At 41.4% G+C, this 68122-nt stretch overlaps 1 long non-coding RNA gene across 1 annotated transcript; it reads right to left on the minus strand.

Moving 5' to 3' along the window:
* Positions 1-36205: 36205 nt before the first annotated feature.
* On the minus strand, positions 36206-49851 carry LOC111768784 (uncharacterized). The gene is made up of 8 exons (XR_011428601.1): positions 49760-49851; positions 45233-45332; positions 45027-45151; positions 43661-44664; positions 41463-41553; positions 38129-38232; positions 37541-37607; positions 36206-36943 (listed from the first exon to the last, which is right to left on the minus strand). It is a non-coding gene; the product is annotated as an uncharacterized lncRNA (long non-coding RNA).
* Positions 49852-68122: the final 18271 nt, after the last annotated feature.

The raw sequence follows: 68122 nt of genomic DNA on the forward strand, positions 1-68122 counted from the left end.
TCTGAACCCCAGGGCTACAGCAAGCACAGGCCACACTGTCCCTTTACCGGGAACTGTCCACGGGTGTCGTCATGAAGAACACACGGTCCAGTGAATTTTGAACAAAGACCACTCAGCTTCCTGTCTGAGGACCTTCTAAATGAGTAAATCCAATTAGCTCAGCACAAGCAGAACCTAACACTCCAGTAAATTTAACACTCCACCCGGGAGAGGACAGCGACCCTCGGGAGGAGCCAACATGTCAGCCCACGGCTCCGAATGACGAAACAGGAAAACAACGAAACGAGGTGTCTGATCCTCGAAAGACCATTGGTCTTTCCTTATCCACTGCCTCCAAACGTGAACCGGGAGGCATTTCGACGCAAGAGAAGCCACGGTTACTATTCCATCCACTCTCCATTCACAGCAGGGAGTTATTCAAAAATAATCATGCCTTCTTATGATAGGAAACCTCATTATTAAGAGCATTAAACACTAAAAGAGCGCCACCCTTCACACCGGCTGTAGATCGTTTGTCTCGCTTGTCAAACATAAGTTCGTTTTTGACACTGATTTCTTAAATTTCCGCTGACTTGGCAATCCACAGCCACTTCTCACAAGCTCTGTAATATCTTAAAGACTTCACAGCTAAGCAGTTAGAAAGGATTTGGGGTTTAATTCAGCTCACTGACCTGTTTAAGAGAATAACGGAAATAAAACAATTTTCAGCGAAAGCCCTGAGAAGGCCTCTCTCCTTCTGAAAGACTCTTTGTATCAACGCCATGAATCAAACGGTTTGTCTAAGTGGTTCTTCTGTGCCACCAGTGAAGGCCCGGCAATGTGGCAGTGAATCACGTTTAATAACTTGTGGTTAGCTGTCATGAACACTTAATTTGATGTTGAACACAAACCCTGCAGGGGCAGGAGGGGGCTGCGGAGGGAGAGGTGGGTTAGGAGTGGGGGGCAGAGGAGGCGAGATCCGTTCCAGATACGGGACTCCTTTCTCCCTTGAACCGGGGAAGGAAGGCGGTCAGTCTGCTGGGGGCTGCGGGGCTCTCTGCAGGGAGGCTCCCAGGAGAGAGAATTTGCTCCCCTGGCAGCCACCGCGGCCTCCAGGTTTGCTCGGGGTCCCAGTCACCCCCATCGGAGGCCCCCCAGCGCGACAGGAACATCGCAGGCTTTTCCAGAGTGCTGTTGGAGGGCTGTCAGACCGGCTGCAAGAATTCAAAGCGCTTGGGAACCCACAAAAGATTTCTTGCAGCTTTTTAGCTGTCTGGCAGGCAGTCGAAACCCCGCTTGTGTCAACTGCTAAACACTGCTGTCCCTGTGTCCTAGAAGGAATGCGTCAAAACTCGGGAATACCACAGCTTCACATGTGGGCCATGTGTGCTGGCGGCAGCGGGCTCCAGCCGCTTCAGACGGTTTAATTTGTCACTCGGGAAAGCAGATGTGTCAGGGAGTTGGAGGACTTGGGAGGTGACCACAGCGAGCGCCCCGCGGGGCTTACGCCCCCGGCCTCCGGTGGCCTCTCCCGTCGGCGCAGAGGGTGGGGGCCGAGGGCAGGGACACCGCGGGCGCGGCGCTGGCATCCGGAGGGGAGGCCACCGCCCCCCGCGCCACCGCGGGGCTGGGCGACCGGGAGGCAGGCCGCGCCGTGCACGGCCCTCACAGTGACAGCACCCTGCTGGCCGCTCTTCGTGTCACATCCGTGTCTCAAAAGCACTTTACAAACATGGTCTCATGAGTCCCCGGTCCTCTCACGTCGTTCTTAGAGCTGCACAACCATTTCTCTCACATTTCCCTGCCCTGGCGTGAGAATCCTTTAGACGTCCCTCAGATTCCACTTTGCAGTTACAGGAGCTCAGGGAGAAGGCCCGCAAATTCCAAACTGGTCTAAGCTCAGGACATCTGCTTCTGAGGAAAAGGGAATCTCACATTTTTTTTAAAAAATCGTAGTCCCGTTTTCAAAGTGTAAAGGAGCAGTAAGGATGTTTGCAGGTACTGTCGACTGATTTTAAAGCAAAGGAAACTTTAATAGATGTAAATAAACACTAATTAAGATGTAACACCTCTGAAAGCATTAAGCACACCCTTGGGGAGCCAGGAGTAATAAGAGCCCTTATCTGATTCCCACAGCCCCCCTCCCGCCCCCCACCACGCCCCCCGCGGCCCCAGGGCCCTGCCCGCTCGGTGGGACCGCTGCTGAATAAACGCCTTGAACCAGAGTTCTCTAACTCAGCTTAGATGAATGTAAGCAAAATAGAGCTCTATTTTACATACTTTTATTTTAATTTATTTGTAGCAATAACAGGAATAATGTTTACATTAAAAAAATCCAAACCCAGGGAATAATAGTACCAAGCCTATAGCTACCCCATAAAACACAGCAAAAAAAAGAGACATTGCCCATGAAATAAACGCACATGTGGATCTTCTGTATTCTACAAACGTCACAGGTACGTTCAAATCAGAATTACGGCGCCGACTTCTTGGGAGCAATCTAGTCCCCCCAGTAAAATGAGAAAAACAAACTTGAACAAGAAAATCAACATGAAAAGGTGTGATTGCATGTGTTCACTTTAGAAAAGACGCTGAAGTAATAATAAAAGTAAAAGATTTTTTTTACTTTGTCACTGTGTCGCATAATTTTTCCATTGTGGAAAAGTCCATAAGGGGTGCTTCATTTAAATTATTTAAATGTTTTATTCAAATGAAAATGAATTTATTAAGTCAGGAGGAAACTGAGGCACAGGGAGTTTAGCAACTTGCATGAGGCCCTATAGCTGACTAGTTAATGACAGGTCCCAGATCAGGATTTAACTGTCCATCCATGGATGCGGCCTTCCTGCCTTTCTCCAGCCACATGGATGGGAATGCGAATCATTTATGGCAGTTTTACAGGGCAAAAATTGAGGCAAACGCAGGTAAAAGTCACTGAGCAAACTGATAACAGAAAGAGTCACAGGAGTCTGAATGGCTAACTGTTCCACAAAAAACAATATGTCTTATTTTAAGAAGTGATTTTCTTAAACCATTTAGATTCTCAGAACATTATGGGTAGACCGAAAATATGCAGATAAACACATTAAAATATTTTAAAACTATTTCCTTCTTTACTTACTTTCCAAGACTTGAACTTGGATTTATGCTTCTCTTGAAAGAATTCCGGAGGCTTCTTCTCCAAGCTGTAGGCCCAGGCCTCCGGTGGGCCCTGCGATTGCACGCGGAAGACGACAGGGCGGCAAGAGCCCTGGAGCGAAGGAACTCAGAGGGTTTTCTTGACGCTGGGCTCCAAGTCTTCAGGATTTGGCTTCAGCAAGAAGGAAGCAAGTCCCGCTTCCTTCAGGACCATAATTTCCCCATGAACTCACTCAGTTTATTAGTTTTGGAGCTGTTAATTTGACACTTGCCTTCTTGGGGTTGGGGGGCGGGGAGCTGGAAGGCAAACCCCAAAACTGAAATGTAGAGGATTCTGACTAGGATGGCAAAAATCATGTCATTTATAACATTTCAGTCAACAGGCTTACTGCATGCCACATCTTCATAGAAATCCTATTATCAAAGCCACTAGACACTATATTTGCTTCCTAATTATAGACCCTGAGCTAACAGTTACTTTTTCTTCCCTATAATAACAACAACACTTTGTATTTATCTAGCGCCTTTCTTCCAACAAGCTCAAAATGCTTTGCAGACATTAACTCCTGAATCCCAGGCCTTTGGCGAGTGGCATCGGTGGTGTCTCTCAGCCTCTACAATTTGTTGTTGGAGAAAACGAGGCATGGAGCAGCCAAGCACTTAGAGAGGGATGACGAAAGAGTTGAACTCCTGGGCCTTGGAGCTCACAACACAAATGCTTCCTCCATTGTTTGTTTCTTCTTTGTCAAGTTCTGCTCTGCACTTGCAACAAACCAGGAGAATTCTTGGGTCTAAAGAAGCTTCCATTTTAGACACTTCTCCTCCGCCTTTGCTTTCTGATCATGACTTGCAAATCTCTTTAGCAGAGCTGTTTGCTCATTCCCGACCTTGAGCTTAGCCATAAGAGGCTTAATCACATCTATGATCCTCTCCTACCGCAAGCAACCCCTGGGGAGCTCAGGGCCCCCAAACCCAGAAACAAAACACAGGCCTTCTCCAAGGAGGTTAGGGGTTGCCTTTTAGACAAATTTAGTTGGAGGCCTGGGATTTTTACCTTACCCAGTTACTGAAAGTTCTCAAATGGATTTCCTCAGTGGGCTCTTTTAAAACTTAACTAAAAATGAAATGTAGGACTGTAGAATCTCGGAGTTAGGAAAAACTTGGAGACCTTCTAGAATTCCCTTACCAATATTGCTGACATATCATCATTCAACTGTTGCCTGAACATTTCCAGTTTTCAAGAAACTCAGACAACAGCCCATTTATTTTTTTAATAACTCTCATTGATGGAAACGTCTTCATTGTATAGGGCTGAAGTCATCTGACCTATAACTTAGTCTCATTCCAGCTAGTTTTTCCCTCGAAAGAACCCAGTTTGTATCAATCACTCTTCCACACAACATTAAGGAAACAATAGTGTTTCTTCTAAATTTTCTCTTTGCTTGGTTAAACACAGCCAGTTTTTAATGGCTCCTCACACAATATGTTTTCCAGACTCTTAACCCTCCTAGGTGCCATCCTCTGCTGGAGCTTCAGCTGTTGGTAGTGTCCCTGAAACCCACTTGTGTTCTGACCAGCACAGATCACTGTGGAACTACATCCCTATTATCTGGTCCTCTGTGCTTCTAGGAATGCGATCCAGGGTTTCATCAAATTTTGCTAGATATAATACTCCCTGGCCACTATTCAGCTGGAATTCAACTAAACCCCTAGATCTTTTGCCTCTTAACTGAAAAAAAAAAAAAAAAAAAGCAGGCCTCCGTCGTTCTGTTCTTGCAGAGGTAGAGTTTGAATCATTGGTCCCCATAAAAACTACCTGGGTTAGTTTCAGCTCCAGCATATTGAAACCTCTCTGGATTTTTATTTTGTCTTGTTGGAGAGACCCTCTCCATGTTTGAATCCTGACCAATTTGATAAGTCTTCTTCTGTGTTTTCAGTTGTTCACTAATGTACAAAGGTCCACTATGAAGCTGGTGTTATTCTCTGTAAGAGGGATACAAAAATAAACAAGATCCTTGTTCTCCAATCATTCCCCAACTCGAGGGGTGTAGAGATGGGAAGCATGAGACATGGGAAGGTAGTCATCACTTACCCCATGAAGGAGCTTGAACTTGGCCCTTTAGGTCTTAGGGGATTTGTAAGCAAGGAGAATAACCTGATCAGATATCTGTGTTCAGAGAACATCTCTGGCAGCAGCTGGCATGATGGATGGAGGAGAGAGCCCTGGAATCAGAGAGGCCGATTAGGAGCCTATTGCAATATTTCAGGCGAGAGCTGATAAGGATTGAAGCACAGAAGGGACCATGGAGAGAAGAAGAGGGGACAGAAGTGAGAATTTTGGGGAGATGGAATCAGCAAGATTATGTAACTGATTAAATATAAAGAGTAAGGAAGAGAAAGAGGTCAAAAGCACTCACGGGATTTCGGTTTCAGTAAATGGTGTCATTCACAGAGGGTAGAAAGCGTAAAAGAAGCAGAAACTACTCTAAGGAGAGACGTCTGGAATTGGAAGCTACAGCTTTGCAGTTTTCCCCAATATTTCTCCAGTAGCCTGGAATTGTAATGAAAGAAAGGGAAGAATGAATTATTCCAAAGGTGGGCATTGGTAGGTTGGAGGTTCTAGAAGAACAAGGCGTACACTGTAATGTGTGTGAATGTCACCCCAGCACTGGGTCCAGCAGAGGAGGAAGCTGATGCATCGTAGGAATATGCATTGGAAATCGGAAAGCAGGTTTGGTGGAAATTTAGGCATGGGAATGGCAAAGCTTAGGACATTGTGCTAGCCATCCAGATCATTAAGACAAGTAAAGTTCTCAGTAATACTTTCTCAAAAACCTCTTTTGTGGGTTGAGCTCAACCCATTAGTTGATACCAGCTCTAACTACACTTTACAATCATCAAGGTGGCATTTCTTCATCCTCTCCACAAGGCAGTCAGGTGTGGCTTTATCAGACACCTTCCTGATAATGCTCCTTGTGCTGAGAAGATTTCTTTCAATAACCCAATAAAAAACGAACAGTTTTTGTCATGACAGCTCTCAGTGATCCTGTGTTAGCACCTAGTATTCCCTGCGTTCTTCCTGAAGTACTTGTCTCTTTGGTTACTCATTCCTGAAACTTGGAAACAATTAACAATCAAATTCACATTTTCTACGTATTTCCAGTTTCTGAATATCAAGAACACATTTTCCTAGCGTCATTCTTAGAGCAATTCTCCCCTTTCTTCATGATTTCTCAAAGATGCACAGGGGTTTATGAGATCTCATCATGAAACGTTACTTAAAGTTCTAGGCTGTGACTTGCCTTGGCCTTGAGATATGAATGCCCTGAAACTGGTAGGTCTTGCTCTAGGACACATTGCCTTCTCTATTTTCTTAACCAAGCTTGCTCTGCTCTTTCCAGTTTGAGGAAATTATTTTCCTTAATAGACCAGATGGAGTCAACACAGGAGTTGAGGAGTTCAACTTCCTGTGTGTCACCTTTTACATTATAAAATTTCCTAGCTTTTCCTTGTTTCTTTTCCTTTTGCAAAGACAGCTTGAATAGCCTTTTGTTTGTTTTTGCAAGTCTCAATTCCTTAAGGATTTTGGCTTTCCTGAATCTATTATTCTAATTCTTGTTACTCTGTTGTATTTATATTGTTGAGAAATGTCTTAGGACAGGTTTGCTCAGAACAGACCCTGAGCTAGGGAAGTATGCAAGGGATTTACTAATGAAGTAAGCCCAGGAAAATCCAGTAAGGGAGTGGAGGAAGTAAGAGAGCAAAGGGAAAGCCAAGCAAGGACGCAGTTCAAGCAGAGGCCCAGCCTCAGCCCGATCCTGCAGTGTTTGCCCCAGTTGAAGCAAGGGACCTGGGCTTTCATAACCCTGCACCAGTCAATCATTGGCCGGGGGCTACAGGGCGAGGAGAGGGTGGAAGATAAGTGTGTGGGGTGTAAACTGCCAGGTCCCTCTGGCTCTCTGCATGGTGTGTGTGTGTGTGTGTGTGTGTGTGTGTAGTAGTGGTAGTTCAGAGCAATCTTCAGTAGTTCAAAACTGAGTTCAGTAGTTCAAGGGCAATCTTCTGACAGTAGTTATATCATTGCAGGTGCCAACTGTAGAAGGGAGGTACTCAGAAACTGGAAGGGAATCTGAGGGGATCTCAGTTGAATATTGGCAGTGTTCATATTTTGTCAATATATGACAATGCTCATATTGCCATATTCAACATGTGGAATATTCTATTCTTTTCTTTTTTATACTTCCCTCTGAGATCTGACGCCATCAAAGGCTTCTTTGTGCAATCAAGTTGATTTCCCAAATGTCTCTCTTTTCTGTGACAGGATCATCCGTGTCCGTGCTGTCAGAATTCCACTCATGGAGCCCTCTGCTGTCCTGAGTTGTCTTCTGCACAGCCTAGGGTTACCCTCCTCCACCTGCTCGCACCACAAACTAGTGTCATTGTTCAGTCCTCTCCTCTCCATCAGCACCCCCTACACATTCACATTCACTCGAAAACTGACCCGCCCTGTCCTTCCTACCTCCAAAACATGTCTCAAATCCGTCGACTTCTCTCCGTTTTTACTGCCTACTGGGAGTCATCATTCCCTCTTGCTCATATTCTCACAAAAGCTTTCCAACTGTTCTCTAGCCTTTCACCCTCTCATCCATTTTCCACACAGCAACTGGAACGACTGTCTTAAACCATCAGGCGGGCCATGTCCTCCTGGCGCTTGAACCTTCCAAGGCACTTAGCACCAGAGTCCGCTCCTGCCCGCAGACTACAAAGCCACTGCCTGCAATGCCGGCCTCGTCGCCAGCCCTTTGCCTCCTTGTTTCCTGCATTTCTGCCATACGTTACTGTATTTCTGTGACTCTCCTGACTTCACGGTGACTTTCTCCATGGTGTTCCTTTGTTTGGAATGTTCTCCCTTCCACTCATCCACTCGGCTACTTCCTATTGATCCTTCAGATCACAATGTCTTCACCCAACCTAGGTAAAGTCTGTCCCCCACCCTGTAATTCTCTCTCATAATATGCCCAAGACAATGGTTTCCAACAGAAGCTATGGCAAGGCTGCTATTTTCCTAGATGGTACTTATCACGGTTTGTAGTTAAATATTCATTTGTGTCTTACTTTCTTAGTATCTGTCTCCCCTGTTAAACTGTAAGATTCATAAGGAAAAGAATTACATCTACTTTATTCTTCGGTGTATAGCCAATAATAGCTGTTGAATAACAAGTAAGTTCTTATTTTTTAAAATTGTTTTGAAATCTGTCATTCTATGTCGAGGACACAGAGGAATGGCAAAACAGTAGCTTCCATTTACAAAACAACGATCACGGTGGGAAGCAAAGCTATGAGAAGGTGGCTTTTAGGCCCTCGTGGAGAATGCGCCCCGGCCTTCTCATGTGTAGGGGCTCCTACTGCCGCAAAGAAGTTCTTGGGACTTCCAACCCCATAAGAGCAGGAGCATAGGACAGGGGTGTTGTGGGTTGAATTGTTGAATTCATATGTTGAAGTCCTAACTCCCAGTGCTTTAGAATCTGACTGCATTTGGAGACAGGATCTTCACAGAGGTAATTAAGTAAAAATGGGATCATGAGGATGGGCCCCAAACCAATGTGGTGTCCTTAAAAGAAAGGAGATTGGGACACAGACACACGTAGAAGAAAGACCATGTGAGGACACAGAGAGAAGACGGCCGTCTACAAGCCAAGGAGAGTGGCCTCAGAAAAGCCAACCCGACCGATAAGTGGACCGAAGATTTCTAACCGCCAAAACCGTAATAAACAGAAATACGCTTCTGTTGTTTAAGCCATGCAGTCTGTGGCACTTGGTTATAGCAGCCCGAACTGACTGAGACACGTGAGGAAGTAATATCTACGGTGAAAAAAGCGTGTTTATTGATGTAGCTGAGGGTCTCAAGTATGGATTTACTCTGCACCAGAACAGAGCAAAAGTTCCAGGATTTGCTCCACACTTGAGGGTTGAGGTAGAGCCACAGCTCAAAGAACTCCCTCTTCTCTATGCCACAGGAAAAGTGGGCTTGGATCTGAGGTCCACACTGCAGGTCCACTGAAGAGCAGCTGTTACCATCTCCCACTGGGCCACATCGGTGTCTAAGGCAATGGGGCAATCATATTCGGAGTTCTAATCTGGGAGGTGAAAAGTGTGTGTCACCTTTCCACCTCCCCTTCAGCCTCTGCTCACTATGCCCACAGGTGAGTTAATTTCTGAGCATCGGTCAGATGCGATTCTGACAGGTGCGAGTCTCCAGTTAGGATTCACAAGGGAGTTCATCAGTTTTCACTCATCTGAGAATGTCTGCAATCAACAAAGAAGGAGGGGGTATGTCCACAAAACTGGCCCCAAAGGTTTTCCAGGTCTTGGATCCTCAGAGACCCCACATAATTTAAAGTCTGACTTAGTTTGTCTATTACTTCACAGTATTACCCCTTAATATGCATTGCTTTGAATGAACACACTTTCTGCGTTTTAAATGCTAGAACTCCTGGGAGATGTGTGTGCGTATGTTTATCTATATCTGGTCAAACTTTTTGTAACATTTAGTTTCTCATTTTAGGATAAAGATTCTTGACTAATCTTGTCAACAGAGTACTTATACCCTTAAGTGGGCTTAATATTTCATAGGTTTTGACTCAAGTTCAAGGAGACCTTTGCTGGTATCTGTTTAGCTCAGACCTTGGGCTGTAGTCCAGTGTATTCTAATCATTCACTAAAATGGTAGCAAAGTTTATGGGAAAGCCAACTGGGCATAAAAATAAGTGGGATGAAATTGAGCAAAGGAAAATAGAGAAAGTATATTGGGAGAAAATCTACTTAAAAAGAGAAAGCTGGGTCATAGAGAACATTGAGCTAGGTGGAATATTAGAGAGACCTCGTTTATTCAAAGAAGTTAGGGATTAAAACCAGTTGTTTACCCTTTTTTACCTTTTTTAGAAAACATGCATATTCTTAAGTGCTTAGAGAACTTGGGACAATAGTGAAAATGTATTTTTATTAGGGCAGGTGTTTGTATCCCACACCAACAAGTCACTAGAGTTAGACGGCTCCCCTCACACGGAGGGACATAACCCTGGAAGAGGCAGCTCCCTTCAGCTGAGACTAGCCCTGGGGAGGGACTCAGCTCTGCTGTCAGCCAGCACTAGCACTGGCAGCTGGGAGAAGAAGCAGCTCCCTGGAGGGAGGATGTAGGCAGCACACAACGTCGGCCACATGGGCCCCTGCACCCCTCGGCTGTCCTAACTCTGTATATAAGTACACCCATCTGGAAATAGCTCCTCCAGGGTTCTGGTTTTCTCTCTTCCTGAGAAAACTGCCAATGAGAGGGTTAGTGAATGAACTACAGCTCCTGTCACTGCAGCCGGTCCTGAGGCCGCAACTGATACTCATCTCCCTACCCTGCTACGCATTCTAGATCCTCTTCACTCTTAGCACCTCTGCTGGTCTAAGTGGCTCACGTGGTGGAGTGACCCAGACGCTCATTCCTGAGTGAGTCTGAGCCCCTTCTCTAGCTTTGGCAGTTGCACTTGGTCATTTACAGTCAAAATTGGGGAATGAGTACCAAGAGATGACCCAATGGATCACCTGAGTACCATATGAACTCTTGCCTATTGTATAGGAGCTTCCCTACTTCTTCTGATGACTAAATTATAACTTCCTGGGGTCAGCCCCACGGCCTAGTGGTTAAGTTTGGCACACTCTGCTTCAGCAGCCTGGGTTCAGATCCTGGGCATGGACCACTCGTTGGTAGCCATGCTGTGGCAGTGACCTACTAACAAAATGGAGGATGGTTGGCACAGATGTTAGCTCAGGGCAAATTTTCCTCAAGCAAAAGGAGGAAGATTGGCAACAGATGTTAGCTCAGGGTAAATCTTCATCAGCAAAAGAAAAAAAATAATCAGCAAAGGGGGAAAAATGTTATACCTGCCAGATGGTGACTCTCTTCTTTGCCTTTGGTACATGTAATCTACAGTGACTAGGTTGCAGCTGTAGCTCAGAGTCGAAAGGGATTCTTGCTGTAAGCCCTAAGAGAGGTATTTCCCCTCTGGGCACCAGGGCCTCTAGATCCCGAGAGCCTAGAATTGCAGAGAGAGGGAGTAGAAATGTTGGTACATGTTGCCTGAGTCCTACAGCCCCTTCACTGTCTAGTCTCTTTCCACCCTTAGCCGGCCCAGCACATCCCTGGTCAGGTTATGTTACGGTGTGTCCTTAATTATCGGTCAGCAGCCAAGAGTAGAACTGGGAACAAATCTCAGGGAAGGGTGATGTGTTTCTTCTTCAAACAAGGAGGAGTGCTAGCCTTCAGCAGGGAAAAGTGAGCTTCTTTTGCAGGTGCAGAGGGAGGCCGGGCCTTCATTGCTCCGTTATTGGCCAAAATGTCATTGGATGTGGGCTGCCCTTGGGCCAGGGACATAGACTTGTGTGAGGCAGCTCCTTTGGCTCAGGGGCAGTTCCTGGGGAGGCACTCACTAGGCGCCATCGGCAGGCAATGATCCTGGTAGCTGGAGGAATGAGAACCTCAGTCCTGAAGGTGGGGGTGTGGAGAGAAATCCGGGGCGTACCTCGCCGTTACATCTACCAGTGCTGTTCTGAAAAGGTAATGAGATCATGAATGTGGAAGGGCTTTAAATTTGTCCAACACTTTATAAATCTAAGTTATTTTTATTACTTCACAATTTTGACTTGTGTTGGCCCGGGCACAGAATCAGCTGCCATGGTCAGTAGAAAAAGATCTCTTTAATGACAAGTCAGACTCTCCCACGTTTTAATCAAGTCACTGGCCTTCCAACAGTCCATCATCTTATTCTAAGACTCCAAATTCTTGGTAGGTTTTATAAAAACCTCTAACCAAGCATCATGTGAAACGAAAGGTCTACATTTGACTTCATTTTTTCCATCTAAGATTTATCCTTTGGTGAGCAGTTTAGAACATCTGAAGGGTCAAATGCTGGTATCATTACAAAGTTGAAACAGAACCATAAGTTTAATATTATTTTAAAGTTAAAACGGTTTGACATGACACCAAGCTTGAGTTAACATTCTACACGGTTGTGGAGATATTAGGGTTTAAACAGATGTCAGCAACTTTTTTTACAAAACGGAAATTGAGTTCTACAGATGGTGAAGACTGAGGAGTTCAAAGTGTTGTATAAAAAATGTACAGTCAAGTAAAAAGTAATCGTCTTTATATTTCAAGTTTGAAGACGCCCTTTTGGTGATGAGGATAATTTTCAAGCCAATCAGACAAAAATCTATTTACCTTTCCCTTCCATATCACACTTTTTTTTTTCTCTGCTACATTTTCTAATTAGGGAAGGTATTTGGGTGGTAATATAGGACTTCACTTTTTTCCCAGCTCCCACCCTTATTCCACCTAATTTTTCTATTAGCATAATAGTGTTCAACCTGCCTCATCATATTTTCCATGGCAACAGGCCATGGTGTCATAAAAATGATCTCCTTCCAGATTTTTATTATTTTCTAGATATAGTCGGACTTCTTTTAGAAAGTTGTAATTTTCATGCATTTATTTAATGGAGATGCTCTTGCCAATTGAAAAGTGTTTTTTAAGGTTGTAAGAAAATATTCAGGTGTGTGGGTTTCACCCAGTATCACCAGTTCTTTTAGTTATATCATTGGGACTCAAAAGTAGAACATTTTCCATAAATGAAACAAAATCCACATTTTTAAATGAGGGAATGTAAAAATATATTATTTGCAAAATTATCACTTCCTGTTTTCTCCCAAACAATAATTTTTTTTTCAAATGTATAATCAATCTTGTGTACTTGAAACACTGACTGCCAGAGAAGCTGGAAAAAATGCACCTCCGAATTTCATTTGAACAGGGAGGACTGTGAGACTGGAAAGAGGGTGAGGAAGCTTCTGCAGTACACCGTGGAGGACACGAGGGACATGGGACTCCTCCATTTAAACGTGTGGTGATTCTGGCTTTGGTGCCTAAGACCTGGGAAAAGGGTGTCTTAATGACAAACTACAGACCCCACTGGAGAATATCTGTTGTCTTTCCAGCAAGAGGATGTGTGAATCTGAAAGATCCACACACAAAGACTGCCACTGACCGCCCAACCATCTTACCCTCAGATGCTGCAATTCTCCTTTACCATTGCCCACTACCCTACCCAGTATCCTCTTTCGAGTAGATTCAGGAAGGACTTTCAGAGTCACAAAGGAGTTGAAGTCATCTCTGATGAATCTCTCTTTCAGCAATGCCCAGAGGGACGATAACCCTAGCTCACTCTACCAGCATCTGTCTAGAGGGTTCTAGCACCTGGGCCTCCTCTTTCTGACTTGGTGCTGCCTCCTTGTCTTTAAAGAACGTCGTTAGCTGCTTACTACCAGGTACCTTCCCTCAACGGTGGAAAGCAGGTGGCCTTCTTTCCCGCCTTCCATCTTCTCTTGAAAATCACCATAAATGAATTCTATCCTTTAAGATATGGGGGCTGGACTCTGTATCACTAACTGTTCTCCTTACCATCACCAGCTCAACCGCGACACTAGCCACCGTTTATTGACCTCACTCTAATATCTCTATTCCTTATGATGACCCTATATGGCTGAGTTTTATCTCAACTTTCTGGTGAGAAAACTGAGACTAAGGAAGATTAAGTAAACTGCTCAATGCCACAAATGACAGCACTTAGATTAGACTAGATTTTATATGTCTCCCAGCACTACCCTCTTCCCACTACAGCATATTACCTTCTGAAAAGAAAGGGGGATTCTTATCCATCTAAGAGATGGCTGTCGTGAAAGGCTGTGAGCAAGGGGGCAGGTGTTCATTCCAGCCACAGTTCCCACATAACTCTATCGTGGCAACATCAGGCTAGGTCGAAAAGGAGGACAGAGTGACTACAGATAAGTAAAATCAGATTTCTGAGTAGCTGTGGGGAAGAGTACAAGTTCTCAAACAACATTTCTGCCACCAATGCCTCCCAAACCTAGGGCTGTGATTTACCAGACCAATAAGTAGGCTTACTCAAGAACAGACCAGAGTTCTCCTGGATGTCAGGACGAGTCTCTGGCTGGCTGTCAGTCACTTTAGCCAGAAAGGTGGGATGAGATTCCAGAACCTCTCAGCGTTCCAGCACTATGATCCTAACAGCAATAGGATTGAAAAAGATGATAGATCCTAATGCCTCATTGCTAAGATCTCTGGATTTCCCACACAGACACCATTAGGTCAAAATTAGCTATTAGGATCTATTTTTTTTTTTTAATCCTATTGTTACTAGGATGAGTAGTGCCTGAACATTGAAAGGCTCTGGAACCTCATTCCACTCAGCTCACTAAGTGGCAGATATATGTTTTATATATGAATATCTTACCACCGTTTCGGCCTTTCTGTTAACCCTATTTTGAAAGCGTAGCCCGAAGCCGTGCGGATGGCTTTCTCTGTGCTCTTTCTCTGCGCTGGGAGCCGAGCACATCAATGGCTGCTTCGAAAGCTTTGAGGCTTCTTTGGCTCGGACTTCAGTCCTGCTTCATTCACCACAGAACTGCCAGGACTGTCTCATGTGGAGAAGCATGTTTGTGGTTGACAAAACGCTAGTTCAATAGGGGGAGAAGTGAATTGATTATATTGAGCATTTTTATAACTGTCACTTTTCTAAAAGACAAAAGAGAATAATTTTGGTTTCTTCATTTATTCCACATATACCCTGATTTTTAATTACAATCAACCATTATTAAAGGAAACCCAAGTGAAACCAGGGGGAAAATTATAACTATGGTTTAGTGCATAGGATTCCTTTGGTCTGGGGTAGGGGGAGGTTGGCAGGCGCTTTCAAGCCTTTAGATTTGTGCAGTATTTGATTATGTATACAATTACTTTAAAGGTATTTTACTCAGGATAATTACATGGGGAATAATACATGGTATGCAAGGTACCGTAACCCTCTTTTGCAATCTGAATTCTGAGAAATGAGAATCCTACTGCCCTCTGCCTAAATGCATGGTTTAATTCTATCATATCCTACTTTCTTATCCCAAAGACAAGAACAACTTTTTGGCTGAACGACTTTGCCTTTGTAAGGCACCATCCTTCTTCAAAGAGTGGCTGTGTGATAGTGGTCACGTGCAGGGACGTGGAGACAAACACAACCTGTTTCCCATCAAGGCTTCACCACTTAGCAGCCTATTAGCCTGTGTGGCTAGTTATTTAATCTATCTCAGTTTCCTCATCTGTAAAATGGGTATAAAACACTATGTGCTTCATAACATTATTGGGAGGATCAAATGCAAACCTGAGTACCAAGGTCTTGGCAGGTGGTAAACAATAAAAGTTAGTTGTCATGATTACCAGGGTCATGAAAGTCCTTAGGGGAGCTATGAGGACAGGCCATTTGCGTTCTAGGAGGCTCACTTGCCACACAAGAAGCAGTTTGATGAGTGTTAGAAAAATCCTCAGGGATGTGGATTCTGCTACTGGAAATGGCTTCTGCTTCTTCCAAATGACCAAGATGGTCTCAGACAATCCAAGTCCTGGCACGACAAATTGAGGTCATGTTCCTTTGACCGACTCTGTAAATGAATCCAAAACTAGAGGCAAGCTTAGTTTTGACATTATTATTTATTTTGAGATCATTTCTCCTTCTGGGGACCCCTAGACTACAGTGATAATAACAGCTGCTTTCAAGAAATACTTTTAAATGAACTTGTGCTGTGGAGAGCGTTTGGGGAATCGGGGAGGCCTCCTGGAGAAGAGGGTGTGCATTCGCCTCAGAGCTCTGCTGTAGTTTCTCTGTTAATGATCTTGTCATTGGATTATTTCTTCTCAACCACAGTTTCTCAGTGGGTGGCCCTCTGAGTTACCTGGGACAGGGTGTTTGTTAAAAATGCTGTTGCCTGGGCCCCTCCCAAGACTCTCAGGATCAGGATCCTGGGGCTAGAGACAGGCAGCCTGCATCTTAAGCAGATTTCCAGGTGATCCTCATGCACAGCCAGGTGCGAGACCTTCCGATCTGGAACACAATCAAGCATATTAATGTCACGCCTGACGTTATTTCAGCTTCCAGCACTTCTCACTTTGTTTTGAGAAGGAGAAAGAGATGATTAATACCTGCACTTCTGTGTTTGTTCACGGGCTACGGGCTTTCCACTTTCACTTTTCTGTAAAATGGGAGTCACGAGAGCTACTGAAGTCTTTTTAATGTAAGAATGAATAAATGTTTAGTAAGAGTTTGGGACTCTCTGCTAAGAGGTAGTGTAAATGTGCCAAGCATTATTATAGGAGAAATATGTAGGTGGGGTTGACATATGTATGCCCCAAGTCCCCATTTGCCATAATTTAAGAAAACAGATACCAGAGCGGTGTCAGTGAATCTTACAGCTAAGCTACTGTTTTGGATCTGTGAAGGGAGGGCACACTTAACCCGCGGGGAGCTATAAAACATCAGCTGAGCATTGATAGAGCTTGGAGCCAAATAGAAACCTGTTCTCCTGTGAAAACATGCACATATGTGGAATTGCATTGCTATAATCAGGACACAACCAAATTCACAGATGTGCCCAATTTTCTATTTCCTCTATATTTTACCAGTTTCACGGCACACTGACAAATGAGGAAAGTACTAAACTGATTTCGCACAGCATCTCGTGGAAGCCGCTCACAAATCTCACTAGTGGGAACGAAGCTCACAAATGTTAATAGTTAAGTGCGACATCTGTCTAATCCGTCTCGGGGTACACTAAGCCCTCTGTTACTTTGCATACTGCAAATTGAAGAAACCCTATTCTTCTCAGTCAAGTTTCAAAACAAAGATTCCTTTCAAAAAATCCTCCTCTCCCCAATGACTTTCCTTCTTCTATTTTCACATTTTCAAGTGCATATGATTGATAATTATAAATGGAATTAGAAAAGAAGAAATCTGAAAAGGGGGAAGATAAACCCCCAAGTCTTATCTCTCCCACTATCTGTGTTTCTCACCATATTTTCGCTCCTAAAATACCAGGAGGCTTTTCAAACTTCTCTACCTACACCCCAATAGGTGAAGGTAGGATTATCATAGTTTGGCAAAGGAGAAAAAATATTGGTGTGAACAACTGTTTTTTCCAATCATCAGCCTCCACCTCCACGCACTCCGTTTTTTTTTTTTTTTTTTTGGCAACAGGACTCCCGTTTCCTTTGTGAGAAATCACCTGTCTCCATTAAGTGCAGTCTTGAGGGTCTGTCAATTAAGATGTCCTCTCTCTCCCAGCCGAGGAATGAGTGCCTGACCCAAGCTGGCCAGTCGGACATGCTGTCCCAAGCTCTGAGTCTTCAGCATAGTGTAGCAAGGCCAGTGAATGCTCACAGGTGCCAGTGTTTTACCAGTATTGTCCGTTACTTCCTGCCACGCAGAACCCCAGAGCTGCCCTGAGTCCTGAGCGTTTCCCAATATGGCTCTTCAGTCTTATCTTTGCTTCTTTAGCTCCTCCATATCTTTCCCACAAATTCCTCTGTTTCTTAATCCAGCCAAAGTTCTTTACTGTTGCTTACAATCAGAGATGTCAACTAAAGTCTTTACCAACTGGCTTACCTGTGGAGGAAGGCAGTGACAAACCGGAACATGCCCGTCACCAAAAATAATAGATGCTGGTCAGGGTGCCCACCAGTGGGCCACTCACAAACAAAGAGCTTTTACTGAAGATATTAGATCTCACTGTTTTGCTCATTTTACAAATAGTGGTATTTTTACCTGAGCTAAGCTTTACCTATAGTCATATGATAGAAATAAAAGATGGCGACACTAATAAGAGAGGGGGAGAGAGATCCTAGCCAAGCAAGGATGGGCAGAAGGACTGGTGATGGAGATAATATTGAGTAGCGTAAGTGGAGAAACTGCACAATGAGGATGTTTGCATTCAGAGAGCTCTCAGATCTGTAGAATCCTAGAGATCCTTTTGTCATTCCCACAAGACACAAGATCCACGGCTTGAGAAAGATGGTCTATGGTGGAAAAAAGCACTAAGGATACACGATTGGAGAAAGGTGTCCTTTACTGAGTTAAATGGTATCGATAAAGCCTTTGGTGAATTTTACACATGCCACAGGAAATTAGAATAAAGTCACAACGTCCCCATTTAGAATAATGGGTAGATTAAACTGTGAAGGACCAGCATCTGGTTGACTTGTGGGAGAAGGCAAAGCTAGAGTACATTAAGGTATGATGCTGAAAGTTAACAGCAGACCCAGGTGGAAGGGTAGATACAGAGAATGCGATCGAGCCTGTGCCTACTTCCCCAGGCTCCTTCCCGCTGCACCACCTCAGCCGGGCACCCTCTGCTCCAATCCCACGGAACCAGCCACAATTCCTCCAGCGCACCACGCTGTTCCATGTCTTGCACAATTATTCCTCCTACCTGGAAAGCCCTTCTCTACCTTGTTCACATGGGAATGTCTGCCTTCCACAGCCCCTAGTTCATGTGGCATCTCTGTGCACACTAGAAAAAGCGCCCCTTGCTCGAGACACTTCATTTCCCTCTGTCAGAAAATTGTGGAATTTTACTAAAGCAAAACATTTTATTGATATTTTAGGAAAATTCTTACTTAAAATATACCAATCTATACTGTCTATGATATAAATAATGTTTCCTATGGTTAAACAGCACACAACCTGCATTCTCATCTTGGTGGTTCCAGATGACAAAATATCCAGACATGCTAACAAAGAAAAAGCTGAACGCTTCCCACTCTCGTCTCCGATGCTCTGCCTCTGTGTGTCCCTACTCTGGCTCGAATGCCGGCTCCATGTGCTTGATTACATGCCTAGCACCCCACAACAAGCGAGAGACACTCTGAGAGGCGAGATGTTTTTTACTATCCTCTGTAACCCAGTGACCAGCAAAGTATTGGTCAATGGTGGATGCTCAGAAAACTTTTGTTGAAGAAATGTTCATGCATGGTACCCAGTGTAGGGCCTTGGGCATAAACAGCATTATTAAATTAAACTCCTGGAAACAAAAATTGGTGGTAAGGCACTTTTATATCACCCAATTTTGATATTTTGTGTGTGTGTGTGCGCGCGTGTGTGTGCGCCCACGTGCATGCTTGTGTGTGTGTTTTGAGATATTAATAATGAAATACCGGATGAAACACCCATCTGTAGGGCAAAATAGACTACGGTCAGCAGTTCCATGTGTTCCAGCCTAATATATGAAATCATTTTGCAAAGTGTAACTGATTGCAGGGATTAAGATTCAGAGGGAATTAGAAAGCAAGGAGAAGGGAGGGAGAGAGATCTGGGCAAACGACTAAGTTTCCTCGGGATGGCAGTGCGAGGGTTAAAGAACCACAGCACTGCGGCTTCTGAGTTTCTTACAGCCAGAGGCAACTCTTTGATCCCTGGTCTGGCACCTTCTGTGTCAACAGTTCTGTCCCCCTCCCCAACATCCCCCCAAACTGTTGTTACTTAGAGGTCTGTGGAGGACCTTTATATATCCCCAAAGCAAAAAGAGGTATTATTTTGACCTCCTGTCCCCCCACACCCTGCATCCTTCAAAGTGAATGGAGAGAATGGGTATGTGTATCGTGGGGGCAGCAGTACGCTTTCCCAGGAATTCCCAGTCCTATAAGCTTGCATATACTTTGTGGCGCTAACAGAGCCAGGACTTCCAACAGTAAGATTATAGTAAAGTTATTTTCGCATCCATCCCTGGTCAGATGGCGACTGTGTTGTCCTTCATGGAATTTGCCTTGGACAGATCTCCTCTCGCTCTCAGCTTCGCAGCTGGTAGCAGCACTGTCTTTCCAGCCTGATTCGATTCATGGCCAAGGAGAGACCTTCCTGGGAGCGACCAGACAGAACCCTGAATGGGGAACCCGCTCCTTCACTCACAGTGAGGAAGATGAGTCCCTTACCTTGCTAGATTCATTTCTTCACAAACTAAAAATAATGATGACAGATAAAGGATTAACAATTTTTGGATAAAAGCCCAGAGAATATCACAGGAAGCTTTTCAATTGGCTGTTTTCCCAGAAAAGGAAGGCTTGAGGGTAAAGCTCCTTCCTGCTACACTTTCCTTCCTCATTCTCCAAGCTTCCTTCCACTTACAGCTTTGGGGAAGTGGGAATCAGAGAACTTTCCAGAAGGTTCTAGAAGTTCTTAGAATCCTCTGACTCCACACTTGCTGGGTTATGGGAGAGGGAAAGGACAACTGAAAAGAAAAATTAAAAAAGGAAGGAGAAAGAGAAACCAGCTCTCCAGTCTCCTAACACACACTTGGTTGCGGCTCCTGCCTGCTGAGGGTCGCCTGTGAGCAGTTCCCGAGGCATAGACTGTGACCACCCTGCTACAGATTAATTCTTTCCTCTTATAAAGTTGGGCTTCAGTACGCTTAATGAGGGAGAAATAGGATGTGATTTTTTTTTTTTTTTTTTTGCTTCAGAATCACTCCAGTATGATCTGCAGAATGATTAGCGTGGCTCAGCCTCAGTTGGGATATTATGGCTTAAATTATTCCTATTAGTTTCCAGCTGACCTTGGAACACAAACATTACATCTGATTTCAATGAAACTTTAGACTTTGTTGTTCTCAGTCAACTAATGAAACAGTTGAACCTTCCCATGACTTGCGGTAATTATAATAAAGGGTAAGTATTATCACGAATAATGCAAACCGATTTACAAGACAGCAAAGTGATAGTCTGGAAGTTGTGCACAGAGACACTTAAATGTGGACTGAACGCTGAGAAAAAATGTCGTGCCATCCAAAAGGTTGGTGCATTCCTTCTGAATCCAGCCCCACCTGGCCACGTGGCTTTTGTACAGTGAGTTTTGGCACAACTGACTGGTTACAAGAAACATTATGTTAACAGGAAAAGCCACTTTAAAAGTCTGTTTGATGCTTAAAGCTCTCAAGTACACTCGAAACATTTAAACCAATACTCCAAACTGATTAAAGCATTTATGGAAAATAAAAGTGTTTCGCCAGGGGGTCGATGAGGGATCTCGTTGTTGTTGCTTGTTTGTTTGGTTTTACTGAGGTGTAGAACAGAAACCCCAAACTTGATAGATTTCCCAGCTCTAATCCAGTTTTAAAAGTTTAAGAGTTTATGCCATTCCAAACAATTTATCCAAACTCAATGGATTTTCAAATCAAATATAATGACCCTGTCGCCCTCGGAGAGTGACGGTGTCCTTTCATGGTTATATTCTTAGTACTGAATACAGTGCCTGGCACATGGCAGAGGCTTAGCAAATGAAGAACGAAATCTAGCTGCCCTGAACGTGGGAACTCAGCCTCACAACTCACTTCTGAGAACTCTCGCATCACATGCATCTAAGTGGACCTTTAATGCTTGCTGTTCTCTGGGTCTAGAGCATCACATCTCAGCTTCCTGCCTCCACTCCCCATGTGCCCAGTAAACTCCTCTTCATCCTTCAGATCCCTTTTTCTGAAGAGTCCCAGGCCTGTGATGCCCAAGGCTCTGGAGCAAGACAGTCTGGGCTCGATTTCTGGCCTTCCACATAGATGTTAGCGATCTTGATAAGTGACTTGACTATTTTGTGCCTCAGTTTCTCCATTACGTGAAGTGGGTTTTTGTGAGGATTAAGTGGGTTAATGTGTATCATATGATGGTCACTCAGCAAGTGTCACACTGCACTGCAGTGATGTGTTTCCTTGTATTGCCTTTGCTGCATGTCAGTTCGTCCGGGGGAGGGGTGGGGACTCTGTGTTTCTATCTGCATACTCACTGGAGGCACAGAACCCGGGCTCTAAACTTCATCAGAAAGCTGTAAACATTTGCTGATTTGAATAAACTAAAACCCACCCACTCCCTGGGAGGCTGGGAGGCCCATTTCTCTCTCATTCCTTAGGGCGGTCCTTCCAGATGGAGAAGATCTTTGGGTTCGCAACCTGTAAACCGCTCTCCCTGTGACTCACCTTGCTGAGACGGAGTTGGAGTCCTGATCTCCACCCTGAATTCTCAAAGAGCGGCCTAGTTTCCCGTCGGCCAAGCTCTCTTTTAGGGACGTACACATTGACTTGCAGTGTGATGTTGCCTTTAAGAAATGTTTTTCTTTCCTTGTTATTATTTCCAGCAAGTTCACACCGTTCTTACTGTATTTCGTTTTCTGAATGAAAGTCACCTCCCTCCCGCCGGCCCGGCCAGAGCTGGGGGAGACAAGGACTTCCGGGTGGACCGCTTTCTTCCAAAACTATCACTGATTGGAAGAATCTGGTTTTTTCCCAATTTTTAACCACATTTTAAAAACTTGTACAAAGCGTTTCCCCACTTTCTGTTCTGAGTGATGTCATTCCCCAAGAACCTAAGTAGTCAAAGAAAAATCATAGTGAAAAAATGCACTTTTAGGCCACAAAACGCAGTATAAAACTGAAGCTATTTTGTTGTTTCTAGAAAAATAATCGCTTATATACTGAACTCTTGGCGTTAAGCGCTAGCATTAGGTTAAAAAATGTCTAGGTATTTATAGAAAAATATCAAAGGCGTACCAATAAAGCTGGTACTTGCGTAGGACAAAAATTGTGACCGTGGTAAATAAATGACTAAGGTTTGAGAAACCCTGGGTCAGGGAGTTTTCCTGAGGTTATTCAGCTCTTCCATGAGAAACAGGAATGCTACAGCCTGCAGCCAGGATCTCCCCACCGGCCTCTCCTCTCTGGGCTCCTTCCAGAGCCTGCCTAGGGGAGCACAGTGGTCACGCCACTAATTGTCTCTGGAAGTCTCCAACGCTCGCCGCCACCATGGCCCACGGCCGTCTTTATACACGACAGTGAGAGGTGGGTCGGAGCACAGCCTGGCCTGTCTCTCTGCCTTTGCTATAGCAGGGGGTCCAATTTCTCATGACCCTTAGGCAATGGGCTTTTCTCTTGGCTGAGGGGATTCCAGCTCCTAGTTGATGGTTGGTCATTCTTTTTTTCCCTGTGGTGGAATACTAAGTTGCCCTCATTAAAAGCCATTCGTCATTTAACCATAGGGGAAGTACAGACAGAAGAGGTCTGTTAGGTCGCCAGCTCCACAGCCCAGCAGCAGGGGACCTCCTCCTCCCAACAGCCTTATTCCCAGGTCTTCCTCCAGTTTCCGGGGTCCCATGTATGTCCCTCTAACCGCTGCTGCACCCGTTACAGTGTCACTTGTAGAAAAGCTGTTCTTGACCTGCTAGATCATCTCTCTCATAGGCAGCTGTCCATCTTGGTTCCCTGGGGTGAAGTAGGCTTTTTGCGTTACCCCACTCAGCATAGACAATTCCTGAGTGCCTGCTTTGCACCAGCGCCCGAGGTCAGGCTGAGGAAGACCCAGTTCCAGAACAGCTAGGCCTCCACACAAGCAGCTATTTTTACTTTTTCTTCTCTTGCCAGCCCCCTGCTGTTTCTGAATTATTCTCGTGGCCAGCCCTAGGCCCAACTGGGAAATAGGGGCTGACTGTGTGCAGGAATCTGCTTTCCCTCCCAGCTCCTCCTCAGCATCCAGAGCCCACACGGGTTCCCTACAGACCACCACTCCGAGTACTCCCCAGCCTACCTCCATCCCATCCTCGAATAACTGATAGCAATTATTTCCAGGTGACAATGCATTTAATTTGCACTTCGAGCCTTCCTTCTGCTTTGAGTTGAAAGTTTTTGTATTCTATCAGAGGAAGGAGGCTTTTCCAAGAGTCCAAAATCATATTCCACATTTTACCCACACAGAAGGCTAGCCTGAGAGGCAGAATGGAAAAATTATTCGATTACCACCAGAAGAGTTCCTCTTAAGGCCCAACTCTGTCACTAACTCCTTGGACGATCCTGGGCAAGTCACTTTATCTTTGTAAGACTCAACATCTTATAAAGTGGGGTGGTTATAATGTTTATGCTCCCATGGGGGGTTCCAATGAGACGACGTTTGCGAAAGTGCTCCACGCCCGCCAAGAGCTACTCGAATGTCAGTGGTTCACTTGCATGACGGCGTCCGGATCAGAGGACACTGTTCTGTGTAGAAGCCCACTCTGCAGTGCATCTCTCAGCAGCCTTCTGTCCTTTGCATCCTCTCACGCACGTAGTGAGGCCCTAGAGAACCCCTATAACTTTAGGGTTAAAGCAGAGTCTCCTCTCCCCCTCCCAAGTCAAAAGCTTGGACTGTCTCGTCCCATCCACGTGCCCACTCGGGGTTTAAGCTGCAGGTGTCAGCATTGAGAGGTCCTGAAGCATGGGAAGTAAGACCACCCTATGGTGGGGGTTCCAAAACTGGGCCTGGGGTTCCAGGGCTCCCTGGCCAGCTTTTAGGGACTTGATAAACCTCTTGAAGTGGTTTGCAAAATTATATGCACGTGTGTGTTTGCTTTTTTTTTGAGAAAGTATCCATGACTTTCATCAGATTTTCAAAAGGGCCCTTGGCCCAAAAAGATTGAAAAATTCACTGCCGTAAGATAGCCTTTTAAAATTACTGCAATGATATGGATCAGGTTACTTCACAGGCAGGTAGGAAAAGCATGGATAGAATTAAAGTCTTATTATATATTATTTTTAGTTGACAAGTTGATACTTTATGAAAAAGATTCTCAGAGCCTCCATTTTTGGGGAACTCCATTAAGGGGTTCCAATGAGACATGAAGGAAAGTGTTCTGTGACCTGCCACGTGCTATACAAATGAGATTTTATCACCCTTTCCCTTGCCTTTGGCTTTTTTCACCCTTATCTCTACATCCTCCATTTTTCCATCATTTTATTTTTCATATAATCCTAATAAAATATTTTGTGCTTGTACATAGAGTGATTGATATATTGAAAATTGATATATTGAAAATCAATATATAACATATAACGGTTATGTATATATAATTATATGTATAATTTTAGTATATACATACACATACATATATACACATATATCCTTGTATAATTTTTGTAGCTTTCTTTACTTTCTTCCTTTGTTTCATGATTCCAACTTCTATTTTTTATATTATTTCTTTTTATATTTTATATAACATAAATATTTTATATATTAATTTTATACAATACATAAATATTTTTATATTATATAATTTTATATAATAATTTTAATTTAACACTTAAAAATATAATAATTTTATATAATGTATATAATTTTATATAATATATAAATATTTTTATATTATATAAAATATAAATATTTTACATTTAAATTCTCTTCATATTATTTCTATTGTTTATATTAATATTTCTATTGTTTATATTAATATTTTAAATTACTAGACTGTATTCTCTAGTATCATATGATCCTGAATAAGGCAAGGCTTTTATTTGTTTGTTTTTGCCCAAAACAATCCACAGGAAGAAAAGGAGTTGTCAAACCTTTGAGCCCCCACAAATGCTTTCACAGCCCAGGACACTTCCCCAAACACCTTCCTCAGCCACACCATCGTTTCAGCATTCCTCCTACCGAAATGGCACGCGTCTCTTGGATATCTCCTTTTATTCGAGCATATGAAGAAGTTTTTCAGAAAGAGTTAATGGTGATACATTTTCTGAATTCCTGCACGTCTTCATAATCAATAGATTAGTTATGGAAATAGAATGCTATACAATCACATTTTTTTCTTATAATTTTGAAGGCACTGCTTCACTGCCATACAGCACACGGTGTTGAGATGATGCAAATTTCGTCGTCCGCCTGCTTCTCATTCCTCTGCAGGTAAGAGATTGGCCACGAGTCCCACCCTCCAAGTATTCCAGGTGCTTTTCCCTTCCCAGCCTGGGATAATGTTGCATGTCTTGGCCCCTCAAGCTCGAAGAGGGTCATGTGACTAATTCTGGCCAATGAGTTGTGAGCGGCTGCATGAATTGTGGGAGGATGTGTCGCTCCCAGGCCAGAGTATTTATTCTGAGACCCTCCAGAAATCTGTCTTTTCCCTCTGCCATGGCAAATGACAGTGTTCTATGTAGTGGAACCATCAGCCTAGGTCCCAGGGTGAAGATGGTAATGACCCGGGAGCGCAGCCTCCCCATCTGTTGTGTATTTTGGAGATACTCAACCTCTCTTGCGATTCTTTCTTCAGCACACACTTCCCTTGAGGGGTGATATTCTGGCTTTAGCCTAAACGCACCGGTTCCCTCTGCCAGGACTTCAGGGCGGGCGTGGAAGAGAGATGCTCTTTTCAAGGGTTAACCTGGTTCCTGGCCCACTCTCCCCTTTGCATTTAGTGATTGAATGCGGAGCTGATTTCTGGGGCTCCCGAGGATGTCCGTGCTTACTTCTGGTATCTTGGGCTGTGGTTTCCCCTGCTCTTTGTCTATTCTGATCCCATATGTTTTCTGTATTCTAAGAATTCTTCAACATATTTGACCGACAGATGGTTTCCAGCATTGTTCTGCTTTTATTAGAAAACAAAACAAAACAAAACAAACAAAACAAAAAAACTGCTGTCATTTCAAAGGGGTCTTTGGGGAGGAAGGGGAGGTGAATGTGGTGCTCCGTCCGCCATTTTTAACCTGAAGTTAAATGTCCAATTTTGAACAAAGATTTTTCTTTCCATTGAAAAATCATGTTGATGCCAAGCTGTCTAAGTAAAAGGGAGAGCCTTAAGAATATCAACCCTCTCCTTCTCCCGGAGCCCTTAATAAACAATTGTACTGAAGTTTTGGACGCACAACTTAGGCGGACATGGAAAAGCTAAAGAGGCCTAAAAGGATGTAATAAAGATGATTCGAGGCTTGGGTAATAGGGTATTTGAGAAGTAAACGAAATTAGGACTATTTATTTTAGCCAAATAAAATTTGAGATTGTCCTAATATAGTAATGCATAAAGTGCTAATGTGCAGATCAAATTTTCTGTATCTCTACAAAGGCCAAAATAAGTAGAAACTGACTTCAACTACACAAAAAGAGCTCTAGGTGAAAAATACAAAAAGAATTTTCTGAATGTTAGGGTTTTTAACATTGGCAGTGGAATACCTAAGGAAGGTACAGAAACCAGTTTTCTAGTTCTCAGAAAAAAATCGGGGGAGTGGTTTCGTTTGTAGGTCGGCCTGAAGACAAGAGCCTGCGTTGGGCTGTGTCCCCGTGGCACCATGTTCTCTGCAACATTAAGCTGTGGTGAGCCCTTGGCACAGTGGAAAGAGATCATGGGACTGTCGATAAAGCTGTAAGCAAGTGTGTCTTTCATCATCCTTGTAACATGACATAATTCACGAGAAGCCTGAAATAGTAATGTGCTGTGCTGGAGTACTTTTGCCAGCTATTAAAAAGCTCATATTTAACTTTTCCATCATGAACTTGAGCCTTCTTTGGAAGTTGTCTCCTTCCCATAAAATCTTCCCAGATAATGTTTTCCCAGCAACATTTGACTGGGCAGCCTAACACATACCCCGGTTACTTATAAACCCTAAGCTGCTTATTGTTTTCTATTCCGTTATCTCAAATGGTACAGGTTTTTTTTTTCCTTGTTCATTGTTTTGATACAATTGCCAACATGAAAACCAAAAGAAGAGAAAAATAGTTTTTAGTAAGGGCTATTTATTTTAGCCAAATAAAATTTCAGATTGTCCTAATATAGTAAGGTTTCAAATGCATAAAGTGCTAATGTGCAGATCAGATTTTTGCCACTAAGGCCAAAATAAGTGGAAATAGGTTTTGCAGGAAAAAAAGATTTAGGTAAAAAGTAAAAAAGGACTGTCTTAAAAAATAAAAAAGGACTGTCCGAATGTTAGGGTTTTTAACTATGGCAATGAGATACCCAAGAAAGGAAGGGAGCTAGTTCTCCAATGCTTTAAAAAATTGGGAGGGATGGTTTAGTTATTTTAATCTGTCAGGATTTCAGTGATAGAGATTTTTCAAATTTCTATGAGGCAGGAAGTCCTGGTTGTGTCTTTGTACCCCTGGGAATATCATGAGGATCTTGCAAACTAAGGGTAAATTCCAGAGTTAACCCACTGGTTTAGAGACCCAAGGCTTGCCTGGAGGGCTACATGTCTGCCCTCTCTGGCCAGTGTGAGAGGTGGAGGTGGAGTAAGTGGAACAGCACTTCCGTTTGTTCAGGTGCCCACAACTTGGTAAGGGAATACATGCACTGGATTTATCAGGAGGCATGGAAACCAAAGGTCACTGAAGACTTCATTCATTCACTTATTTAATTAAGCATTAATCAAACGTATAATACTGGGTTGGAGTTGAGAGAAGCAAAGAAATGTAAGATATAGGTCTTGATGGCTGTCACAAGGGCACAGTGATTGAAGCAACGATATAAGGAAACACAGTCAAAGAATAAAGTTCCTTTAATGTCAGTAAAGGACACGAGAACTTCATTAATTTAAGATGGCCACTCCTTGCCAAGGAAACCAGCTGACAAGAGTAAGGGTACTTTTGGGTCCTTCCAGATGTTCCCTTTGCCATTTTCAGGAAGGTTTCACCTCTAGCCCTATCCAAGTGTTCTGGAGTCTGTGGCGCTAGGACTACCTGACTTCCAGGGGCAAGCAACTGATAAGCAGTCTAGCACCTTGTCACTCAAGGTCTGGTGTCCTGGCCTCGGAACATGTTAGAAATGCAGAATCTTTGCCCTTCTCCCCAACCCACTGAGGCAGCACCTGCATTTTAACAAGATCCTCAGGAGATTTCTTTGTACATGACAGTTTGAGAAGCATTGCCCTAATACATTTCTAAATGCTTACAGGGAAAAAGAGAGAATTTAAGGTTTAAAAATCCTGATGCCCAGGCTGTATCCCAGATCAATTAAATCAGAATCTCTGGGATTGGGATCTAGGCAACAGTATTTCTTAAAGCTTTCGAGGTGGTTCCAGTGTGTAGCCAAGGTTGACAAGAACTCTTGTAAACAGCTGAAAATTGTGTTGGTTAATCTGGTTGCTCCCAGATTTATTCTCTACTGTTCTTTACCCTATTCATGTCACCAGGAAGCTGTCCAGGAAGCATATTATCCGGGCTTCCTTGCCCTCTGGCTCCTGGGTGGATTCAGCCAACAAGATGGACCAGCAGGACGCTGGAGGCAGGAAGAGAGAGCAGGCAGGTTATTTATTTTTCCCACTCCCTCCGTGCATTGCCACAATTCTGACAGTAGTCTGTTCTGCTGTTTTCGGGGGGCTGCTTTTTCATGGCTTTAACCTTCAAGCAAGTTCTGCTCTCCCCTTATCCTCCCCGTCCCTTCAGGCCCGGGGCAGCAAAAGCTTGCTGGTATTGCCAGCTAACGCCTGAGTGCTACAATATTGATTATTGGTTCTCTCAACTCTGCACACATCTCTGTAAATGACCCCCAAGTTAAAAAGTCACTTCAAAATTCCAGGCGAATGTACTGTCTGCTTCCTGCGGGCAAGGCCAGCGTCACGGGCACGTAGCCTGTGCGGTCAGGTAGGGCCCCGCGCTCAGAAAGGCACCACACTTGGGTTAATGCTCTGCTATGTTCTGTCTTGGAATTCTTAATACTTTTGAACAGGAGGCTCTGCATTTTCTTTTTTCACTGAGCCACACAAATTATATCCTTCTGCCAGGACTCTGACTGATATAAAGATATTCTTGCTAGGAAAGAAATATATGAGCAACGCTTGGAGTTAAAAATTCACTCGCTGTATTTGGGGAAGAGTAAAATGTGGCCGTTTCCGACCTTGCAGGAAAGGATAATCCAACATCACATCCAGCATCAATCTCATGGTGACCTGGAAAAAGTTGATGGACTGGGTCTATTGCAAGACAGCATCATCTGGCTGCGAGCGTGCCCAGTATCCTAGCTTAGGTCGTGGTGAGTGTGGATTTCCACACTCCAGTTCTTGATATGCCTAGGACTTACTCTGAAAGTCACACGCTAGATGTGAATGATAAGACTCCATAGGTAATGTGTGCACATTCCAAGAGAATCTGTGTTCATATGCATTCAGCTTATTTTATTCTCACAATATGCCACATAGCATAGTGGTTTGGAGTAACACAAATTTTAATAAACACTTTTTTTTTATTAAAATATACTTAGAGAATAGTACTCAAATCATAAAGTATATAGCTCAATTAATTTTCACAAAGTGAACACATCTGGTACTCTGATAAACAGCATTATCAGCTCTCCTGGAAATCCCTCCTCTCCAAAGGTAACTACTGACGCCACAGAGAAGTGTTGCCTACTTTATGGAAAAAGAATAATAACACTTTAAGTTATTGTGTGTCTTGTTTTCTTTACTCAATATTGTGTTTGCAAAATTTATGTTGTATGCATCCACGGTTTCTTCATTCTTTTTGCTGTATAGGTATCGATTGTAAAAGTACTTCACAATGCATTTACTCATTCCATTATTTATGGACATTTGAGTTTTCAGGTTTTCGCTATTGTGAATAATGCTGCTATGAACACTCTTGCTGTGTCTTTTGGGGCACATGTATGCATTTCTTTGCAGTACATATTTAGGAATGCAATCGCTATATTGGTATAGATTTTTCAGCTTTAGTAGACATCACCAAACAATTTTCCAAAGTGGTTGTTATCAGTTCATCTTGCTGCCACCAATGGATGAAAGTTCCAGTTGTTTCGCATCTTCAACACTTAGTGTCATCTTTTTTCATTTTGGTCATTCTGATGGGTTCACAGTGATTTTCATTGTGACTTTGATTTGTACTAATTTCCCTGATAACCAATGCAGTCGAGCATCTTTTCATATACTTATTGTCTTTTTGGTTATCTTCTTCTGTGCGATGCCTATTGACGTTCATGCCAACTCTCCCATTAGGTTAATAACTCTTTTTCCAATTGATTCATAGTTTTTATATTCTGGATGCAAGTCTTTTCTTGTTTATATATATGTAAATATCTTTCCCCACTCTTTGGCCTGTCTCACTCTTTTCATGTTATCTTTTGACAAAAGGAATTCTTAATTTTAATGTAGTTCAGTTTAGGATCTTTTCCTTTATGATTAGTATTTTCCTGTGTTCTATTTTAGAAATCTTTGTCCAAAATCCATGAAGATATCTTCTATTCTCCTACATTGTCTTCTAAAAGATTTATTGTTTTACCTTTCACATTTCGATGGAAATCAAAACATTTTTTAAAATTGTGACTGGTGACACTACCAGAGGCACTCACAACTAGAATATACAACTATGTAATATGGGGCTTTGGGGAGAAGAAGAAGAAGAAGAAAAAAAAAAAAAAACAAGAAGAAGATTGGCAACAGATGTTAGCTCAGGTGCCAGTCTCTAAAAGAAAAATTGTGATTGGTGACAGGTAGACGTCAAGGTTCATATCTTTCCATATCAATAAACAAACGAGCTGTGATCATTTATTAAAAAGACCATCCTTTTTCTGCTGTTCTCTGGTCCCACTTTTGTTACAAATTAAGTATCCAAATATGACTGATTATAGTATTGTGGTAATTCTGGTCTTGAGTTGTATAGAATGAGTATTAGTTATTTCTGAAATGTCTGGTGGAATTCACCAATAAAGCCATCTGGACCAGAAGTTTGACTTTTTCCCCTTAGGAAGCTTGTTAATGACACATTTGATGTCTGATAGATATAGGGCTGTTCAGGTGATCTCTTTCTTCTCAAGTGAGCTCTGGTAGTTTGTGTCTTTCAAGGAATTTGTCCATTTCATATAACTTGTATTTATTGGCAACTCTTAGTTTTGTTAATCTTTTCTATTGTCTTCCTATTGTCCATTTCATTTACTTTTATTCTAGTCTTTATTATTTCCTTCCATCTGCTTACTTTGGGCTTATTTTGTTGTTCTTTTTCTAGCTCCCTGAGGTGTAACGTTAGGTTGTTTATTTGAGATTTTCCTTTTTTCTTGATGTATGCATTTATTGCTACAAACTTGCATCTTAGAACTACTTTTGCTACATCCTATAAGTTTTGGAATGTTGTGTTTCCATTTTCATTTGTCTCAAGATATTTTTTGATTTCCCTTTTGACTTCTTCTTTGACCCATTGGTTGCTCAGGACAGTGTCTAATTTCCATGTTTTTGTGAACTTTCTGGCTTTCCTCCTGTTATTGTTTCTAGTTTCATACCACTGTGGTTGGAAAAGAGATTTGAATAATTTCTATCTTCTTGAATTTGTTGAGACTTATTTTGTGGCCTAACATATGGTCTATCCTAGAAAATATTCCATGTGTGCTTGAGAAGAATGTGTATTTAGCTGCCGTTAGATGCAACGTTCTGCATGTGTCTATTAGGTCCATTTGGTCTATAGTGTGTTCAAATCCACTGTTTCCTTGTTGATTCTCTGTCTGGATGATCTATCCATTGTTGAGAGTGGGCTATTAAAGTCTCCAACTATTATTATATTGCTGTTTATTTCTCCTTTTAGTTCTGTTAGTATTTGCCTTATATATTTAGGTGCTCTGATGTTAGGTGCATAAATATTTACAATTGTTATATGTTGTTGATGAATTGATGTCTTTATCATTATAAAATAAGCTTCTTTGTCTCTTCCTCCATTTTTATCTTAAATTCTACTTTGTCTGATATAAGTATACAGGCATACCTCATTTTATTATGCTTCACCTTATTGTGCTTCACAGATATTGCATTTTCTACAAGAACCTCTACCAGCAAAAAGATTACATCTCACCGAAGACTCAGATGATGGTTAGCATTTTTTAGCAATAAAGCATTTTTTAAATTAAAATATGTACATTGGTTTTTTTAGACATAATGCTATTGCACACTTAATAGTAATGCTATTGCATGCTTAATAGACTACAGAATAGTGTAAACATAACTTTTATATGCATTGGGAAACCAAAAAATTTGTGTGACTCGTTTTATTGAGATATTCACTTTATTTTGGTAGTTTGGAACAAAACCCACAATATCTCCAAGGTATGCTTGTACTTACCCTGCTTTCTTTTGGCTACCATTTGCTTAAAATATCTTTTTTCATCCCTTCACTCTCAGTCTATGCGTGTCCTTAAAGCTAAAGTGAGTCTCTTGTAGGCAACATATCTTTGGGTCTTGTTTTTTGAATCCATTCAGCCATTCTATGTCTTTTTGAAGAATTTAATCCATTTACATTTAATATAGTGATTGATAGGTAAGGAATTACTATTGCCATTTTGTTAACTATTTTCTGACTGTTTTGTAGATCCTTTGTTCCTTGCTTCCTCTCTTGTTGTCTTCCTTTGTGATTTGATGACTTTTTGCGGCAGCATGCTTTGACTTCTTATAATCTTTTGTGTATTCACTACAGGTATTTCCTTTGCAGTTACAATGAGGTTTACATAAAATATCTTCCATTTATTACATCCTATTTTAAGCTAATAACAACTAGCCCCTAGTAATCACTATTCTACTTTTCTTCTCTATGAATTTGACTACTCTAGGTACCTCATATAAGTAGAGTCACACAATGTTTGTCCTTTTGTGTTTGGTTTGTTTCACCTAGCATACTGTCTTTAAGGTTCATCCATGTTGTTGCATGTATCAGACTTTCATTCCTTTTAAAGGCTGAATAATACTTGATTGTATGTATATATTGTATCTTGTTTATCCATTCATCTGTCCATAGACATTTGTGTTGTTTCCACCTTTTGGCTACTGTGACTAACGTTACTCTACACATCGGTGTAAAAATATCTGTGCAAGTCCCTGCTTTCAATTCTTTTATGTATATACCTACAAGTAGAATTGCTGGACCATATATTAATTCTATGTTTAATTTTTTGAGGAATCTATATGTTTTCCACAGAAGATGAACCATTTTATATTCCCACAAGTAATGCACAAGGATTCCAATTTCTCCATATCCTAGCCAACACTTGTTGGCTTTTGGTTGCCTGGTTGGTTAGTTGGTTGATTTATTTCTTTTATTTATTTATTCATTTATTTATTTACAGCCATCATATTGGGTGTGAAGTCATATCTCTCTTTGGTTTTTATTTGCATTTCCCTAACAATTTGTGATGTTGAGCATCTTTTCACATGCTAATTGGCCATTTATATTTCTTCTTTGAAGAAATGCCTATTCAAGTCCTTTGCCTGTTTTTGAATTGAGTTGTTTGGTTATTTGTTGTTGAGGAGAAACTTATTTTAAATAAGATAAACCAATACAACACTGGCAGGATATAATATTTTCTGATACAATATTGCCAAAAAAGTTTTTGAAATAATTAGCAGTGCATATGTTTCACAAAGGACTTTTATCCAGAATGTATAAAGAACTCCTACAACTCCAACAGAAGACAAAGAATCCAGTTTGAAAAGGGTAAAAGATTTAAATAGACACTTCACAAAAGAATATATACAAATGACCAATAAACACATGAAAAGCTGCTCAGCATCACTAGTCATCAGGGAAATGCAAACTAAAATCTTGATGAGATACCATTACACACCCAGTAGAATGGCTAATATTAAAAAAAAAAATAGTAATACTAAATGTTAGTGAGGATGTGGAGCAACTAGAACTCACATAGACTTTTAGTAGGAGTAAAAGATGGTGCAATCAATTTGGAAAATCATTTTGGCAGTTTCTCAAAAAGTAGAACATACATTTATCACATACCCCTATCATGCACCTTACCATCAATGTCATCTGTAGGCATTTACCCAAGAAAAATGAAAAATATGTCTGCACAAAGACCTGTACATAAATGTTCATAGCAGCTTTGTCCATAATAGCCAAGAGGTGGAAACAACCTAAATGTACATGGATAAACAAATTGTGATATAGTCACAAAATGGAACACCACTCAGCAATAAAAAGGAACAAACTACTGATACATGCAACATGGATGAATCTCAAAAATATGATGCTGTGTGAAAGAAATTAGACACAAAAGAGTACATACTGTATAAGTGAATTCGTATCAAATTCTAGAACAGACAAAGCTAATCCAGGAAGTCAGGGATTGCCAAGGGCCTTTAAGGGAGGGAAGGGACTGTGAAGGAGATAAAGGAACTTTTGGAGTGATGTGAATATTCTATATCTTTTTTTTTTTTAAAGATTGGCACCTGAGCTAACAACTGTTGGCAATTTTTTCTTTTTTTTTTTTTTTTTTTTGCTTTAGCTCCCCCCAAATCCCCCCAGTACACAGCTGTATATCTTAGCTGCAGGTCCTTCTAGTTGTGGTATGTGGGACACCACCTCAACGTGGCCTGATGAGTGGTGCCATGTCCGCGCCCAAGATCCAAACCGGTGAAACCCTGGGCCTACGCAGCGGAGTACATGAACTTAACCTCTCAGCCTCGGGGCCAGCCCCTGAATATTCTATATCTTGATTGTAGTGACGGCGGTTCCACAGATGTATATATTTGTCAAAACTCATCTAAATGGACGCTTAAAATAGATGCATTTTATTGTATGTAAATAACACCTCAATAAAGTTGATTTTCTAAAAAGTAATTTCTCTTGATAACTAAAAAACTATGATGGTAATCTAAATTTCCAAACCACAGGATATACTTAGTATATCCTGAAGTATAACATATTGACATCTTACACTGAGGGAGGCATTTAAGTATCTAGCTTCCTTTATTCATAAACTGGTATAATTTCCCATAATACCATTGGTAAAATAATTGCAATTAATCTTTTTCTTTCAGATTTTCTGAATATGCCACTGCATTTCAAATAAATGGAGCAAAGACTAGATAATGCATGTTTAAAATGTTTGGGTTACCAGAGAGCAAAATTTATCTTATAACATTATTTATATTATTCCCTAAGTAAATGGAATAACGCATTTCAAAATCACTTCCTTTCTATTCAAATGTACTCTGTTATGTTGAATGGCCCTTTAAACATAAACCCAAGCACATGGAAGTTCCAAGGATGTCAGCTGGCTCTTCACTTCTGTGTCTGCTGTTGAGTTGCTATACAGAATTGCCTACGACATTTTTCGTGTCAGAGCTCATGAAATTGTACAAATTCTATTTGCAATTTTGGGTGGGTAAAATACATGAGCCCAATGAGGAAAGTTTCTCTTTAAATTATAAGGAATTCATTGAAAAATAATTATTAAGAATAAGATGTAACATTTCAGTACTATAGAAGAAAAAGGACAACTCAACAACAAAAATGTACTCATGTTCTAAAGATTAGCCTCAAAGGATACGATACTGTTACCACCTTGTGAAAATAAATCTTATCATAGCCTTGGACCTAGCCTGAGTAGAATGCTTTATCTGATGGTATCAGCAAATAGGGTTTGAGATTTTAAGACCAAGAAAATGTTCTCATTTCCTTGTATTTTCATGACAAAATAGCATTCTTGCTAAAAGGATTAGATTACTAAAAGGGAGGGAGAAGCAGGGAGAGGGAAGAAAAATCTCACGCAGAGTGTCAGGTGTCAGGAGTATGTCCTAGTGACCTGAATCTGCGCATTTATCTGCAGAGATGCGGTTTCCACAGTCTGTCTGCAGATAACTGTGAAGTAATTACACAAATTGCCCCAAGTCATTTTGCTCAGATAAATTCAACCTTTAAAGCTAGGAAGTGCTGCCAATTAGATCAGAAATCTGTGACTTTTAAGATTTTTGAGAAAATAATTTTTCTCTTCTTCAAGTTGTACCTTGGGATCCATTGACAAATCAAACTCTTCTATCCATCCAGAAGAACATTCTCTCTCAGTCTTTTGATTATCTGGTGTGAATCACACATAACCAGGAAACTCAGGGCTTGTCTTCCTTCAGAGTCTTCCACGGCGATAGCGTGGTTTACTGGCAAGGTAGTTACCATATTCCACATCTTCAAAGACCAGATCCCCTTTATTTCTTTTCCACAAAGTGCGCCTTAGAATTTTTCGTTGCAGCAATATGAAGTAATGGCCAGCTGTTACTCCAGGAGAGATCAAACTGAAACCACCACAGAAGTCCAAGTAACCAGAACCTCACAGGGTTATCATCACAGATAATGATCATCACACATAGATACTGTGATGGCTCTTCAGTGACTGACGGGGTAGGCTCTCTGTTTAAAAAAAAAAAAAGGTAGCAAAATTGAACAAGCCCCCAGGGTATAAAACAAACTGCAAAAATAAATACAAGGAGAGTAACTAACAAATTTAAAAATATATAATCAATAAGGATGGGTGAATATGGCAGCATTTTGAGATAAAACTGCATTTTCAACTATTTTTAAAATGTTTCCCATTTGGCAGAACCCCAAATGGGCTTTGCCAAGCACTTTTTCTTCTTAATTTTTAAGTGCATATGTATTTCAGGGAAAATTTAATCCATATGTTCCTCTCTCATTTACACAATTTATCAAAATGTTGCTTTGCATGAGCCATTTAATGTCTAAGAAAACTGAAGAGCCTTCTTTTCCCCCCAATACAAGTTTTTGGCTTTTTTTCTTCCTGAATTAAATACGTGTTCGGTACTACGTAGAAAGCTAATTGAAAAATATTCAATTCTGTTTCAATATTCAGAATCAAACAAAGTCTGATAAAATTCAAAATAACAGAAGAGCATCCATTCCCCTAGAGTACTATATTTTCAAGTTTCTAAAGCCTGCTTTCATTCACATGGTTTCTATAAATCAAAGAATATTAGAATTAAAAGATACCTTAGCAATGACAAGTTTTCTCTCACTTTGAAAACTAGGAAACTGAGTCCCAAAGAAGTTGAAGAATCTGCCAAAATCACAAAACTAATTAGTGGCAGAGCCAAGACACGTGTCTTCGCATTAGAGTGACTTCTTTGGTTTTTCTGATTTTAATTAGGATTTTATCTATAACATACAGAAGTGTCAGTAATACTAGATGATAAAAAAAAAAAAAAACAGTGGAGCTCAGCTCTGCATGAAATGTGCCTGTCTGCTTCCAACAGATCAACACCTGGACCACTCGCAGGCTGAGAATCACAAGTTCAGAATCTGCTGTTGCCATTGAAAATTTCAACAGCTCATTTCAGTGTGTGATCCTGATCATGTCTATCCTTCATTATCGCCACAAGGGTAAGTGATAGACCTGTTTAAAAGAAAAATTAAGTCCAAGTTACTCTCAACCCTTACCAGTAAGTTGCTACAGGAAAACGAACTGATTATTTTTTAACTGATAAAGATGTTTCTTCCTTTCTTCCTTCTCCTCTCCTTCCCTCCTTTTCCCCTAAAGGGGATCATTCTGGGCTACACCAAATCTGGCGATGGGCATACCATGAAGTCTGGAGGGTTTCAGTGAAGACATCAGCCCAGGTGATGGGGTCAAGGTCCACTCTTGGTTTGGCCCCTGTTGCCTGTGTCTTTAGGTACCCCCGTGTCTGCAGGCAAGGAAAAAGGTACAGATGAGTAAAACTGCTGTCCCCAGGGAAATGAAAGAAGAGAACAGAAGACTACCGGGGCTTCCATTTGGCATGTCAAGAGGCAGTCATAAACTGCAGACCACAAATCACAATCAAAAGAACTTTGTGAAATTCTGTAATCTTGTATCTTACCAGTATTTATATTGTGTTACTCTCTGTTTGTTTTGTAGCAGTAATTCAAAGCAAAACCCTATTTTTTTTTTAATGTGATGGGAGGAAACGCATAATATGTGTGTCTTTTGGGAGTAACAAAGAGGGAGAGAATCGGGAGACCATTTTTGGAGGGAGAAACCAAAATCATATAGCGCAGAACAGCTCAACCACTTACTGACTGTTTAACCTTGGGAATGTTTCTTAACCTCTCTTTGTCTCAGTTTCCTCATCTATAAAATGGAAACAATAACAGGACCTGCTTCATAAAGGTTAGTAAAATAACACATGTAAGATACACAGGAGAGTGTTTGCATATAATAAGACTTCAATGAAAATAATTGTGGTTGCACTATCATCTTTCTTTTTTACGCTGAAATAGGAAAACAGGCTGAATTCCTAGGACTTGTGACAAACAGAAAAAGAAAACAGAGGAAGATTATTTAGGACTGATAAGGAGCTATGAGTCTAAGCAATCAAAAAACTATTATGGATTTACTGAACTGGGATTTGAAACCCAAGCATACTCTCAAAATGAAAAACAAGGTCTCCATTGAGGCTACTATAACGGTGCCCATATCATTGGTACCTATGACATATGAAAGACTGTAACTCTACCTTCTTCTATCTTGACCTCCAGCTGTCAAAAACAAGAGTGTGTTCAAAGATTGGACAGCCGTTGGAACCCAATGCAAAACACTCACAAGTCTCCTCAGAACTCTTGGTCTGAGAAATGGTTACTGTGTCAATGACCTTAGGCAAGATTGCTTTGGGGTTTAAGTGAGGTGGATTTCTGAGTTGCTTTTTCTTGGTGAAGTTTTTCTCTTTTGATTGTAATTTGATTGGTTATACCAGACGGTAAATGGATTGGAAAGCACACTGGCTGCAGAAGTGAGAGAACTGTAATTGCAGTCTTTGTTTTCCTTAAGTGTCACTCTGAAGACAACATTCTATTTCTAGGGAGTTCTCGTCTACGTAAAGATGAGGTTGGATTTGGTGATCATAAATGTCCCTACCTCTTTAAAATTTTATGGACCTATAACGGTATAATTATAAAATAGTGGGACTGATTTTCCTGGCCATCATTACTCTATCATCAAAACTGATTTATATAGCACCCTTCTTTGAAAGTTCTGGGCATTCTACACAGAGCAATTGAGAAAACAGAGAGGAATGTGGTGAATACAATATGCTTTTGAGTTGGAGCTGGGTTCAAATTTGGACTCTTCCATTTTATCAATGGCTCAATATTCAGCAAATTATTTAATTTCTCTGCACCTAAATTTGCTCAGTCATGAAATATGGCTCATTTTACCTATTTCATAGGGTTGCTCAAGGATTAAATGAGACAGCATAAGTCACATGCCTGCCTCATAATAGGTGCTCAATAGAAGGGAGCTATATTACAGTGGCAGGAAAGGAAATAATGGATTCAAGTACCTGAAAGGTTTGCCTCTGAGGGAGTGTCAGATTGCATTCTGCACATAAATAATGCTCCCCGAACCCAAAAGATCATTGTCATTTTTTGTCATGTGCTAAAATATTATCAGTAGAGACCCTGGAGGAATCAATGTGACAGTGTTTGAATGAATTAATGAAGTTGCTCGCCTCAGCCAGGACTCTTTTCGCTTCTTTCCTCCAGGTGTACAATCTATTTAAAAATCTGGGGGCTGGCCCCATGGCCTAGTGGTTAAGTTCGGTGTGCTGCACTTCAGTGGCCCGGGTTTGGTTCCCAGATGCAGACCCACACCACTCGTCAGCAGCCATGCTGTGGTGGTGACCCACATACAAAATAGAGGAAGTTTGGCACAGATGTTAGTTCAGGGTGAATCTTCCTCAGCAAAAAAAGTAAAGTAAAGTAAAGTAAAATAAATAAATAAAAATCTGTACACTAGTGCTTAATAATTCTCTCTTACAACTTTTTCACAGAGCTTTTGCTGAATGCTTTCACAGCTCTTAGAGTCAAATTACGTCACACACTTGACCATTGTATTCATAGGACCAGATATTTGGGGCCTAAAGGATATAAACATACAATGATGAGTAAGTGAAGTATTTCATATTTAAATGATAAAGAAATATTATTTTTAAGTTTGCTCCTGATGGATAGATCTGAAATGGCTAAAAAAATTAATTTTCGTAAATGAGAGAATGAGAATATGCCCAAAGAGGCTAATTCTGGGCTGGGAATATCAATAGTGAAAAAGAGTTCTCTAATCAAAAAGCCTTAGAAGTGGAAACTTTGCCCTCTATATAAAGAGGCATTAATGATGCAACCTGGGTAGTATCTTCAGGCTTGGCCTAGAGCCATCTTAAAAGGAAGGAAACCTTTGATCTTTGGAGGAGGGTGTCTGGTTGTAGAGATCCTACCTTTGGAGATAAGAGGCTGGCAGGCCCACTGCATTCTAGCTTTCACTTGACAGAGGAAGTCAAGAACCAAGAGACCAGAGCTGACTGGGTCGGCTCTGAGACATCCCCTGGGTTGTTATTTTTGTTGCCTGGGTCAGTTTCCTATGATGATTACCAATAAAATCTCTAAAATCATCTTTAAAAATAATGTTCATTCTGTAGTAGTGATAGGAAACCGTTCTGTAGTCGGTAGCCAGACTTCAGTGTGGGGAGAAAAATCATCAAGGATGGAGAGAAGCAACCATGAAAGAGAGAGAAGCAGGCTGAGTCCCGGAGGCCTTGGTGGGGAAGAAAGCAGGAGATCTGGCCGGAGAAGGGCTGCTGAGGATCTCAGACAGTGTAGGATCCAGCAAGGAAACTGCTGTCTCTTAGGTTCTAACAATTCAAGCTTTTTGTTTCTTCTCTCCAGGTTTACAATCTATTTAAAACTCTGTACTTTAGTACGTAATAATTCTTTCTTACAACTTTTTCACAGAGCTTTCCGAAAGAATTTATCTTCTGGGTTTGGGGAATGCTGAGAAGTCCAGCTCACTAGGAAATAAATTCAACCTGATGACTTAAGCAAACTTCCTGAATGGCCAATGTATGAATTTATCTCCAATTCAAGAATGAACAGAGCATTGTCTTACCAAATGTCATCATTTCCTGCCTTTGAGAAGGGACTAGAAAGACTTGTGCTGAACCAATTCAGAGTATTTTAGGTAGGTCTTCAACTGAAACCTGGAAATCAAAGCAAAAGAGAAGAAAGATAAATAAATAAAAACAAAATCTGTGCGCTTCGGGAAACAAGTGGTTTGGAGGAAAAGCTAATTTTCAAAGGTCTCCATCGGCCCCGTGGCCACTCCCTTCTCTTCTAGGACCTTTCCGCCTCCCTTCATTTCAGCTTTGAGTTAGGAATACTGGAACTGATCACTTTTCAGCCTCAATAAGTCCTTGCTAATTATTTTAACATTTCAGGTTCAGGAAACCCAAGCCCAGTGTTTGTGAAGTGTGCTTTGCCTTGATTTGTATGTCCTCTTATATTTCAAGGGAAGTTGGGTCCATGTGTTTCTGATTCATTTCTACTTAACTCATCAAGACATTGTTCCATGAAGGCCATTTGATGTCCGAAGAGTCTGCTAAAACTTTTGTTCGTGAAACCATAAAGTCAGTGAAGTAATACGCAGTTTATAACAAAAGCACGGGATTAGGAGCCCCAAGAATTAGCTCTCCGGACCCCCATCCCTGACCTTTCATACCACCAGGAAGCCCTTATCTACATATCCGTGTAATCTGGGTAGAGATAACAATGTTTTATGCAAAGATGAGAGAATGTTATAATAAAATATAATTTTGGAGAGTCTTTTTTAAGAGTAAGGCATGTTATAAACCAACATCAAAATAGCTTTCGAGTTGAAAGAATGAGTTTTTGCCTGGTTTTGAGGCTGTTATAGTAGTTTTCCTGGCCAAGTAACATAACGCAAAATTAAAATTTCAAATGGTGATTAGATGAAACATGCCTCCACCTGAAAGCATAATCTTTACATGGATTTTACACTGTGGAAAGCGCACTATGTTTCCTACTGGTTTCCTTTTTGAGCTAACAATCATGTCACCAATCTGTTTAACAAGTTGCGGGAAGATAAGGGGTAGATATTTGCCATAGGGGGACCTTTCTGTTTCTCGTTCAAAGGCAGACATTCTCCTGAAATTTCACTTTGGAGCACAGATACTGAAGCTAAAGTTACTCTAAATGGAGTAGTGACAAACTTAGCAGGTATCAACGATGAAGCACATTTTTGTTTCTTCATTTATTTCAACTTTCCACTGAGTTCATTATTGTGCTGTCTCTTGCTGGTCTGTGGGTTCTCAGGTGGCAACACTGATGGTTTACTGTGTCCCCAGAGGGCATGATAGGATTCAGGAATCAGTTTTGACTGGGGTCAACAGTAGAAGTCAAGGGAGTTCTCAATCACAATAACAACAAAATTACGGAAAACAGGTTCACGCAAACTAATAGCCATTCCTCTCCAGCTTTTTCATCTGCAGGGCACCTAGCAGAGAAGAGAGAGGCCATGGGGCTGATGGAGACCTTTGAAAATTAGGTTTTTCCCCAAACCATTTGTTCCAAGCTCACAAACTTTGTATTTATTTATTTTCTCTCAGTCACTCGATCTCCAAGCAGTGGCCTGGTATCAGGCACAGGGCCCAGTCAAATGTGTCGTAAGCACCACCCAGAACAGACTGAGACACACAGGCAGACGGTCAGCAGACATGTAGCCCCCGTTCTCAGGATCTGGAAAAGGAGTGGTCGGGCTGAGCACAGCCAGATCCACCCTGGCTGTGCTGCAGGAGAGGGACCCAGCCCCTCTTCTGTTCTTTTTATACAATTCTCCGGACAGCAGCCTTGTGATAAGGGGACAAAACAATCTAAGCTTCGTCACCAGCTGCCCAGAGGAAGTACATGCCAGTGCTGGGTATACCAGCTGCCTGGCCCAAATATTCCTCGGAGACCTTGTGGCCAGTGGAGACTGGCCACTGCCCCTCCTGCAGAGGTGACAAGTGGTAACTGATCCCAGCTGGCTCCTGCCAGCCAACCTAGAGAGATTCACTGGTCAAGCTTCTGGGTCTCTCCACAATTGGCAGCTGTTGAGACCCAGTAGGAGGGCACCCACTACCTGCCCAGGGCGCGGGATGAGGGAATCAGGAAAGATAAAACATCTGTATTTGAACCATGGCAAACAAACAACCACCACAAAAACCTAAGGGCTAGCCTTCTGGAGTTCACAGTCTAGGGAACAAGGTCAGAAAAAAGACAAGGATCATACAATATAGGAAATGATCTTACAGAGGTATGCGTGCCTCCAGTGATATCACAAATAAGGTGGTCGCCAACCCTGGTGGCAGGAGGGAGGGTTCTTGGGAGCCTTCCCAAGAAGTATGTGCTCGCGATGGGAAGGCAGTCCTGCATGTCGGGCGAAGCGGGTAGCGGGCGGAGGGCACGACATGTAGGCAGGAACCTAATTACACAGAGCTAAAGAAAGCTGGGAGGAACTAGACCCTCCCCGACCCCATTTTACATTTTCTGGAAGAGTCCAACCATAAGAACCTAAAGTCCAACAGTATATAAGGGTTTCCCCCAGTTCCACAAACAACTAAGCAATGCCAGGTATGTTTCAAAAGCGAAGACTCTTTCAGGACCCTCTCAAGTCTCAAATGTCTGCTGTCGCCTTCTCCTACCTGAGTGGCCTGCTTGATGCCCTCTTCCAGACTGGTTATTGAGCTGGGCAATATTACCTAAACTTCTTTTCTGACAGCCTTTGCCTGGGGGTTGTTTCCATCCACCTGGGGTACCCAAAGACCCCCGCACCTTATCCATCTGAAAAGGAGCGTGAATTTCCTTCTGGTCAGGCCAAAGAACACAGCTCCTGTAACAAAACTCAAAGCTCTGATAATAAGAGATTCCGTCCTTTTAAGTTTTGTTGTATCTAACTGTTCCTGCTTCAGAATCTCAGAGGCTTGACCAAGGTGGAGCATAGTGTCATCTCCAAGTCCCCATGTGTTCTGGGTCATGGGAAAGCTGATATGCTATCTCCGTTAAAGGCCTACATGGCTTGGCCCTGTAACTACGTTCCGTTTGTATCCGGGGAGCCAGGGCACTCCAGTCCCCTACTAATCGGCTCCCAGAGGCACTTGGCAGCCCCGCTCCGTCCCCGTCACTCTTTCTCCACAGCCAGGCAGTGAATGAAATGACATTCTTGGTAGCTCTGAAGGGCTTTGAGTCCTGAAGTTCCAAATTCATAGCTCTTAAGCTGGCGTGAAACAGCCCTTGCTCTAGCTATTAGGGTGCACCTAGGAGAAATGGGAAACAAAATTTAGAAGCACATAAATAGATTTACTGCATGTAAATCTTAACATCTTGAAAAGCATAATGCACTTAAAGGGATGAATCTGGCTGAGATTGTAGAGATGATAATGTAGTGAGAGTGTGTATTTGTTATCTATTGCTGTATAGCAGCAAATCACCCCAAAACTTAGTGGTGTAAAATAATAATAATCACTTGTCTTTCAGGGTTCTGCGATTCAGGAATTTGGGAGTGGCTCAGCTGGGTGATTTGGGTCTCACGGGGTTACAGGAAGAGGGTGACTGGGCTGGGGGCCATTTTGAAGGGTTTTTCGCTAGCATGCCTGGTGCCGCAGCTGGGAAGACTCACACAGCTGGTGGCCAGCACCACAGGGGCTCCTCCAGATGGTGTCTCCACTTGCCCTCTGCATCATGGCAGCTGTAGGGTATCTGGACTTCTTACAGGGCAGCTCAGGCTCCCCAAAGGCACATCTCCTAAGATACAGAGTCATTCGGAGGCCGTGTCGCTGTTCCCCACCCAGCCGCAGAAGTGTCCGAGGGCTTCTTCTTCCTCACCCTATTCAGCAGAATCGAGTCACTGAGTCCGGCCGGTGTTTAAGGGGAAGGTAAGTAAACGCCACCTTTTTAGTGTAGAAGTGTCAAAGAATTTGCAGATCTGTTTCAAAACAATCACAAAGGAAGTCAGGAAGAGGGGAGTGTCAACTGAAAATGACAGATAAATAGCAAAGGGTAAAGCTAATCATCATAATTTCCGTTGACATTTCCTTAAAATTTGTTCTCTAAAATCAAATTTAGACCTTCAAAAACTTCTTAATATGATTTTTACCTTTTATCTTTTACGTTTATGATTTTTCCCTTTTAGCTAGTTTCTAATTTTTGTTACATAATTATATTTTTTAATGACATCATTTTTCTTTTAAATTTAATTGATCAAATTCTGTTTTGCACCTACTATATGCTAGGCATGTGCTAAACAATTGGGAGACAGAAGCAAATTTACACAGTCCATGCTTTCAAGGAGCTCACAGTCAAAATTACCATTCCATGTGACGACAGCAACATTAGGAGCATAAGTGAGGCACAGAGATGGAATAGAGGTGAGAAAGAAAACTGATAAAATCATACCATATATTTTTATTCTACTTCACAGACTTGCAAAATGAGGCTTTCCATTGCACCTGTTTCAAATGTGCCATAAACCATATTGTTAATATTAATTTGGAAAGTATATCCTAACGTAGAGCTTTACTGCTAAAGCCAGACAAAGATTTTCTGAGGATAAAACACAAAGACCTAAGCAGAGGATCCTCAACTAGGAGTAAATTATTGAGATGCCATTTGGTCCACTCCATGCCTCCGAGTAGATCTCAGCCCAGCCCAAATCTAAGGAAATCTATCGTACTTTTCAATACTGCAACAGGAACAGCTCTTACACTGTCTATGGTGAAAGACAGTTGCTACGCTGCAGGGGATCCCGATGTGCCATCAGGTCTGAAAACCCTGAGAGGAAGCACATGCAGAAAGGAGAGGGCACGGCACACACCTCAGGAGGATGCATTCAGAGGCTGGAGGACTAAGGAAAGTCACAGAGAAGACGAGAGACTGGTGGTCAGAGAGTCAGGAGAGTAGACACCAAAAGAAGAATGACAATTGTAAAATGTCACAACAGCCCGAGAGGGGAGACCTTTCCTAAGGAGAGGGGAGGCAACCTTGCAAATGAACTAGGTAGGTCAACAAGCGTGAAGGCTGAGATTGGCACAGCACGAGTCACAAGGCAGGACACTGACGATCTTCCCACGGCAGCGTCAGTCCAGTGGCGGAGAAGCACCTCAGGCGGCCCCAGATTACCCAGCACAGCACTACCAGACAGGTGGCCCCACGGCACCATCAGGCTTGCATCAAGCTCCTCAGTGCCACTCAGCAACTACTCATTGGAGAATCGACTGTGTATCTGGCCATGTTAAATGGACCCATGCTCCCCACCAACAGATTAAATTCCTTAGCCCAGTATTCACTGTTTTCCAACCTCACTTAGCCTGATTTATCAACTACTATGCCCTCACATGAACACTTTATTTTGTCCAAATATGATTATGCTAAAAAAAACTCACGCTTAAGTTTTTATTTCTCTCTTGCTGCCAGGGAAGAAGTCCAAAGAAACTAATTCAAAGATTCATTATTGGTAGGGATGCGTTATAGGAAAAGAGGATGTTTAGATAAAAATTTTAGACAGAAATCAAGAAAAAATAATGTCTGGTTAAAGAACCTCAGCTGAGAGGCTGAGGAGCTGATTTCCCAGAAGGGCTCTGAATCGCATTAAAGTGTATCAGAATTGCTTAAGCATTTATCAGGAATGCTGATTTCTCTCCAGAAGAAAGTTGCTTGTGAACTGTCTCACAAAACACACATTTTATCCCAGACCAAGTTTGGGGCATCTATTCACGCTTCCTCGAACACTTCATGCTTCCTCAACATCACAACATGTCTTGTGTCTGCAAGACCATCCCAGCCCAGTCCCTGCCACTTGCCTCTGCTTCGGGCCGAGGTCCATGCCATCTCCTCCTAATGATGCTTTCTTTCTATTCCAAACCACAGGTCTTTTATTGTACCACTCTTACTTTTTATGTTTGTCGTTTGTATTCATATCTCCTACTTTAACTATAAGAAATTGTATCTTTTCCTCTGCATATACTCATTAATATTCAATAAACATTGGAATAGTGTATACATAACTAAATCCATGATATATGAGATGTTTTGTAATGCAGTCTTCAATATATTGTACTTCGAGGAAATATTTCACAATCTAAATTAATTATTGCATTAGTCAAATTAGATTCAGTGGTGAATAATTTAAAACTCCAAACAGCAGTGCTTTCAACAAGAGAGAAGTTAATTTCTCTCTCTCTCTCTCTCACAGCAATCTGGAGGTCAGCAGTCCGGAACCGGTGTGGTGATTCCATGGTCCTATCCTGTTGTTCCATTATCCTCCTGGGTGTGGCTTCTTCCTCCTGGTTCAAGGTGGATGCTTGATATTTAGCCCTCACATCCTTATTCCTGCCAGCAGGAAGGTGGAAGGAGAGAATGGCATGCCCCTTCTTTGTAAGGATGCATTTCAGAAATTGCACACAAAATTGTCAGAGTTGTTAATGGGCTGATACACCAGCGCACATCTGATTATCCCCCATTTGCTATAACTTAGTTACATACGGCACCGATGTTAGAGGAAACTGAGGAATGTGCACAATTTAAAAATCAGGGATTCTACTCCTAAGGAGGAAGAAAGAATAAACACTAAGGGAGAGCTAGAAGTCTCTTTTTCTGTAGCTCTTTCTACACCAGACCTCACTGGTCAGGAAATTCTTATTTTAATGTAATTTGTTTTTCCACATTCTAGTATATTTATTCCTCTTGGGTTCTCAGTAAATACTAAGAGACTCCATTTTTTTAATATAGCAAGCTCAATTCCAAGCTCTAAGAGAATATATATATATATATATGCATATAATAAAAATTATATGCCTATAGTATACATATACGTAATAAAAATTACGTGCAATTATAAAGCATAAAAATATGTTAGGGACTACTTTTATATAAAACGTCACGGTTCCCAACTTCTTTGATCATGTACTACAATCAATAAATTTTAAACCTCCCCAATATACTTACATGTATCTATTAATGTATTTTATAAATGTATTACCATATTAAGGACATTATAAAACACGCAGGAAAGTTAAAATTGAAGAGATAAGAAATGAATATAAATAAAAGTTCTAATATTTTCTTCCTTTACACCAATGGACTTTCTCAGGCAAAGCCCAGTCTAACAGATGCTAATGTCTTGACTTCTGCTCTTCAGCTATTGCATACATCATCAGTTCAATCAAGAATCCAGCCAAAACCGAACAGAGGAGACTGGGACAAAATGCTAACAAGATAAGTTGTTATATTGTTATGTGCCACATGGAAAAGAAATAACAATGGTTGAAACTCCCACATTTTGGGTCTGACAAACAAATTAAGCGTCTCGACAAAATGTCTGCATTGAAAAACCCATTTGGGCTTTTTCACACAGCATAGTTGAATTTGTTAAAGAGCTCAATGTCTTCTTGTTTATGAAGCTTTAATTTTACTACTATTGGGTTACTCAGATGGAATAAACAAGGAGCACCGCTGTTCTGCTCATTGTGGTCATGAGTTACAGGGCCCCGGAGGAGCACGCTGAGGTACTTTGCGCTTGGAGTCTTGATTTCAGTGTGCTGTGTGTGTGCTCTGCATGCTTCTATACCATGTGGGTGTAGACTTTAGAGCTTTGCAAACGAAGCTATAGCTGAAGTTGCCGGACCAGTCATGCTACATTTCCCCAAGGGCAAAACCCCAAACTGACAGCTCTCACTTTGTGTTACAGAATAGAACTGAGTGGTCAGGACCAAGGAGACCTCTGCCACACAGCTACTCGCAGATATCAATTACTCAGCCTAATTACTTGACAAAATATACTATTCATTTAAATCTTTCATTTTCTTGAACCATAAAAGCAACAGGGACTGCAGGAAAAAGTGATCGTGCCATCTTGGAATTGCTAATATCTGAGATGTGGACTTTTGATCAGAGTCAGGCATGCACCCAATGCTTTAAGAATAAAAAAATTTGAAAAGCAGTTTAGAGAAAGTTCGAATGTGGCTTTACGAAGAAAGACTCTGAAAGAGAACATAGTTTAAGAGATGGGGGCTCTAAAAATGAAATTCTGACCACAGTATGATGAATAAAGGAGAGATAAAGACGTCAGTAAGACTGCCCAGAAACTCTCTGGTGAGTTTAGATTTTGAAAAAATACATATGAAAAGGCAAGTAAGGTCATATAACCAAGGACACAAATTGTGAAATGTATAAGAAAATTGTCAGAATCGTAATGCGCTGATAAGCCAAAGCTTACAAAAGTGACGAAGGCAATAAAACCTATCATTTCAGCTCTGTTTAGATCACAGACGTGAACAAGAAAGTAAAATGTACAATACTGGAGATGACAGTATAATGCTAGCGGATGAGAGAAGCATTTCAATCAAGGAAAATTACCTTCAAAACTTAAAAAGTCCAGCATGGGTTAAAAGGGTACACGAATTTCCAGAAAGAACGGGCTACTTGAATGAATCCTACCCTCCGTTTCCAGAGGATCTGTGCCCCAGGATTCTAAGGGGCCTCGGAGGCATGATTGTGAGGTGACTTGGCGTAGTCATGGAATCAAGGGACCCTGACATAAGTCAGGAGACTGGAACAAAACAGACACATTCTGGATTTTCAGAAGTGAAAATACAGGCAATACGGGGTTTGGAAGCAGGTTCTAGAAACAGTAAATAAGTAGACTTGATGTTGTTATCTCGCAAAATTCCAGAAAGGATGATTAAACAGGCAGTCCGTTGACCTTACAAATAAAATGTTGATCATAGTTTGTATTCACTATTCACTAGGGTCTAGTGTGTGTTCGTAATAAAAATCCACTCCAAGTGGGCTTCATTTCCTCTTTAGTAACGTAAATAGACGATCAGGTAGTGGACACATAACCATAAACATGGCACAGAGGAACTCCTCTAAGACAGGCTCTTTAAAGACCAAAGTGAGAAGCAGCCTTGAAAGGTATGCCACAAGGGGCTTTTCCTTTTAAAACATAATTTCTTTTCTACTTATATAAGAAATATCTTTTTAAGGCACATGGACAGTATTTCCTTGATTCCAAGATGCAATTCCTTGTGAGATAAGGCATCAATGTAAAAACAGCTTTTTGAGTAGAGAAAGGAATTATATTGTGTGATTCATCTTAGTTTAAGAAGCAGTAAAACATAAAAACATGTACCTTCAAACGGAGGAAGTACACACACACACGCGCACACACACACACACACATATTTACCAGATTGAAATCACATATTTCATTTACTTGGCATTTGATTATAATCTTTGACTCCATGTCATTAAAGACTCCACAAACATAACTTCTGGTGAGTCAGTAGCACATTATAATTTATTTAATTACTACTCTATTATTCTGAATTTTTAAATTCTTTTTTACAAATAATTTTGTATTTATTGTTCAGAAATATTTACCTGCATTTCTGATTATTTCCTTAGGGTACATTTCCAGAAGTGGAATTATTGAGTGAAAAGGTGTTGGGAAGATTCCTGCTACAGAGCAGCAACCAGAGCTCAGAGAGATGCACCAATGTGCTCTCCCGCCTGCAGCAGTGAGAGAAGGGCTCGTCTTACCACCGTCAAAATGATCTTGCCTTTTCAGATTCTGAATTGATTTGGTAGGGAAAAACAAGCAAACAAATCTCAAATTTTCTTTTAATGTGGTTTGAATTTCGTTGACGGAAGTGACAAAAGTATGGAATATTTTTCCACACAAATATTACTATTTGTGTTTCTTCTGTGAATTTTTGTCTGTTCTTGCCTTTTATTCATTTTCCTAGTGAAAATTTATTATTTTCCTTGTCAATTATTATGTGGTCTTTATATATCAAGTATTAACCATTTTCTGCTCTATCATTTTTTTGTGTTTGTATTAAACGTTTGTGTCATTTTGTTTTAAATCTGTCTATTCTTTTCTTTATCTTTTTTTAAGCTCATCCTAAAGAATGTACGCTTTTTCATTGGAAAGTTTACAGAATCCACTTCAATTGTTGTGTCTGATCTCTGACCTCACCTCGAGCGTTTGGTTTACCTCTTTTGTTTGGGCTAATGTCTGTTTATTTTGTGTGTGCCTGTGCTTTGCTGTACGACTGGTGTTTTGATTGCTTTTATCTTCCACAGTGATTTGGAACACAGACATCCTATTTTTTTATTTTACTTGTGATTGCTGCTAAGTTTTTCAAATCATGTATCAACCTATATTTCACAAAATATCAAGTTCGTGAATGAAACAAACCTTTGATTCTCATTATGTGACCTTAGGAATTTGGTGTGTTTGGACTCTCCCCATCCCTTCCTCCATTCATTGTCTGGCCTTTATTGATATAATCTGGGATTATTCTAGATCATAGATCAAAAATCTAGATCATTACTACTAAATTATTACTTATCCATTTTATAACTTTTAAAATAATTTTTATATTTTCTTTCAAAGGAATTATTTTATTTCTGCATTCAATTTTATACAAATGTAACACTAATTATTTTTACTTAAATGTATGTTTATTTGGTTTCATTGCTCAAACTCACCAGCAGTCCTTTTATGTTAGAACTTTGATATTTCTGGGTCCTTGATATTTCATGTGATTCTCAGGCAGCTGGATTTTGAAAGGCCAGAACAATAGATTGACCAGATGAAACTTATCAATAAAGATGGAAAAAGTAAGGCTGGAGAAGTCCTTGTTTAGCAACAATTGTAATGAAAAAGACTAGATTTGAGTTGCGATAATCTCAATATGAACAAATCACGTAATGTGATGGTTAAAAAAGCTGATGAAAATACAATGGTCATGATAATAAGCATACATCATAGGACAAAATGGTAGTGATTCCACTTTACTAGGTCCTAGCCAGACAGTCTTTGGCTGGAATACTCATTTCAGTTCTGAGACATCTTAACATTTAAAATCTAGGAAGCATCTGGAAGGTCAGCCAGGAGAAAAGTCTGAAAATCATGTCATATAAAGGTTAACTGAGGGAACTGGGTTTAAACCAGGAAAAATGAGATTTAGGAGCTATGTAGTATTCATGTATTCAAAGGGCTATAATAGATTATAAAGACTCATTGCTTCTGGAGTCAGATGTAGGAGAATGAGTGAAGTTTCAGAGGGAGAAGATTTTGACACAATGGGAGGAAATTTCTAGAAGTTAGAGCCATCGAACATTGGCATGTGCTGCCTCACACACTACCCTGCTTCCCATCCCTTCAGAGAGTGGATGGCATGCGTTGGAGATGGTACATGACCTATACGATATGGGCCAGGAAACGGTTAACGTACTTGGGAACCTGCATTACTGTGTGTGCCAGCTTCCTCCTTCCTGCTACACAATCTCCACCCACCCCCACTCCCAACACCTCTGCTAAAGAGAGCTCAGCTTTCACCGGCTCTTTGTCTCCCTTCCTTCGTCTTTAAGGAGAGTTCTGCTTTCATGGGGCAAGTCCCTGGGCTTGTTGTATAGCGATATGAGGTCTGGAGAGGTGGAAGGAAAGCGGGAAACACTGTTGCTTGCTGGCTCAGTTTCCAGAATCATTGGTTATTGAGAATATAGGAAAAGGGTGATTAATATTAGCAGAAGGGTTGCTGGACACTTTAAAAAGATTAAAAGGATGAAATGCTGTGGGAAAAGAGAGAGAAAACCAAGCCTTCTCTCTGAATGTTTGCAGGGTTTGGAACGTGAGAGGTTCTGAACATCTGCATGAGCTGGGAGAGCAGGAGGCAAGAGGAAAGGGGACAGGAGCAAGTTCAGAAGGAGGCCGAGGCTACTGTCCTGAAATGAAGAAGTATGTTCCCTGCCTAGACTGGCTTGGGACAAGAATCTCTCGGAACAAACAAAAGAGCATGAGCAGAGCCTAGAAGAGTTTCTGGACCCCACTGACGTGAACAAAAGTCACAAGACTCTTAGTGATGAGGAACCGGAGTTTTATCAGATCCCCTCTCCCACTTTAAATATTATGCAAATGTTTATATATATTGATGCTAGTATTAAGCATGTGGTAAACTGTCTAGGGTTGTCATTCCATAATGTGGATTCACTCATTCCCTATTAACCATTCTCTGCTTTCATAAAGCCAAACTATGAACTCCTCATGTGTGTGTGTTTATTATCCTTATTACAACAAAAATTTTGTTGCCCAAAGAGGGCAAAAAGGAGAAAGCAACACGCCTTCCAAAGGCTCTTGTTAGTCTCACGATGGTTGCTTTTATGTGTCAACTTGGCAGGGGCGTTATGCCCAGATATGTGGTCGAACACTATTCTGGATGCTTCTTTGAGGGTGTTCTTGGATGGGATTAACAGTCAAATTAGTGGACTTCAAGTAAGGCAGATTGCCCTCCATACTTGCGGTGCACCTCGTCTAATCAGTTGAAGGCCTGAGTAGAACAACAGACGGACCTCCCTGGAGCAGCAGGGGGTTCTGCAGCAGATGGCCTTCAGACTTGAACTGCAACAGCGGGTCATCTTGGGTCTCCAGCCTGCCAGCCCGCCCTGCAGATTTTGAACTTTCCAGCCTCCATAATCACATGAGCCAATTCTTTAAAACAAATCTCTTTATAAATACATAAACATCCTATTGGTTCTGTCCCTCTGGAGAACCTAGATGAATACAGATGTGCTATACATTGTGGGTATAAAAAGACACTGCATTTGAAAGATCACACTACACAAATCCAAAACTCTTGTCCCACTCTAAGGTTTTACGTGCTTCTACCAGGCTACAGATTCCATACAGAATTATACTATAGTGTTTAACATACATAGTGTTTTATGGGCAGTGTTGTAACTCATCAAAACTTCCAAAATATCTCAATCTATTTACAAATTTTGCAATTAGGTAAAAATATGCAGGAAAGTATTGTTTAATTATGTGATGATAATCAAAACATATATGTGTATTGGCAGAAAGTGTTAGTAAATTCTTAGGAAAAATTAAAAGTCTAGCCGCATATAATAGATTACTCATAGTCCTGTGCAGACCTTTCACTAAAAAAACACCCATCTAAAATGGATTATTCATCATCAAATGCTACAGTGAGAATTCTTCTGGAAGAAGCATTTTGTAGGTTTTTCAGAACGTAGAGAGGAACACTTAGGTCTGAAGCTTTGTACTTGAAATTATATGAGATTTTAAGACTTAGATCTGATCATAATCTTTTCCAAGAAAAATTATCTTTCAGTTTCTTCCAAGTTAAAAGAGTAATAGAGTGCCATTCCATGAAAAGCACGATGACACCACATAAATTGGGGATAATATATTACAATCAAGTTTGTATTTGGATGAAATTGCCAAAATAAAGAGTGGAGAAGAACAAATGACTGTGATGAGCCGTAATGCATATGAAAGGGCCTTGGGTGACTGCTTACACATGCCAGAAAGTTAATAAACAGTAGAGTCCTTTCTTGCTGCTCAACTTTTCATATTTCCAAGTAAATCCAATTTCAAATCCAGTATATCACCAAGAGATATATAAAATTTCAATTTCCTATAGCTTTAATAGATTTGTTCTTAACACTTCCAGTGATAACCCCAGCTGACTGAGATTTCCACATAGTGGGAAGTTGGCTAAGTGGCCTGAAAGATCCCAGCCAACTCTGATATTATGGGCTCTCTTCTAGGAGTCTGCAATTGGCTGGTGGAAGGATGGAGCAGCCCACTCACGTTCTTGACAGTATTTTCTTTTGATTCTAATGTATTTTGTATTGCAGACCTGTAGGGTAGTATCTGGTTGAGGCATTAAGACCTTTAATTCCCTGTGGAAATCATAATCCTCCATCTTTTGTCCTAGAGTTCACAGTGTGGCAGATTGCCCAAGGATATGGGGCAGCCAGCGAAGTCATGATGTTTGAAAAGAAAGAGGACGGAGTAGTTTTCAGTTAGTGCACCTGGTGATCTGCTATCTGTTCTCTCTGGTAGGGATCCAGAGGGCAAGGTCTGTGCCCACTGTAATTGTTAGTAAGTCCACAATTTAGACCTAGAGCCTTTGGGTGCTTAATAAACGCTATCAGGCAATTAGAGTGATGACGACGGGTAACTGTCTCTGATGTTGTTACCACTCGCTAAAGAATTAAATTACTTTTATACTTTCAGTAATTATCTCCTGTGCCAAATTGTTCCCATATGGACCCAAACATTGCAATCTTAGGCTGGATTCACACCATAACAGTGATTACTTAATTATCCTACCATGAGCAGAACCCAGTTTTCAAAAGAAACAACTTTCCCAAGTCATTAGACAAATGTTTGGTCCACTATAGTATTATTACCCAGTAAGTTGAGGATAGAGGTAGGAGTGAAATGCAGAAATTTTCCTGATGACAGATGGTGCTGTAACCACACTACTTTCCAGAGCTATGGCACTAGGAGTTCCACATCTTTTAATAAAGCAGTTATATTGCTAACTCACCTCGAGTATGTAACCTTCAGTAAGGTATACACACGCGTGAGTTACGTAGATAGCATCTTCGATTGAATTCTGTGCAACTTTGAAGAAAGAATCTGGAGGCGTTGACTGGGTCAGGCATATACTGCCACAGACTCAGGCACGCTCCACAGACCACAGCCCTACTTTCCTCTCCTCAGTTAATACCAGCAATTTCCAAATCCTCTGCATCAATTACCCACAGTGTTGAACAAGAACAGTTTTACTGAGTCTCGGATTAGATGTCAATTGAGTTGACAGGGGAAGGGAGGAATTGGGAGGAGCGTTTATAATCTTTAAGAAACACTTCACTTTTAAGCATGAGGAGACATACAATTTCTTTCTAAAAATTATTAATTCAGTAAAGAACAACTTTTGAGAAAAATGTATACACTTTTTAAAAGTGTGGCAAGAAGACAGGTGGCATATCTAGGAATAGATTTAAACTATAAAAGATGGTTGTCCCTAAGCTTCTGCACGAACAGACAAAGGTTTCTGGGGTTTTCTTTTCTCCATTGAGTCTGTAATCATTCACGATGATCATTTCATTAAAATTTACTGCACGCTGATTTGCATTTCCTCTGTGGAGCTGGTGCTTCCTCCATGTTGATGTTACTTTCCTTTCTCCAGGCTGATCTTGCTTTGATCGAAATAATGTGGACTCAAAATTGTAGGCTAAAAATGTAAAGCCTTTTACTCCAGAATATGATATCATCAGCGTCAGTAACCTACAGTGGAAACAGTAACATAAGGAGAAGCAGCACCCAGAGGGCTATAAGCAGACGACACAGCAGATAACACTGACCACCATTTTTGTGCCTTTGGCAAGGATACGACGCAGGTAACGAGACTTTGGAAAGAAAGCCTTAGACTGAATAACATTGCCTTTGTTCAGATACTGTACCACCTCGAGAGCCACCTAAGATCCTCCCGTTCTCAGACACACATCATCTTTCTGTCTTTACTTCAGGCCTTCCATCCATTCTACTCCATATTCACTTAACTGCACAGGTTTTTCTGAGCCAAGAGTCTTCCAGAATTTACAGGAAGCTCCATTCTTACCACATGGCTGACCAGGGTTAGAGTCTCACTATATCTGCAGTGGGCATATGCATACACAGGTCGGGGTGGGGGGGGGGCGGAGTGGGAATTAAAGCAAATCCCTGCGTGATCCAATTGACAAGTTGCAACCAATTAAAATATTCCAGTGAGGAAGTGTCTTTAATATACCATGTTCCTAATCTCAGGTGGTGTTGCAGGACTACAGACTCGATTTCTGTACCCAAGAGCTTTTAACAAACCAGGTGCAGAATACAACCTCACAAACACAAAAGTGACAACAAAACAGCTTATATTAAATATGTTAAAATATATTTATATATTTGATATTAAAATATGGTGTAGCAGAAGTTCAGAGAAAGGAGAGCCAGCTCGTGAAAGACCAAAGCAACTAAAGCAATCACAGGCTCTCTCTGACCCGCCATGTTCCTGGAAAGTCCTGGGCTCCTGGGCACCAGCATGGGCAAAAGAGCCCATGGAATTCTCAGTCTGGAGCATGAATAGTCGTGGAACATAAATTCTACATTTTGCTTAGTAGACCACTGGGAAAATTTCAGTTAATAACCAAAAATGAATGTGGGGCATGCCGGGATAGCTGGGGAAGTACCCCAAACTTACTGCAAAGCCCAGAAGAAAGCCAGTGGGCTATCTCCACTGTCCATAACAAGTGTGAACAGAGATATGATCACGGCGGTAAAAACCAACTGGTTTTCTAAAAGGAAACCTCTGGTAGTCACATTTATTTTTCTTTGTCATGCGCTGTGAATAAAGTGATACTCACACCACTGCATAGTTTAAATTATTTCCCGGAGTGCATTTGGCCTTCGGAACTCAGTGATCCCAATTTTTAACTAACTCTTGGGGGGCAAAAGGAACTGGCACTACACAGTGAAGTATTTCATCATCTACGCTCCCTTACCAGAAAAAAAACACAAAACACAAAACTCTTCATATTTTAGGTACAAAAATTCCATTAGTTTAGCCTGAGATCGAGTTTCGTCATTCCATAGGTTCAGTTAACACACTTCAAATGAGAGAATCCAAACAGACATTCGATAAGCTATCTACCATGTATCAAGTTCATGCCAGTTGATTAGAAGAACGTATTCTGGAATGATTGACAGTTCTTTGACAATACCAACTTATTATCTGTCAGGCTGCAAGGTATGCTTTTGATATACAGGAGTGAAATAATATTGAAATAAAACAAACTCTAAGTTAAAACAGGAGTTATGCTATTCCAAATAGATCCCAGATGACCATGAGAAACATATTTGTCTGGGTAATAACAATTGGATAAGTGATACACGGTTATTACAGAGATGACAAACTTCAGTGCAGTATACTAAGTCAGTGCTCCTGACCTATTAAAATAAAAACCAGAACTGAACTCAGTAACTCAAATGGAATAGAAATTTGGAATTAAAAACTTGGAGGGAAATATATGGCAAAAGTTTGGTAGTATTAAGGATATGACTTATTTCCTACAAGTCAGTGGGTTTATCTCTGAGCTTCAGACCCATACATTAGAGGAAATGTGTCATAATTGGTTCCCTTTGGGTTAAATGATTGATATTTTTAACATATGAAACCTGTTATTTTGTAGCTGAGGTTTATCCTGCTTTCCTATAGCTTCACAAACTTTCCATTTTAAATTACAGAACTTCCATGCTAATTATAAACTTTTATCTTTAAAAGTGGTTCCGCCTTTTAATCATTTGCTCTAGTTCCTTTTTTTCTAAACCTTATAGAAAATGGCACTGTTCTTAATTTTGACTAAGGAAGATTTTATTCATCTAGCAGAAGCTCAAGGTCTTATTAATACTCTAGCAGTCCTGGTCAAAGGCAGAATATAATGCAAAGCAAAATGTTTAAACACATGAATTTATACTTAAAACATACGAATGTTTATCTCTGTTAGCAAAGGAAATAAAAGCTCTTATTTTCCCCCTACCTGTGGAATAGACTGAGTGCTACCACGCCCTTCATCAAGATTAGTCACAGCTGCGTGGGCTCAGGCACTGAATAAAGCTGTGGTCAGCTCATGGGCGAGCGAGTTAGCATTATTCTCTCCCTGTGGTCACAGGCTGGGCTCTAAAATTGAGAATCTGTGCCCCTGGAGGTGGACAGTAGAGGTGTAAGTGCAAATCCGTCTCTGGAGTGGCCCAAACTGCTAAATACACACGGCCCAGGAGAGTTGTTCAGTAGCCTGAACCTGGATTAACAAAGAAACACAGGAACGGGATGGGCCTTGGCACCTGTGGGAACTCTAGTCGTTAAAGTACCAGTAAGCGTAAACAATAGCAATAACCACGACTTATTCAGTGCTCCTTTGGATCAGGTGTTGTGCTATGAAGTTCCCCTCTGCATGACGTAGGTGTTTTTGTCTTCATTTTACAGAGGTTCAAAGAGTTGATATAACTTTCATAGCAACGAGCGACAGAACCACGATTTGAAGCAGGCATATCTCATCCCAAAGCCCATGCCCTAGGCCAGAGGCTTCGAACCTTGATCTGTAGACCAAGAACATCAGAGTCACCTAAGAAGCTTATGAGCATATTTCCTGGCCCCTGGAGCCAAAGAATTTCATTCCATGAACCTAGGGGCAGCCTGGAAATCTGCCTCCCCAAGTGATTCTAACCTTGCTCCAGGCCTGGTAACCACTGCTCTCACCAGTCCTTCCCAAATCCTGTTCACATCAAGCCACATTGCTAATGATACTGTCTGTACCATTCACACTGGTGGCGTTGAGGAGGGGATAGAGCGGCTCCCAGGCAGACGTGATGGGCCTGGAGCCTCTAGCCACCCTGGTCCTCCCCAGGCCTTTCCATGTCCACATCCTCTGGTTTTTTGGTAGTCTCTCTTCCTGCCCTCTCTGTAAGCACCACATGAAGAGCTTTGCATAAACTACTCAGTAAACGTTCTCACTTAAATAAAGCATGGGGGGGGGGGGGAATCATTTTTATTTAGTCAACCTTAATAAAAGAGAATTCTTCTGATGGTTTGTGTCCAGGTATTTGGATCAAAAGAAGTTAAGAAGTGAGTGCTACACGGAATAAAGAATTAGGCGGAATCCTCATTCCTAACTAAACCTAGAGCACATAACGAAGGACTTTAAAGGGAACCAGGTATTCTTCCTGAACAATCTGTCTCCTTTAGGTGTATCCTTGGACAGGATACTGGGGGTCACCTAAGACAGGAAGCTGGGAGTCATTCCAGATGCCTCCCTTCTTTTTGATCTATCACATTCAATAAGTCGCTAATCATTCTTGCTTGATCTTCAGAAATTGCTCCCTAGGCTGTCTCTCTCCTGGCCTATAACCTCACCCCTCTCCAGGATAATTTTCATGTTTTCTGGAGGGTAATCTGGCAACATGTATCAGAGTCATTGTAATTGTTCCTACTCCTTCTACTAGCAATTCAACTTTTAGGATTATGTCTTAAGAACCTAACTGATATGGGCACAAAGATGTATACACAATCATGTTTCTTGGACCATTATTTATGAGAGCAAAACACATGGAAATAATATGTATGTCCAATAACTGTTTCTCAATTGGAATACTTCTATATGATGGAATCCTATGCAGTCATCAAAAATCATTTTGCAGAAGAAAATTTAGAGAGGAAAATGCTCAAAATACACTCACTATTAAGTGAAAAAGCAGGTTATTAAACAGCAAGTATAGTATGCAGCCATTTCAAAATACATGTACAGGCATGCACTGCAAAATGACGTTTTGGTCAACGCGGGACCACATATCCGATGGTGGTCCCCTAAGATTAGTCCCATACAGCCTAGATGTGTAGTAGGCCATACCATCTAGGTTTGTGTAAGTACACTCTATGATGTTCACACAACGACCTAATTGCCTAACGACGCATTTCTTAGAGTGTGTCCCCATCATTAAGCAACACATGACTGCGTATACACACGTAGGTAGATATATATGTACATTATACTCATATACAGAAAAATGATCAGAAGAATCTACATATGTATTTCATATTTTCTATATATGTATAGAAAAGTGATCAGAAGAATTTACACCAAAATAAGGATTTCTGGGTTGCCATTATATGCATTCATATGCTTTATTTTATAATAGAAAATATATTATTAAAATGCAACCACACAATTCCAATTATTAAACTCTTCAAGGGACCTCCATTACCTCAAAATCCAGAGTCCTAACATGGCAACTGAGAGCCTTCTGCCCTAGCTCCTGCCTAACCTCTGCATCCTCAGGTCCTCGTGCTCCCTTCCGGTCACGTGACTCTCCAGCGCTATCGGAACTGCTTCCTCTTTCATCAGCTGTGACTGCACATGCTCGGCCCTCTCCCTGAATCCCCTCTGCCTTTCTGAGACTGGCAAACTCCAAGTGACCCTTCAGAGATGCCTCAAGGAAGCTTTCCTTTCCTCCCCCGCCCCAGTCCTCTGAGGCAGCCGCTGTCTTCTCGGGGCCACCTCCAAGCATCTCCGTGTTGCCTGCATCCCCTTCCTCCATAGTTGTACATTGACTTTTCTGTCTTCCCTACACACTGCGAGCTCTGCGAAAGCAGGAGCCAGGTCTTGGTCCCTCTTGAATAAAGCACTGAAGCAGGAACATTTTAGAGATCCAACAAATACGTTTTGGGGGCCGGCCCCACAGCCGAGTGGTTGAGTTCGCAGGCTGGGCTGCAGCGGCCCAGGGTTTCACCGGTTCGGATCCTGGGCGCGGACATGGCGCCACTCATCAGGACATGCTGAGGCGCATCCCACATGCCACAACTAGAAGGACTCACAACTAAGAATATACAACTATGTACCGGGGGGCTTTGGGGAGAAAAAGGAAATAAATAAAATCTTAAAAGAAAAATACATATTGGATTGAAATTAAAAGGAGGAATTTTTGGTAGTTATGTTTCAAGTTCACAGCCCACTTTGCTTTAATTTACTCCAGGTTCTGAACTTTTGGACGCAATGAAATTTACATGCCCAAACTGTACAAGCTTAAGAACCTTTCAGAATAGCTAATTTCTATCAGATAAGCTTATTAAAATAGTAAAATAGCTCATCTATAAAAATACAGCTCTAAAGTCAAGAATAAAAAATAAAGAACAGATTCATTGCTATGAGTAAAACGGTTTTGAGGTCTAAACAAAAGAAGAAAAGTGTGGTATTTGTTATGGTGCATTCGTTTTTGGTTAAATGTTTTGGTAAGAAATAAATATGGCCAATTTTATCAACGCTAAATAATTGTAGTTGATATAGTAGTCACACTTTTTAGGATTATATTTTTCTATGTAAACACTTTCCTCATAAATAACCAAATATTACTTTAGTTATGCCAATATTTCAAATGGTAAGGTAAGTCTAAGAATTTCATAAAACTAGAAATAAAAATTGTTTTTGGTTTGGTCCCTTTACCAGAATTTTTCCAATTTGGGATTGAAATATCATTAGCATTTCTGAAACTATTTTATAATGTTCTTCTGTCGCGTCATCATAATGTGGATGACTCTGCCTTGAACGCAAATCGTGTCCACAGTCACTCATTATTGTTTTAGCAAATATTATAGCTCAATGCGCTCTCAAGTCTCTTCCTCTACACCATGCATGTACATAACTTTCTGAGATTGGCATTTAATAGACAATTGTCTTCTAACTTCAAAAGAGCAAAGTATTAACCAATCAACAGCAGACCAACAGACATAAAAGGTTTTACCAATAAGATTCACAAAAATGACATACGGCAGTGACTCTCAAAAATTTCTCTACTTAGGCATCTGTATTCTTGAAATAGTTTCCATTAAAATATGACAACACTCATGAGGTACATTCTATGCTATTACCTTAAAATTTAGAGCAAACTAGTTGAGGCAGCAGCAGAAGATGTGTGAGAGCAAGAACGGCAAAAGATGACATTATCCAGATTTTTTTTTGATGTAACATAGATCATACTAGCTTCATTCTTCTAAGGCCTCAATGATACTTCACCAGGCATTAATTTTAAAGCCTCAAGCCACCTTGAGTCACTCAATAGAAACAAAAATCTAAGCAGGGGGCAGAGAAGACTAGCAATTTTTTAAAAAAGAAATGCAACTGGGGAAAATAAGATGTGTTTTGTTCCACCAGAAATATGACTCTTCACTTTTCCAATCTAACCAGGGCTTGTTCTTGTAATAGGAATAATATAGCTGTAACTCATCAGAATTGTCTACATTTTAATTTGAAAAATAGTTCCTATGTTAATCTTTAATAGCCTGTCTTCTGGACCAACAGAAAGAGTTACAAAAGAAGTCATTGACAGTGGCGTAATTAAGGCCTAGGAGAGGCACATTCGGTAATGTGGTGCTGTTCTCCTTTTCATCCATTGGCCTCACTGGGGTATAGATCCACCATTTGATCAGTGCATCTGGCCCCAGGGGCTTCATGGTCTGCAAGCCACAACCTACTAATAAGCACCCTCCAGCTTGTTTGCTAAACAGATCAGTCCTGGCAGGCACCCAAAAACTCCAGTCCTTGAAACTTGGAGCTCTTTAACTTGCACGGCCTATTGTGTGGCGAGCAAGAGAATAAACTATGTACCTCATAAATGCAGAGCAATTATGGATCAGTTAGTAATACAGCTGTGGCTCAAAAGATTGCTTACCTAAACCAAATCGAGGCCTAATTTATTTTTGTATTGTCTTTGTTAAAAACCAAACAAACAGCTCTACAGAGCTTGTATACACAGTACAGAAAATGGCTGCATTTTCCTTATAAACAAGATGGCAACTTTTGGCTAACAGAAATCATCCTCAGCAGCTGAAGGTTTTCGTTCAGAACCAAGCCACTGCTCATTGTAGTCTCATTCGGTTGTTTAAGGAAACATAGTAGAATGCTTTCTTTGACAGAAATTCAACGTATTGGGGGCGGGGAGGGGGGACCGAACAATGCTGTTTCTTGTTATAGATACCACATAAGATACTGTCAACTTCGAGCATAAGGATGTAAAAATGAAGTACATTCTTTCCTTTACAGAGAAAAGGGAAAGTGGTTGAGTTTGTGTGCAGTAATCTGCCAATGATTATGATGTACGCGGGTAGACCTCTTTGGGAAAGCATTGTTATAATCAAATTAATTGCCAATTTATGAATCCACATGATACAAAGCTAAAACAAACAAACAAAAAACATTAGGTTTGCACAGCTATTAGCATTAATCTACCTCGAAATGGCTTCGTGCTGCAACAGCATACACTTTTTACTCCATAGCTACAGTTTTTCCTACTGTTTGAGGATCTTCACCGTGGTAAGGGCGTTAAGCAACAAACTTAAACCCTCGAGAAAGTATCGTGAGAAGACTTGCTCACCTGCTCAATCTGCTCATCTGTAACATGGGGTAGCCCATCCGGCCTGTATGAGAGGGGCATTGAGCAGAAGTAAGTTAACGGAGGTAAGTACTTAGGAATGTACAGACACCTACAAATGTAAACTCTTGTTGTTGCTAAGTAGAAACAAACTTAGAGAACTATCAGACACATATTTGTGAACCACTGGATGGATTTCTTTGGGACTAACTTTTAATTACATTAGTCAACTTGATTCAGGGATTCGAATATTGATTTAGGACGTGTAGAGAATGTTTATGGTCACATCTTACCTTTTGATTTGCTGGGTTTTTTTAACCCCTGATTTTTGTTACAAGTGTGGATATTTGAGATGACCTGCTGACCAGATGCTCCAGTTATTAGCCCTGATCTTGGGGTACTCAATCTGATACGCACGAGCAGGCATCAAGTGGATGCTTGAGGACTTTTCCCTGACAGATGTCAGTGTTTGCCCTCCTGCCTCTCTCCTAGGAAGTGCATCAGCCTGCTGCTGCTTCAATAAGGCTGTGTAGCAGACCACTCCCAAAATTCAATGGCTTAAAACAACAAGCGTTCATTTCTCACCCACGGGTCTGCAGCTTGGCTGTGACTGGGCCAGGGTAGGGTGGACTCAGGCTCTGGGGTCCAGTTTTGGGTTCCAGAATCTAGGCTGCAGGCTGGGTGTAGGTCCGTTCCATGTGTCTTTTATCTTCACTGGATCAGTAATACCCAGCCAATGTTCTTTTCATATCAAACGGCAGAGGCTTAAAGCACGGGCCCAGAATGTACACACTAACATTTCCACCCAAATTCCATTGGCCCAAGAAGCCAAATGATCAAGCCCAACATTGATGGGACAGGAAGTGTATTTCATTTCTAGTGGGAGGAATTTCAAAATTGGTGAGTAATTCTAATACAAGAGGGCATGACGAACTAGAACAAGGATCCAATCTACCATGTTTTAAAAGTGAGCTAGTATTTTATTTTTTATATGTTTTAAATGCTCTTAATGACTTTTACTTACACTCTTAAATCACCCATAATTTAAATAACCCATGTGGCTACTGAGCACTTGGAGTATGGCTAGTCCAAACTGAGAAGTGCCAGAAGTGTAAAATGCACACTGGATTTTGGAGACTTCATATAAAAAAAAAGAATCTAAAGTATCTCATGATAATCTTTGTACAGAAAAATATTTTCACCAAGCTCTTAAGCCAGAATTTGAGCCATGATATGGCATGGGTGAGGAAGAGGAAACCTTGGCAGCCCCTTACCTCCCTATACGGTTCTTGCTACCCTTACTGGAATAAGTCAACTATGGTCTAAGTCAGCCCCCAAGAAATAAAAAATAGAAGAATGGTAGTCCTCAGCATACTCAGTAAATATTTTCCCAAATGTTTATCTCAATTTTTGGTATGTGGATGTTAGCAGGTCTTCCCCAGCCTGGATTCTGAAAGGCCCCTGAATCAGTCCTGATTTCTTAGGATTCTTTTTTTGATGGCCCCTCAGAGGGCAAGCAAATCCTGCCTCTAGCAGATATAGCTCTGCCTGGAAAGAACCTTTCGTGCTGTGTTGCCCAAATCCTAAAAAGGTGAGGAACTAAGGAATTCTGTAACCAAGATCATAGTTGCTGTGTCTATGTCTCCCAACACATTCCTCCAAAAAAACAAAGAGTAGTCATAACGAAGAAAACTACATAAAACATGCCCTCATCATGAATAAAAGACAGAATGTCCAGGGGCCAGCCTGGTGGTGTCGTGGTTAATTTCACATACTCTGTTCGGCGGCCCAGTGTTCGCAGTTTCGAATTCCAGTTGTGGATGGAGCACTGCTCATCAAGCCATGCTGTGGTGGAGTCTCACATACAAAATAGAGGAAGATTGGCACAGATGTTAGCTCAGGGACAGTCTTCCTCACCAAAACAAAAGACAGAATGTCCAAACTTCAAATTACTGTAGGTAAAAAACTAAATATCAAATCCCAGGAAGCTGCCTTCATGCTCCTGCTGCCCCAGGGCTCCATGGGGACATGGGCAGTCTGGAGAAGATGACAGGGAGGAGAAGAGGGCAATGGCTATAGACTGATGGAAAACCACGGAAAGTCCACCCTACATGCAAAAATGCCAGAAAAGAGTCCCGTAGATCAGAGCGGAATCAGGGACGGGACTTAGAAGTGGGTGCAGGACTCGAGATGGCATCTTGGAAGGGCAACTTTTCCAGCAAAAAGGAAGACGTGAATGGGAAGACAGAAGTGCCTCAGAACACTGCACACGAAGAGGGAAAAAGCAAGAGTGGGAAAGTTAGGATCCTTAAAAACAAAAGAACGTAAAAAAAATCAAAGAACACACAACTTTTCCTCCTATCAGTGCCCTCAACATACAAACACACACAGCCACCCAGTAAAAAGAAAAATCCATACGTTGCTACACTGACAGCAGAGGGAGCTCTTGAACCAGGAATCTTGCAAATCACCATTCATATCCACACAAATGCAGAGAGGCATGCAATCTTTATTTGAGCAAAAATACCGTAAAATGAAGATTGAAACAATTCTGCTGATGGGAATTACCACCTCCCCCGACACTACTCCCTACCCTCTCCCACTCCCCCCCACTGCCTCCCACTCACAAGCAAGTCAGAGAACTCAGGTTCCATGAAGGCCTTCGCTCAGGAGTCAGGGCTTCTCTGCTGGGACACCTGCTCAGATAGATGTTTGCCTGCAAGGTCCAGGCCACAAAAACAACGACAAGTGAAAGCACAGAGGCCAGATCATGAAAGGGAGATGGTGACGGATTGCAGTGACAGTAGTAGGATTCAGATTTATTTTATTTTATTTATTATTTTGCAGGGGAAGATTCACCCCAAGCTAACATGTGTTGCCAATCTTCCTCCTTTTTCCTTCCTTTCCCCTGACAAAGCCCCAGTACATAGTGGTGTATAGTTGTAGGTTCTTCTGGTTCTTCTGTGTGAGCTGCCACCACAGCATGGCTGCTGACAGACAAGTGGTGTGGTTCCACACCTGGGAACCAAACCCAGACTGCTGAAACGGAGCACACTGAACTTTAACCACTAGGCCATCAGGGCTGACTGCAGATATATTTTAAAAGTAGCACCAGAATTGTTGATAAACTGGAAATGAGATGAGGAGCAGAAAAGTAAAGAATACATCCTAGGACTTTGGTCTGGACAGTTGGGAGAATCTAGGTGCTATGGGCTAAGACAGTACTGGGGGAAGTGAGCGAGAATCAAGAATTTTGTCATGTTAAGTTTCAAGTGGCTTCTACATATACATTTGTGGATTCCATGGATTTGGATGCTATTATAAATTGTATTGTTCTTTTAATTTCAATTTCCAATTGTTTAGTCCCAGAATTTAGAGCTTATTTTGGTACATTGACCTTGTACCCTGCTACCTTGCTAAGCTCATTTATTAGTTCTAGTAAGTTTTTTATAGATCCTTTAGGATTTTCTACGCAGATGATCATGTCAGCTGTGAGTAAAAGCAGTTTTATTTTGTCCAGTCTAATATGGATGCCTTTTATTTCTTTTTCTTGCCTTATTGCTCTTACTAGGACCTCCAATACAATGTTAAATTGGAGTACAGGGACTGTACATATTTGTCTTGTTCCCTACACGAAGGGAAAGCATTCAGTGTGATGTTGAAGATTCTGTGTAGATGCCCTGTATCAGGTTGGTCAAGTTCCTTTCTGTGTCAGTTTGACTCCTTGAAGAAACAGATGCCAAGATGGGATAAGATGTACAAGACATTTTCTGGAGGAAATGCCAGTGAAGGATAAAAGGGGAGGAAGTGGAGTATTCAGGAGAACTTCCTATCTTCACAGGTCTGACACCTGTGAAAGGAGAGCAGGGAGTTTTGGTGGCTAACCAGGTGGTAGGAACCAGCCTTCATACCTGAGGGGTCTGAGCTCTTGGTAATAATACCCT

This window comes from Equus caballus, chromosome 18 (genome assembly GCF_041296265.1).
Source record: "Equus caballus isolate H_3958 breed thoroughbred chromosome 18, TB-T2T, whole genome shotgun sequence".
NCBI classification, from domain to species: Eukaryota; Metazoa; Chordata; class Mammalia; order Perissodactyla; family Equidae; genus Equus; species Equus caballus.